The sequence below is a fragment of the Ochotona princeps genome, chromosome 5, assembly GCF_030435755.1.
Source record: "Ochotona princeps isolate mOchPri1 chromosome 5, mOchPri1.hap1, whole genome shotgun sequence".
Taxonomy (NCBI): Eukaryota; Metazoa; Chordata; class Mammalia; order Lagomorpha; family Ochotonidae; genus Ochotona; species Ochotona princeps.
The window spans coordinates 61,374,140-61,446,228 of record NC_080836.1 but is presented as its reverse complement, the minus strand read 5'-3'; the positions used below and the strand labels follow the sequence as shown (position 1 = coordinate 61,446,228).

Sequence of the window (72,089 nt, the reverse complement as noted above, 5' to 3'; positions counted from 1 at the left end):
TAACCCAAGTCCTTGGAATGCTGTAACTTGGGAGACCTGCAAGAAGCTCATGACTTAGGATTGACTCAACTCTGGGCATATTGGGAGTGAACCAACAGATGGTTGTGACTTACTGGGCCTCTTGAATGCTCTTAGTGATGTGACTAAGATTTGCAATGCCTGAATTACAGTTTCTCTGCACTTGGGTGGACAAGGACTCGAACACTGCTACCCTTCCCTTCCCTGGAATGGTGTGTACTTGTTTCTGCATTAAGCTCCAAATGGATGAGGACATTTGCATTGTATGGCAAATTTTGTTTTCATTGTTCACCTTGATGCCACATTAACATTCTAAAACTAGTTTTTTGTCCTGTGGGACTGAGACTATGATGAAAGGCTAAAGGGGATTCTTCTTTGCTGTATTTCCCAGCCTGCTTTCTCTCAGGGACTTCTTTGTCAGCCTTCTGTGCAGTGCCAGGCTGGCCTGGGTTATGTGGAGGCTCTCTGCCCAGTTCTTGTGATTTTGCTTCACTGTTACCGTGATTGGAACCCTTGTAGTCTGGGTGTCATGCACCTTTGTATCTTTAACAAAGAATTTGTAGATTTTTCAGCCTGAAAATATTTCCACTTTAGACTTAGCTTCTCCCACAGCCTGTTATCGTATCTGGAATTGCAGTTACAATAGATGCTTGTTTCTCTGTGGGCTGTTTTCGTGTGTATGAGGTACCTCTTTGGAAACTTTTCGGATTGCTAAATAAGCCGACGGTCATTAGCCTGAGATGCTCTCCCATATAAAGAATTGCATGCCAACGCTACAAAAATGAACCAAAAGGTAACTTAGCAGTGTTTTACTTTTTTTGTAGTAGCAGTATGGTCTAAGCCAATCGCAAGCCACAGATGAGATCATGTCCAAATGTGGCGGAAACCTCATGAATCGTCAGGTTGTTTCCATCCTTCACTGCCATGTTCTGTCTGTGTTCATACACTTCCTGAGGTGAGCTCTCGCAGCCTTTTCACATTGAGTTCTGTCTGGTTGATTACTCATTCATTGCTGAAGTAAACTCTATGCAACTAGATTTTCTTGCAACAGGATCTTTTTGATTGTGTAGTTGATTCTGGGTAAAAGTTAAGGTACCTACTATGATCCGCAAATTCCTGTAGGATTTGACTCCCATTCTTTCCCTTTCCTCTTCCTAAACTAATCTCCCACTCACTCCTTCCAGCCCATTAGCTCTCTGCTGTTTTGCTGCTTTCCAATATGCTCTCCCATCAGATAGCGTCTGCTACATTTTTCACCTGTTTCAGTGTCATCATCTCCAGGATATCTGCTCTGGTCTTAATATTTCAACTGCAACCATTCTGTTGTTATTCCCCCACCAACTCCTGTTCTCCCATTCTATATTTTCATTCCATAACTACAACTCCTTCTAACCTTTTGGAACACTGACTTACATGAATTGTTTGGCATGTACCTTCCACCCCCAGAACAAAATCTTCATAAAGTCAGAAATGTAATTTATTGCCTTCAAAGCCTTGGAGCAAGCTAAGGACATTATAAATGCTCAATTTTTGTAGAATGATACAGGATTCATGATGAGGTCCTAGAGCTAAGATCCTATGTTTAGCAGAGCCAAAGGAAAGGTGCCAGAGAAGGTTGCTGTAGTTTCCAGTGAAAGCGTTGTACCTAATGCTTACTGCTTTTTCCTGTAGATATGCTAGTTTGAGATTGCAGGCTTGCAATTGATCAAGAAAGACACTGACATGCATTTTAGGTGGACTTCTGAAGCCAATGTCTATAGTCTGTGGGGGAGCAGATGGGATAGGTTACATAATCTCCAGAAGGGGAATTTTTGGACATCAGTTTAAGGGTCCAAGCAGGAAGATGGAAATGAATGTTACCAGGGTTTGTAAAAATTGCATACTTGGTTTATACCATGTTTGGACTTGAAAATGTTATCTTGTTCCAAACCCTAAAAAACCTCTTGATTTAAAATAATGTAGTCTTGGGCTCAGCAGTGTGGCCTAGTGGCTAAGGTCCTCGCCTTGATCCCATATGGCCGCTGGTTCTAATCCCGGCAGCTCCACTTCCTCTCTATCTCTTCTCCTCTCAGTACATCTGACTTTGTAATAAAAATAAAATAAATCTTTAAAAAAAATAACATAGTCTTAATTAAAGTATATCCTGTGAAGGTATTTAATTTGGATGAAATTGGGGAAAATAATAGCATAAATATTGAGGAGCAGTTATTTAATGATGTAATATGTGCATTTGATGCAATAACTTGTAAATTGTGAAGCTAAGATTTTTTTCTTAAAAATAACGAGGTGCTGAGACTATGGGATATAAAGTAAACAACATTGTGTCCTGGCTTTGAAAATTGATGTAATTTAGTGCAGGGAAGCAAACAGGCTTGGCTTTTTTTTTTTTTTTTTTTTTTAATTTTTTTTCTTTTTATTGTATTGTTGTTGACAATCTTTACATAGTTAATTACAGTTAAAGGAAAAAGAAGGAAAAAAAAAAAAGGTTTAGGGGGATAGGAAAGTGGGTAATGCTATTATGTCCATATTGTTTCCATCACGTATCTGAGGTAAAGGGGGATATTGAGGGAGAAGCCCCACCCGGTTTCCCGCCCACCCTAAGTCCCGGATGTGGGGCATGCTCTGAGATATGTGCTCGAGTGGTGTTAATAGTTCTGCAGTTATGAATCGCTCCCAGTTTCGCTCGATGAGGTCGTCCACCAATTGATATGGTCCATCATAAAGTCTCCGTTTGCCCCATAATTTGCTGCCAACATATAGCTGAGATGAATGATTGTCCTGTTCAACACCAGAGGCACATGGCTTTGAAATAAAGCTGTTTTGTTTTTGGCTTTTTAAAGGTTACTTTTATTTTCTATGATTCATTTTGTAGGGCTAGGGATTCTCCCCTTGCCCTCTCCACACCCTCCCCCCATATTCCATTTTCTTCCATATTATTCCAATAGCATAGTCCTTTAGTAGCAGTTACAAGTTTAACATTTTGCTGTTTAACTATATCATGGAATTAAACAAGTAGAAAATCTAGTATCATATTGTCAAGTCAAGATATATTTACCTGTTCCACTGGGAGTTCTCCTTTTTTTAGGTAGTGGAGATGCCTACTGTGACATATTTTCACTTCCTAATATACTAGTCTCCATTATAGAGTTCATCTATGAAAAAAAAATATATATATATTACTTATTCTCCTGTGTTTGTTTTGCCTTTTGTATGAATGTTGCCTTTTCTCGGAGAGAACATAAGATACTTGTCCTTTTAGAACTGGCTTATTTCCTTTTAGAATATGGTCTCTAGTTGGAATCATTGTGTTGTAAACGGTAAGATTTCATCCTTTTTCATTGGTTGTGTAGTATTCCTTGAAATAGATGGACCACAGCTTCTTTCTCAGTTCCTGTTTTGGTGGGCATCTGGGTTGTTTCCATGTCTTTGTCATTGTGGATTGTCCTGCTATAAATATAGGGTTGCATGTTGCTTTCTCATATGCAGAATTCACTTCCTTTTGATATATTTCCAGGAGTGGAATAGCTGGCTCATTTGGTAGATCAATTTTTAGTTACCTGAGAACTCTTCATACTGACTTTCATAGTGGTTACACTAACCCACATTCCCACCAACAGTGGAGGAGTAAGGTACCTTTTTCCCCACATCCACAATAGCCTTCAATTTGCAAAGTGAGTTTTAGAATCTAATCATTTTATTACATAGAATTTTGCATTCTTTAGAGATGGAGTTAAAAACTTCAATAATTTTTAAAATTCAAAATATAATTTACAAAAATTTTAAACATCTATTGTTGAATTATGAAACATAATTTTTGAACATCTTATAGCAATGTTATAATTAAACATAACTAATTATAACTGGAAACCTTATTATGTGTAAGTAATGACTAAATTCCTACACTTGATCTTAGCCAAAAGGCCGAGAAGCGATAGTAATGACTAAATTCCTAGTTTAAAGTGATTTATCCACATTCCATTTGAGTGTCTTGGAATGTTGTTTGCAATTTTGATGCCAGAATGCTTAATTCATGAAACAAAAGAAGTGAAAAGGAGAATAAAATTTCCATTGTTGGAGCCAGGTTTTTCTGACTTGTCAAGAAAGACTTCATAAAATGTCCAAGTTTGAAGAGAATCCTGAAGACAAAACATGGAATTGAACTAGTGTTTTCTAGTAGTTTGCTAATAGATGTGTAATCATTATGGAGAAAGTCTAGTTTTCCTAAGAAAGTGTCTGAACACACTTTAGTTTCCAGATGGGCAGAGTTTTTACCAAGTTTAAGATGTGCATGTATTTTTTTTTCCTTAAAATTTCACTTTCTAGTAACTCATTTGATACTAAGTTGACCAAAATGATATTGAAAAATGAGTATAGATGGTCACCAGAATACATAGCCCCTTTAATTTCTAATTTTGGAGGTTGGGTGAGGAGTTTTTATGTTGATTTATTCACAACAAGGCATACTTGGTTTTGTTGCCAGTTATGATTCAAGAGGATTGAAAAGTAGAATCTAGAGTTTATTAGAGAATTACTGCTTGGATTCAGATTTTATAGTCTGATCCTGTTTTATAGAAGTTGCTCTACTTCTTAGAGAAAATATTTCATGTAAGGTAGAGCTATATGTGGTATTGCCCCACTGAATTTATGCAGCATTTATTTTATTCCAAATGTAAAAACTTTTACTTTTACTTAAAAGTAAGTTATAAATATTTATTTCCAGAAGAGTGCACATGGAAAACATGCAGACAGGGGTAGTTGAGCAGAAGGAGAGAGGAGAAGGCAATGACATAGGAGAAATAAGGCAGAGGAAGACCAAGAGTTGAGTCAGCGAACAAATCACTTGAGCAAACAGTCTGATGTAGTAAGTAAGATATTTGATTTGGGTGTTGGGTGGCACGATTAGGACTACTAAAATTTATTTTAAGGGAACAGAATGCCTTGATTATGGCTTTTGCTTCTGACATTTTATAGAGCAGATTTAAACCATATAGTTAATTAGTGTTCAGTTCTTTACATCTGGATTTGTTCAGTGTACAAACTTCTCCAGTTTCACATGCAGAAAGTCATGAACTAAATGAGTAAGTTCCCAAGTATTTAGTATCCTAAAGGACTTCACAATTGTTGATGTTTATAAGTACAAACATTTCTGCATTTGAATACCTAACAACACAGTTTGGCAGATGACAAGATACAGAATTCTTGGAAATCAATAGAGCGCTAAATGAAGGCTTACGCTTTTTCTCATGGAGGGACACTTAATTATTTGGTAGAGAATTAGGTCCTCTCAAATTCAGCAATCGGGGGACCAGCACAATTGCTCAGTGGTTGAATCCTTGCCTTGCAAGCACCAGGATCTCTTGTGTGTGCCAGTTTGTGTCCTGGCTGCTCCACTTCCCATCAGCTCCCTGTTTATAGCCTGGGAAAGCGGTAGAGGCTGACCCAAAGCTTTGAGATCCTGAACTTGTGTGGGAGACTGGGAGGAGGCTTCTGGCTTCAGACTGGCTTAGCTTCCTTGTCAGAGGTACTAGAGGAATCTGCCCGCCATCCAGCCTCCCTGCGCTCCAGAAACAGACATGGCAGGGTTCTAGCTAAGCAGTTCCGGTTTATTTGGAAAATTCAGTTAGTTAGAACAGCGAACAGCCTCAGGCCAGGAATTCCAGGAGGGGAGAGCTAGGATCCAGTTGCCATTAGCACGACTGTGGAAGCCACCTCCCATAGGCCAGGGGCAGGTGAGCAAAATGGCCTTGGACAATCAGTATTTCTTTGAAACAACTTGATCCCCCACCCCTGCCCTGGTTCATGCTCATGTCTCTGTGTGTGGCCTCCATGCTGCTCGCCACATATTAACACAGTGACCTTGACTGTTAGTCGCCATCTTGTTGACTTAGTGACCTCTTTGTCCCTGAGCCCCACATTTGGGGAATAGCAGTGGGAAGATCTTTGTCTCTCCTTCTCTCCGTAAATCTGCATTACAATAAAAATAAATACATCTTTAATAAAAAGGAAAGAAGTCAGCAAAGGCTTCACGAAACAAATTGGGTTTCTAGTGGGGTAAAAAGGCATTTGTTGGAAAAATAATATGAAGCAAAGACTAAAAATGTAAATTCTCACTAAATGTCTAGCTAAAGTAGTAATATGAAAATCTAGGGTTGCATGTGTTGTGGAGGATTTTTATATCCCCAGAAAATCAGAGTCTGAAGTCGGTGCTAAGGCATAAAGGTGGTTTATTCAGGTTAGCCTAGGTCTCCCAGCCACCTCCCCCAGCCCAGCAGGTCTGGGCCAGGGAGGGGCAGCTGCAGCCAAGGCTGCAGCAAGATCAGCAGGGCAGAAAAAGAGCAGGAAGGCAAAAGGGGCCGAGGTTGAACAGCACAAGGTTCTTATGCATTTCAGGGCAATTCCATACAATTATACACTCTTGATTGGTCAGTTTTAACTGTTAACTTTCAAAAAGAGTAAGTTGACAGGCTTCTATTGGCAGGCTTGAAGCAAGCAACTCCAAAAGGTACAAACTGATGGGCTATAGGGCGGTGGGTCTTATCTAACACCAGGGACCTCCTTCCTGAGCAGTGCCAGGTGTCCCGTAGGGTGTCATGTAGACTGTCAGGCCTGGAGTTCACATAACCCCAGCCAAGCAATTAAGGCAGAATCACAAAAGCAGAAAACATCTAGGTTCTTCACATGTTGCAAGCATTTGGGTCTGTGGATGCACTGAAGTGGACCTGGTCAGCCAATAGCCTTGGAAAGATTTCTTCAACCCTGATGCCACAAAGCAAACAATGTCTCAGAACTATCAAAGCCACTAGGGTAAGACACTTGGAACATTCTTCCCCACATCCAAGTCTGTATGGTGTCCTCAAATGCCCATTCCCCATCCTAGGTGCTGATCTAGAATGACAGGAAGGAGCAGCCCTATCTCCTTTCCCCTCTGTGAATGTGGGAGGAAAGAAAGAAACTGAAACATTTGTCTGACCTACCTTCTTCCGTGCCTCAACCTTCCCCACCCCAATCAGAGGCCAACATGGGCATGCATCCATCCCAGCCATGTAAACAATATTAAAAAAAAAAGAAATTAAGCAAATCAAACCCACAATAAGATGTTACTCAGATATCAATTAAAGTGACAAGTGTTAAGAATGTGGAAAATTGTAACTCTTGCGCATTGTTGGTGGGAATGTGAAATGTTGTAGCTGCTATGGAAAGAAATTTGGTCTTTCCAATATAATTTAGAAATAGAGCTACCATTTAGTATAGCAATTGCACTTCCATGTATCCAGAAGTGTTGAAATGGGATCTTGAATAGATAGTTGCATTTTCAAGTTCAAAGTACCATTATTCATAATGACTACAGGGTTAAAGCAACTGTATTGCCCAAATCAGATGAATGAATAACTATGATAGTCTTTAAAAATATCATTGGAAGGGGCTCGGCAGCGTGGCCTAGTGGCTGAGGTCCTCGCCTTGATCCCATATGGCCGCTGGTTCTAATCCCGGCAGCTCCACTTCCTCTCTATCTCTCCTCCTCTCAGTATATCTGACTTTGTAATAAAAATAAAATAAATCTTTAAAAAAAAATGTCATTGGAAGTACATACTGATAAAAAACTATGCATAGATTTCAAAAGTTTCCCCCAGAGTAATCTGAGCTTATAGTTTCATTTTTGAGATATCCTCTTACATTTATTTCTCCATGTTATTAGTATTTTTCCATGTTAAAAGGCCAAAGCCTAACTTACTAAGACATGTCTAAAGTTGGAGGACGTGGAAAAAAAGTATTGACCAAACAAATGATTATGCTTATGTGGTACAACTTCACTTAATTAGGTATCCAGTATAATCAACCTGATAAAAATGGTAAACATTTGATGGTTACCAGGGGTTGGGGTAACTAGAAGTGCATATTCAACGGATGCAGAATCTCCATAGTGCACACACACAGAAACGGGAGGTTGCACGAGCTGAGTACGTTTTGTGCAGGGCTGGTGGTGGTTCACGGTGGGTGAGGCCCTTCTGGCCCAGTTTCTTGATAATGTGCCTGGGAAGGCAGTGAATGATGGCCTATGCTGCTAAGGCAGGCTACCACATTGGCTGTTGAAAGCATTTAGGGAGAGAACCATCAGGAGGACAATCTCACATCTTTCTTTCACGTCAATAACTGATTCCTTAATGTGCTTCATTGAACTGTAAACTACTGGAAAGATAAGGAACATCGATTTGTTATGTGTGTATTACAACTTAAAGGCTGGAAAGAATCAAAGTGGAGGAAGGCACATGACCTTTGCTTCCTTGAAACCCTCCTCCCCTGTAAGACACCCTGTCTCCTCTCCCTGCTGTCATTCTCTGAATTATCACAGCAGTGTAGTGCCAGGAATGGTTACAAGGTTAACACTCTGCTATTTAAATGTATCGTGATGTGGTAGGTATAAGTAGAGTTGGAAAATCTAGTATCCTGCTACATAGCTATATTTACATGTTTCAGTATAGGAGTCCTACTTTCTGCAGGAATAGAAACAGGTATTGTAATGTAACTTTACTTTCTTGTATGTTACTCTTCATTATAGTGTTCATCTGTGAGAGTATGTGTATGTACTTGTTTGCTCACATCTATTTATTTTGTAATTTGCCTCAAAGCTGTATTATACCAGACAGCATATATGATATTTGTCCTTTGGGGACTGGATTATTTCACTAAGCAATATGGTCTCCAGTTGGGACCATTTTGTTGCAAATGGTGAGATTTCATTTTTTTAATAGCTGAGGAGTATTCCATAGAGTACATGTACCACATTTTTATCCATTTCTCTGTTGACAGATATCTGGGTTGTTTCCATGTCTTCACTACTGTGAATTGTGCTGCTATAAATACAGCATTGCAGGTTGCTCTCTCACATGCAAATTTCATTTCCTTTGGATATATTCCCAGGAATGGGATGTCTGGGTCATATGGCAGATCGGTTCCAGGGAGAATGTTCTATATACAGAGATCAGCTAACAGCAGCTGCTGGCGAGGATGTGGGGGAAAGGCCTGTTGGGGGGAGCATGGTCTCATGCAACCACTATGGAGGTCAGTATGGAGAGTGTCCTGATATTACATCTACTGGCACACCAAAGACCTGCCCTCTGCAGCTCATTTTGGAAGACATTTAAATATTATGCCCTTCTATCATCTTAGAAAGTGCCATTGTTATCCTGAGGTAAACAAGTTGTACTGTACAATAAGCTCCTGTCTGAACACAAATCGAATCCTCAATTACAGTGCTTATTACTACTGCCCGGTGCGGCCATTGTCCTTTGAGATAGATACCTCAACTCTCCATCCTTGCTTTCTGGACATTTTTCAAATTCTAGTACTAATATTTTTATTTTCTTATTCATACTCACATATTTGTTACTCCAAATTCTAAGATGATAGTGAAAAGAACATGTCTTAATTTCTAAAATTATTTCAATATAGAAGCCTCTCATAAAAATCACTGTGTCTATTATCAAGCATATGTAACTCTACCTTTAGTCTTAGACAACATTGACCAAATTAAATCTTTGTGTTTAGTTGCTTTAAAGTTGGAACTATTGATCATGAATGTGGGCCTTAAGGAGTGTTTTATTGTATTATTTTTTATTGGAAAGTCAGATACACAGAGAGGAGGAGAGACAGAGAAGATCTGTCCAATGATTCACTCCCAGAGTGGCTGCAACAGCTGGTGCTGAGCTGATCCCAGGCTAGGAGCCTGGAGCCTCTTCTGGGTCTCCCACACAGGTGCAGGGTCCCAAGGCTTTGGGATATCCTCGACTGCTTTCCCAGACCACAAGCAGGGAGCTGGATGGAAAGTGGGGCTGCCGGGACTAGAACTGGAGCCTACATGGGATACCACTGCGTGCAAGGCGAGGACGTAAGCCGCTAGGCTATTGTGCTAGGCCCAAGGAGTGGTTTTTAACATAAAAGACCTGAACCTAGAGTTTAATCTGTTTAGGCAGGTACATTTTTGTCCTAATTATTGAACTATGTGGGTAATACAGATTGTAGGTTTGCTTGAACTTCCAAAACAGCAGAATTGTTAAACTAGTCAATAAAGACCAAATATGATGCAGTTAGTACTTAAAACCCTTATAACTTTCAGCGCTTCAATAAGCTGAAGGCACACTGGTGGGCAATGTAGGTGATGATGGAGGTGTGATTCCATACAGCGAGATTGCCTAGTCACTATGGTATTACAAGTGGTGTGGCAATGTGGCCACATACACTGATACGGTGTATGACTTGTAGTTGTAGCTAATCCTAGGTGTTAGGCTAAAACTGCTTTTTAGGCAAATATGGTTCCTCCCTAATCTGAGGTTTTATGTTTTTTGTCCAAGGAGTAAAAGGTTTTTCAAGATAATTTTGTTTAAAATTGAACATTACCGTTTGTATCAACTGTTACCCCATTTTACTCTTTGTTGTTGGTTTTGGAAACAGAAGCTAAAGATCAGTACCAAGCTATCAAACAGACTTGTGCATAACTCGTCTGTCACAAAGAATCCATGCTGATGCTGGCCGCTTAACCCTCAGTTTCCAATGGTTTTTACCTCATCGTTTAATTTTCTTTTCACAGTTACGTTAGTCCATTCAGTCTGCTTTAAGTGTAAAATGCTGCCAGCTAGGTATCTGATCAATGACAGACAGTTGTGTCTCACTGTTTTGGAAGCTGGAAAGCCCACAACTAACTTCTGGTAGATTTAGTGTCGAGGGCCTGCTTCCTGTTCAAAAGCGGCACATCTCAGGCATCACAAGATGGAAGGGATACGCTGGCACTATCGACAGTCACTTCGCCATGATGGTGTACCATCCCTTTAGGCAAATTCAGCTGAGCTTCCTCACAGAATATTGCCAAGAACGCTATGTCAGTCTAGGTAAACTAGACAAGCCCTACAGTCCATTCTTTGCATTTGAGAAGTCAGTCTTATGACAAAAAATTGTCTTACGACAATTTTGCAGCACTTTGAGAGCTTTAGCCAGTAATAGTGTCTAGGTAATGAGATGGTTTTCAGATTCCAAGCTGAGAGGAAGGAATGAATGGAAAATGAATTCCACTGTCTTCCAAAGTGGTTCCACTTAGTGCCAACCCACCTCTATTTTTATCTGATATAATAGTAAAGAGATAACTTACAAATTATCGTTTGGGTTTTGCATACATTTCAATATTAGCTTTTTTTTTTAAAGATTTATTATTATTGGAAAGCCTGATATACAGAGAGGAGGAGAGACAGAGAGGAAGATCCTCCATCCGATGTTTCACTCCCCAAGTGAGCCGCAATGGGCCAGTGCTGTGCCGATCCGATGCCGGGAACCAGGAACCTCTTCCAGGTCTCCCACGCAGGTGCAGGGTCCCAAAGCCTTGGGCCGTCCTCCACTGCTTTCCCAGGCCACAAGCAGGGAGCTGGATGGGAAGTGGAGCTACCGGGATTAGAACCGGAGCCCATATGGGATCCCGGGGGCTTTCAAGGTGAAGACTTTACCTAATAGGCCACGCGGCCGGGCCCACAATATTAGCTTTTAAAAACATTTTGCTCTTTAAAAATTAAAAGTATCAAATTATAATGTTTGTTGCCGAACATTCCACACAGAAAAAATAGGCTTTGAATGTATTATCTATCCATTATCCAGTTTCATTTTCTGGAAAATATATCTTCATGCTCCTCCAGATTTATTCCTTATTTATGCATGTATTTTAATGACTTCCTATTTTTTATTGTTAAATTTATTACTGTTTAAATACTTGGTAGATAAAGCACCCCTCCCTCCCTCCCTCTGCTCCTCTTAAGTTCTATATCCTTGTCATTAGATTAAAACAAATCCCACTGTTGCTTTAACAGCATATCTGAAAAAAACCTCTGTCCCTACTCTCCCCAAACAAGGACATTTCAAAGTTCATTTAAAGATTTTTGAAAAAACGTTAATTTCATTAAAGATTTTTTTCATTAATTTCAAAATTTTCTGTATCCAAATAAACTTACCTTTAGAATATAACTTTCCCTGTAAATTTTATGAAGTATCTTCATTGGTTAATATAAAGTATGTTATTTGTCCCACTGTTTCCTGATTTTTTGTAGCTCATTCAAATCAAGATCTGAATGAAGTCTACATACTTTTGGTTGATATGATCAAAACCCTCCTTAATTCCTTGAATTTAGGGGTTACCTCCCTTTGCTGTATTTCTGGCAGTTTTTTCATTGCAGATTGTCTTAGGCAATTTTCCACATTTTTGTGTGTGTGTGCCTGTGTGTTTGAAATAAATGGAGAGGGCCTGGCCACACGGCCTAGCAGGTAAAGTCCTCGCCTTGAACGCTGGGATCCCCTAAAGGCGCCAGTTCTAATCCCGGCAGCTCCACTTCCCATCCAGCTCCCTGCTTGTGGCCTGGGAAAGCGGTAGAGGACGGCCCAAAGCCTTGGGACCCTGCATCTGTATGGGAGGCCTGAAAGTAGTTCCTAGTTCTTGGCTTAGGATCGGTGCAGCACTGGCCGTTGGAGTCACTTGGGGAGTGAATCATTGGACAAAAGATCTTCTTCTCTGTCTTTCCTCCTCTGTATATCTGACTTTGTGATAAAAATAAATAAAAATCTTTCAAAAAATTAAAAAAAAAAGAAGAGAAGGCCTGAAAGATTTCCCGTGTATTGATTCACTCCTGAGTGGCTGCAGTGGCTGGGGCTGAGGTAGGCCAAAGCCATTGGCCAGAAATTTCAAGATTCCCCTGGGGAACAGCTAAGACAGACCCAAGTTCTTGCAGTGTCATCTGCTTCCCTGGGGGTGTTAGCAGATGGGTGGAATCCAGATGGGCTAGGACTCAGAGCCAGGTACTTGTGATATGACGTGTGGGCACCTCAGCCGTTATCTGAACAGTGGGATTAAATACTTACCCCTGCTTTTTTAATACATGACTACATGATGTACTTTACTTATCAATAGGCTAATCATGGCACAAATATGGAGTCAGCGATTTTCCCAACTAAGTCATCGAGTTAAAACGTTAGAACTCAGGAAACCAGTTTCTTGGACCAAGAGGTCGAGTCTGGGCCTCGTAGCCGAGAAATCAAAGCAGCACTAAAAAACTAGAAAACAATGAAAAATCACCAGTGCACTTTTGCTAATTTATAATTTATTTGCATGTTTTAATTTCTTAAAAGTGTATACTTTTCAGTATTTCTTGTATATTTATACCAGATAATAAATTTGTGGATGCAGAACAGCTTGTTTTGTAATTTCCAAGCAGTTGTTCTTTTTCAATGAAATAACAAAGGCAAATGAGGTTGTGATTCTTGAGCAATATTTAAGGGAGAAATGATATTTTCTCTGAGTATTAAAATATCTGTTTATTCTTCACTGCCCTCTATTGGTGCCTGATGTTGTTTCTGTTGAAAATCATACAGAAGCCTGTCAGAAGGACTTCGACATGGGGAAAAAAGCTGGAAGCTATAGAAGTTCTAAGAACTTTTTGAAGGAGTAAGTGGTACTGTGATAGATAAAGCTGCATAACATTTAATAATGCCACACTGTATCTATGTTACCATAGCATTTATGATAGTCTCAATGATTACCATGATTAACACTATCAGCTATACTTTTTAAGACGTAACAGTGAAATCATAACTGCTAGTTACTAATTCTTTAATACTAGTATTTAACTAAATACATCTCTAGTTATTATATACACTGACAAGTAATTTGCTAGGTCACAAACAGATTAACTTTTCAAAATCTTTGATTTAGGTTATAGGCCTTCCGAAGTGGCATTCAATCGTTGAGTTCTCTGGTCACTGTGTTTTTGAGATGAATTGCCAAGGCATGAATAAAATCACTGTAGTTACCCTCCAAACAGTGTTGTCAGTCCTTTAACAAAAGACTGTTCCAAGTTTAAAAAACAAACACAAACGCCAGCCTCGCACATTATTAAATCTTCCCAAAAAGAAACTAAAGGTCATTTAAGAAATATAAATGGTTGGGTTTAGGGACTAGTAAAGATAAACCTAATTTTATTAAAAATAAAATGATTTTCCTGCTTTATACTTTCATAACTCAAAAGGATGACATTTTACAAATTTTCTTTTAGTAGTGGTTTGAACTGAAAGATACTTACAATGGATGCATGGGGCTTTTTGCTGGTGAATTGCCTTAGTTAGCCAGGGTCTTACCATTTGCTAATATAAATACACAGTAATACCTTGCATTTCCTTTCTAATTTCATAAATTCTGACACCCAACACCTATTCATTCTTCTAAAAAATATTTTATCTTCTCCAGCAAAATGCTTCACATCGCAGCTGTTTAATGCAGAGTAGTTCTCCCCTTAGTGGTCGACATGGGTGTTAATGCAGACTTCTAAAGCAGCTACTAGGTAAATGCACTCATGTGAGTCAGTGACTAGTCAATGAGTCCAGTACGACACGTGGGCTGTTAGTGAACTGGAACTTTGAAGGCTGATGGCCAGCTCTGAAAGCAGTATGAGAATCTAAGTGCAAATCCATTGTTAAACAAAAAATGACTCAAGCCAGAAATCACTGATGCCTTCATTCATGATCAATAGCACACTCAGCTTGGTAGGCAGAGTTTTATTTATCTTACTGCAAATAGCTTTATTCATGCAGAAAGCGTATTTTCACCTTAAGAATTTTCTCTTTAAGAATAAAGTACAGATATCATAATAATTTAAAAGGCATGCTTGTTTACTTTTGGTGCTATTTCTAGCATGGAGTGAATGTATGTAATTTGGCATGTTTTTGTGTGGCAGACTTAGAAATTGAGCCTAAATACTGCACCAAAGTTCTTAAAATATTTGCAAAAAATGCTATCTTCCCTTCATTAAAAACTGCTACACTAGCAAACATCTTTGTAAAGGTTTCACAGGACAAAATGTATTTTTCAAGAGGACTACTTGAAGGAAATTTTTTGAGCAATGTCAGAAAGCAATACATTTGCAAAAGAAAATTCTGTAAAACAAGTTACACAAAACAACCATTTTTTAAAAAAATCTTAACCATATGCTATTGAAGAAAAAAGTTTGGGCAATTAGGATAGGCAAACATCAATGCCCAAAACATGAATGCAAACTATTTTTATACAGCCATATACTCCAAGAGTGGGTCAAATTCTTCATTTAAAACATGTATTTCAAAGGCAGAGTTGCAGGGTGAGACAGGAATCCCTCATGTGCTGGTTCCCTCCTCAGATGGCCACAATGGTGGGGGCTGGGTCACGACTAGGCAGAAGTCAGGAGTTGGGAGCTGCTTCCCATGTGTGTGCAGTGGCCTAAACATGTGGGCTGCCCTCTGCTGCTTTCTCAGGGCATTAGCAGGGAGCTGGATTGGAAGTGGAGCAGTTGGGGCAACCAGTACCCATACTGAATGCTGGAATTGCAGCTGGTAGCTTAACCATTATGCTACAATGTCCTCTGGTCTGCCAAAATTGGTACTGTGTTACCCAAGTTTAGTTGCACAGAAAACTGGCATTGCTTGTCAAATGGCACATTTTACCTCCTGTTCCTTAGAGGGATGCCACAGCAACAATGCAGCCCCTTAACCTAAAGCTCTCAGCAGTTCTGAAAGACCCTTCCACATTCTAGGCGGCAGAAGACGGTCTTCTGATAAGTCAGTCCATAAAGCATTACTCACTGTGAGTCCTGGGTTGGGGGTTGGGGAGGTGGGGGTCCTGGCTTTAGAGTGCATACCATACAACTTAGCAAGCTAAGGATAGTTCTTTGTTTTTTTTTTTTTTTTTTAAAGATTTTATTATTATTGGAAAGCCGGATGTACAGAGAGGAGGAGAGACAGAGGGGAAGATCTTCCATCCGATGTTTGACTCCCCAAGTGGGCCGCAATGGGCCAGTGCTGTGCCGATCCGATGCCGGGAACCTGGAACCTCTTCCAGGTCTCCCATGTGGGTGTAGGGTCCCAAAGCTTTGGGCCGTCCTCGACTGCTTTCCCAGGCCACAAGCAGGGAGCTGGATGGGAAGTGGAGCTGCCGGGATTAGAACTGGCGCCCATATGGGATCCCGGGGCTTTCAAGGCGAGGACTTTAACCACTAGGCCATGTGGCCGGGCCCAACAGGATAGTTCTTACCCACTATGGGCCTTAACTACTAAGTGTGGGAAACATGATTGATGCTGCTACCTATAAATGTTATAACCTAGTGACTCAGTAACGTAACAATTACAGAATGGGAGAATAAGAAACCCTATCTTAACACTGCATGTGAATGCTCAAGTCGAGCATAATGGTACACCTGTGCACCTAGACAGACTTCCTTAGGCCTTCTATTTTGAGATTCTTACAGAAACAAGCTATTTTAAAGAGTTTTCAGGCTTTAAAAATGTGGTAACGAAAGGTTTTATCAATTTTAACTCAATTTTGGTGTGTGAGGTCAGAAGTGGTGTCTGTTCTGTGTGCCTGTATGACAAAGCAGAATCCTGGATGAGGAGGTAAGAATGTATACTAGACAAAAACATGGGAGAGAACAGAAAGAATTAAGAATAAATGTCTATTTTTTGCATAAAAGTAGCTGTTAAATAATCCTTATGGGGAAAAACAGTAATATAGAGTATAATGATACCTTAAAAAACAAAACAAACTGTTTCAAACACAATAAAGCATAATCCTACTCAGTTCTTGGAAAAATCAATTTTTTATTCACTGATCTTTGTTGAAGTGGGATTTTTATCATTCCAAACACCCTGAATCATAATGAAACAACTACATTTGACTCACAATTGTGTTAAGATTTTCTCTGGAGTCTGAATAATGCAGAAACGAAGTCCCCTTCCTAGATGGACATACTTGATTTGCTTATAAAAATAACTTGTTATGCAATATTAATCTGATAAAAGTAGCCTCTGACAGAAAAATAGTGGAATAATCCCTCTCATCATGAGCTACACTGAAATTTGTAAAATTTTTCAAAACTGAATACTAGAAATTATTTTTAATTCATAGTGCTGGTCCAATGTAAATAAGATACAGGTCAAAGCACGAAGTCTGGATAGAAAAAATGTAAATATGAGATGCTACACAAAAACCAACTGTTGTACGGGGAACATTTATGAAAGCATGTGCGGAAGATAATGAACAAATAGCTTTAAAATAGAGACTCTGATATTTGTGACACTTGATAATGCCCAGTTAATTGCCCAGTTAATCGCTATACATTTACCTCTAATGAAACAGCAATCATTTATACAGCTGATGCTGCAATGAAATTACCAATTTGAACCTTTATAAATGAATGCAAAACAATGTAGAATCGCTTCATTTAATACTGCATGAAATCAGGGTATCTGTTTATTTTGTACAATGTGAGCATTTTAAAAATAAAAAGTAGTCAGAATTTTCACAACAGGTGACTGAAAATCAAGTTACTTCTTTTTAGGCCAGGCACAATACTTCCAGTGAAAAAAGTTCACTTTGTATTTCTTAGATATGTGCGTAGACAATAGCAGAGAAGGCTTGTGGTAGAACCAGGAACCCAAAACATCATTTTCAGAGTCAGCAACCTATGACTAATGGATTAAATTTGGCCTTGGGCCCATTTTTATATGGCCCTAAGAAAAATTTTTACAATGTATGAAAGTCTGTTTTAAAAAATAAAACAACAAAAAGAATATGCAACAAAGAACAGTCTTCAAAGTCTAAAATATTTATAATCTGGCCCTTTCCAGAAAACATTCGCAAACCATTTCTACCAGTGTTGTACAGCTCTCAGTGTAGTTACACACCATTGGATCCACCGTGAATGTATTAACATTCTATCTTCTGAGCAGTGCTTATTTTTTCTTTATCTTCAAAGTTCATCCTATAGTACCAAAGTGATCAAAAGAAAGGTAGCATGAGTTTATAATGTTAGAAATGTAACATTAATATAAAAAGCTGACTTTTTTCCTCTTTAAAAATAACCATCAGTACTTTATGGATCACCACGAGATACGCGTTGCATAACCATAATCATGGAAAAGGAATTACTCCTACTTCCAAGCTCCCTGCAGGAGATGGTGTCAGCTGCAGTTTTACAGACTGTGAAATTTCTACTTGGTATTTCTTTCGGTTATGCAACTTTGGTTTAAGATAAGTTTTATTCCAAATATTGAATACTGAAGTCACAAATTTTAAGTACACTGAGAAAGCAGTCATTACATCAGTAAAACATGAAACCAAGACAACAGATTCATAATCTTCTTGCCTATCTTAGATTTGGATAAAAAAACATACTTGAAGCCTGCAGGCAGCACAGTTTACTGGACTCTAATACAGATATGGGTTATGGCTAAATCAGTATGCTAATCTAGGTCTATAAAACTAGACTGAGGTTATTGTGAAAGGAGACAAAGTAAAAATGACAAGTGTCTGACAGATTTTTAAAATACATACTCAGTATAAAAGGGCTTCTGAATTAGAGCTTTTAGTTTTAAGGAGCTTCCATATTACTTTACTAACTCTTATACTTTACATTCTGACTGAGTATATAAGTTTCCCCCCCACCCCTTTTCTCATTTTTACCAGCACTTCTTAACTCTCAGATTTCCTTGACTAGTGATACTGGCATTTTTCATGTACCTGTTAGTCACTGAGAAATGACTATTTGGAGCTACTGTTACCTACATCCATATTCTACAGCTCAGTAGTCGAGTCCCCTCTCTTTTGAATATTAGTTTCTTATCAGATGTATAGCTTGCAAATATTGTTTCTTCATTCTGTTTCCTTCATTGCACAAGATGAGATGCTCTATTTTTGCTCTTGTTTCCAGCACTTCTGAGGTCTCAGGCCCAAATCCTTGTCTGTTCCAATGCTCTAAGAGTGATTTCTAAAGTGGTTTCATGGTTTCAGGTCTCATTGTTAGGTTTGTAATTCATTTCAAGTTGACTTTTGTTTACAGTGAAAGACAGCAGGATAACTATATTCTTATGCACGTGGCTGTCTCTTTTTCCCAGGAACACTTAAATCCTCTCCAGTGTGGGCTCGCAGTACCTTTATAGAAATTCAGCTGGCTTGTGGATGTGTGCTTTTGATTCAATTCCATTAGTTTTTTCTTTTTTCAATGCCAGGACACGCTGATACTATTAGCGATGGGAGGGAGTCACGGCTTTGTAATATAGTTGGAAGTCAGGTAGTGTACTACTTTTCGCTTTTTTCTTTTTGTTCAAGATTGCTTTATTTGGGGATTCTGTGTATTCATACGAATTTTAAGATTTTTTTCTTAATTCACTGGAAAAAAGTCACAGCATTTTGATAAGGAACTCACTGACTCTCTAGGTTGCTTTGGATAGTATGGATATTTTAACTATCTTAAATACTTCACAGGCAGAGTGACAGTGCTTCCAACCACTGGGTCACTCTCCCAGTGGCCAGGGTGAAGCCAGCAGCACAGAACTCCATCCCAATCTCCTTTGTGGATGTAAGATGACCTGGGTCACTTTCTACTGCCTGCCTAGAATCATTAGCAATGAGCTGAATCAGCAGTAGAGCAGCCAGGACTTGAACTGGCCCTCACTGCAAGCAGGGGCGTATTTAACCTACAATGCCACGCGGTGCTGGCCCCCAATACTGATTCTTAAAATATATGAGCATGGGCTGTCCTATCATTTCTTTGTGTTTTCTTTGATCTTTTTCAATGTTTCACAGTTTAAGTTAAAACTGTTCCTAGTTATTTCTACTTTTGTAGTTACTGGAAGTAGGATTGCATTACTTTTCATTTTACCACTGGTGTACAGCAATGCGCTAACTCTTGTATACTGACTGCGCATGGTGCAATTGTGAATTTACTACAAAACCATGTCAGTTGTAAAGAGTAGCAGCCTTTTTGCTTTCCAATTTGGATCATCCCTTTCCTTTGACTAAATGTTCTGGCTAGGCCTTCAAGTACTATACTGAATAAAAATGAACATGCTTGTGGAGTTCCAGATATGGAGAGAAAGTCGGGAGCTTTCCCCCCACTCAGTATTTGAGCTGTTGCTTTGCTATGAATGGCTTATTAGGCTGACATACAATCCTTCCATAACTAAGCTGTTTAGAGCTTTAATAATAAGAGTGCTTTTATCAAATGCTTTTTTTTGCATCCAGTGATAATCTTAGTTTCTGCTCTATTCTGTTGTTGTACATATGAAAGTTAATTGACTTACGTGTCTGAACTATCCTTATACTCCCCTCTTTGCGGTGTGTCCCAACTGCTAATAATAAAGTCTGATAGGATGTTAGGTTCAATTTCCTAGGATGTTGTTGAGGATTCTGAGTCTAGACACTGACTTGCAGCTTTTTTGTTGTGTCTGTTGGTTTTAGAAATGGTCTCAGAATGTATATGGAAAAATTCTCTCTTATTCTGTTTTGTAGAAATTATACAGGGCAACTGGTACTGGCTCTTACGTAAACGTTTGGTGGAATGCAGCCGTGAAGTCACAGCTTATTTTTCATGGAAAACATTACTGAGTCAATCTCAGTATTATTTATATTTAAAAAAATTATGAAAAATAATTTCCATTTGCTAGTTCATTCCCCAAGTGAATGCAAAAGCTAGGGCTGGGCAGGGCCAAAGCCAAGAGCCTCATCTTGATCCCTCCTATGTGCAGGGGATTTTCTGGGCACATTAGCAAGAAGCTGGATAGGAGCTACAGTAACGAGAATCAACTGGTGCTCAAGTGCGGCGCCGGCACTGCATGCAGAGGCATTTTATGGACAAACCACATTTTGTTTCTTTAGTCAATGGACATGAGTTTATTAGTGATGCTATGAACATTTGTAACCAAGCTTTTGTATGGACCAAAAATACTTAGAAACTATTTTTAAGTGATTATAAGTTTTTCAGTATTTAGGGGTTGCATTTTGATTATTATGTTTCCCAAAGTAGGCGTTTCCAACTATGCTAATGTCTTTTGAACTTCATTTTACCTCTTCATTGATAGGTGTAATTTACATTAAGAATAAATTTTAGTAACTTTTGCAAGTCAGCTCCAGGCTTAGTCCTTACCTTATCTCGCTTCCCTTGATTTTGGAGCATTTCCAGTTTTCCATCTATTAAGTCAGCAATTGCTTTTGCATCTCTAGAAGGTATTTGTTCTTCCAAAATATTCCTCTGAAAGGAGAAAGACTCATTATTTTACCCCAAAGTGGTAGTCTCACCTAAACTTGACTGAAGATGCTTAAAATTTCTCTTGTTCTGAAACTGCTTGAAATTTCAAGGAAGTAATGCTGTAAAAAGTTAATGACCCTGAAATAATTACTATTAGTAGGGATAAGGTAGCATAAAAAATTCTTTCAGAAAAATGTATCAACTGATTCCAAAAGCCTAACATGAGGAAAAACGTCTGTGGAGGACTAAAATGATTGTAAGTTAAATACAACTCCAAACTACAATAATGCAATACAATCCATATTCCCTAGTTTTTATCTGCCCACAGTAAGAAGGTGGCTGAAAAGCAGAATAAGCAAGCCAACAGATTCAAGTGTGCTTATTTTATGCCTCAACTTACCTATTATCCTTGGTGCAATCCCCAATTCACAACTGGGGACTATGCTTTTATTTGTGTAACTTCCTACCTTGGTTTGTGTTTCAGTTGACTGTAGTCATTATTTTGGTTTGTCCATAAAAAAAAATTTTAGTTTTGAAAAGGAAAAGTACTAATCCACACAAGATGGATGAATTAAAGCCAGTCAGAAAAGGCACAGATAGTATGATTCTGTCTGTATGAAATGGCCAAAATAGACTAATGTAAGGAAACACAAAACAGATTAGTGGTGCGGGAAGTGTGAGGTGATAGCTGTTGCTAACAGCTGCTTTTTGGCTTACGGGAAACAGATGGAAATGATAGCACAACCTTGAATATACTAACATTTGAATATGGGAAATTTATGTGAAATATAAACTTCTGATCACCACACCTACTTTTTAGTTTGGAGAGGGACATTTAGTTCTTACATTTGTTCTCTGGACCCCTCCTGATACACAGCACCATTTTTTCCAATAGCCCTTTCAATGGCCTGGTTACCTTGGTGACTACTCACTATGTGAATCCTTCTCTAATATCACTCCACCTGAATATGATCTACAGCCTGACCTCTTGATTGTTTTGAGAACAGACAGCTACTGTTTCCACAGAAAGGTTCAAGTTCTCATATAACCGCTCATTCACACACTATGTTCTACGTGCCTCAGGCTCATCTTAACAGACAGCATCTTGTCAAAACAAAAGCCTCCACTAAAAAAAGATTTATGCCAATTCCAGATTTCTGAAATTTATAACCTAATTTATTAGCTGTATTTTATAACTACCATTTAATAGTGAATACTGCTTGTTACAGTTCATTTTTCTCTAAAGCAAGCTCATTACTTTGAAGTGTAAAGGATTTTTTCATAGAAACTCAAAGTAGTATTCTGGGCAGCAGCATGAATTGCAGGGTATTCCCAGTGACTTCAAGTAGTTACTGTAAACTTCTGAAATATCACTGGTCTTATTGTTTTTTGTTCAACAAACCATATCAACATTAAATTAATAACTGTCAGCTTATCCTAAGCACAGAACTATCTAGGATGACCACTCCATTCTGCGTTTATCATTTGCGTTTTGCTCATCATCTTTAACTATTACCTATTATGCATACATTGTTTTTCAACCATCTACAGTAAATTCTGAAGTAACCACAGATCATACTACAGTAGTAAAACACTCTAATCATTGGTTTAAATTGTAATTTCCAAGTCTACTTCTGCGTAGAAAATGATTGACATGGAAAGGTTTTCTCATTCTTAAGATGCAATACTGATCTAGTACCTTTTTATTTTTTTTTTTACAAACTGAGTTTAAGAAATTGAGACAATTCTCTGAAATACCAAAAATCTTGATGAAATCTATTTTTAGGTATTTTTTAAAATACCAGAATTCCACTATCTAGTCTCTTCTTTAACTTGGCATTACAGCAAAAGTCAGGGGCACTTGCAGTTTGCAATTACACTGGCTACAAGTGGCAGCTTGTATATCTTTGATCAGACGTAGGCTATGCTGGTAGAATTCACACAGTCAGTGGTACCCAAAAGTATGATAACCAAGGAACTCTAACTTTGGTCTGGTAATTAGATCACCAGTAACTATTGTTACAACTAAACCTTCAGGTACAGAGGTTATTCCAAAAGTATTTTAAAAAGTACTCCACTTTGTTCCTTTCAAGGAAAAATTTATGGGAAATACAGAAATTCATAGGAAAGAATAACCTGAATTCTACCCGAGATATTTACTGGTAACAGATTCTTTCTCTAGCAGTGTTACTATTGACAAGTATGAGAATTTCAAATCAAATGAGATCACATCAATTGTGAGGTAGAAAAAGCTGATCAGGTGGTATATACGTGGATAAAAAAACGCTTGTTTCAGATAATACGCAGTAAGACAAAGGGAAAGAAATGATGAACAATTTTCCTTTGAGAAGTGAAGGTGCGGAAAGCCTTGTACATACCTTTTTTCTGTCATAGAGATACAGTTTCACAGTTGGGTAAGCTTTGATGTTAGCTTTTTGGCATGTATGCCCATAAGCCTGGCAGTCTACCTTGCCAGCTTTCACTTTTCCTTTAATTAACTGAAAAAAGAAAATAATTTATTTTCTCATTGGCATAAACAATTTTGGCAATGACTAAGCAGTATGATTTTAAATATTTTCCATTGTTTATATTCACCATAAAGGTCTGTCATCTTAAATCTTAGGTTTTCCTCTCCTGATTCAAAAAGTCCTCTAGCCCTTTAGGCTATTAACACCAGCCCTTCTTGATAAATTCCTCATTTGTTGCAGAACACTGAGAAGTTGTATCCTGAACTTCCTCAGCTTCTTCCTTCCCACACCTTGCCTGGAACATAATGCATGGCCTGTTTTTGTTTCCATCGTCCATCCATCCCCAACCTCTCTGCATTGAGGGAGCAGTGTCTGGGGGAAGGCTCACTATGCCACTAACCTGTCTCAGGGTATACATACATAATCAGAAAAGGATTCCTGGAATGATTCCTTCTAGTAACCACGTTGCTTGTTTCATTGTATGCTTTCCTCACTTCATCACCATCTATTTTTTGTGCTCCTCTGTACTGAAGCGGCCCTATAATGATCAGTGATTTCTATCTGACCAAGCTGAATGAGTACTTCTCAATGTTGGAGCCATGTGGGGAAGTGAAATCAGATCCAAGACCTCTCTGCCTCTCCCTCAAGCTGTAACTCTTTCAAATGACTAAATCTTCATCATTTATGCTTTTCCACATTTGTGGTAATGCAGTGTTTTTTTGTATTTATTTTGATTTGAGAGGCATATTTATAGAGAGGAGAGATTTTTCCATCTGCTGGCTCTCTTTCTAAAGGGCCCCAACAGCTGGACCCGAAACAATCTGAAATCAGGAGCCATAAGCCAGAAGCCCCTTTCTAGTCTCGTGGGTTTAAGGGCCTAACGACTTGGGCCTCTTCCCCAGTCCATAAGCAGAAAGCTGGATCTGAAGTGGAGCAGCCAGGACTAGAACTGTTGGCCTAAATGGGAGGCTGATACTGCAGGTGTAGGGTTAGCTTGCTGAGTAACCATGGGATGGCCCCATAAATGAATCTTAAAAAAAAAAAAGCGAATAAAATTAATCCTTTTTCCTTTAAGACAGGACAAGAGTAGATTTACCAGTTTAGCTTAGAAAGTAGGGGCATCCTAAATTTCATTTATCACAATCTAACATTAAAACCTGTTTCTGGTATCTTTCCTCCCTTCAAATCTATTACTGTTGCCTAATACTGGATTCTCCTTACTATCTCTCATTTCAGTAAAATTGTGTTGCTACCTCTAATTTGTGTGAAGACCTCGAGGAAGCTGTAGGCATAAGCAAGTACATGGTCTCTCACTTGTACTCTTATACTGAAGTGCAGAAAAATCCACAGGTGTTACTTAATATTTTAATATTTTTCTTTATGTTCAATTACACATGAAAATGTACTGTATTATTTCCAATGCTCTAAATCTTTATTAGCCCTTGTCCAGAGTACTAGTGTGATTTAACTTGTAATATCCTGCTTACCCAGTAACTCTTACAATGCTCACACAGATGATACTCTGGAGGTAGCATACACAGTGTGGGGTAACGGAATAAACTTCTTTACTGATAATCTAGCTTTAGTTTTTAGTACTCCCCTTCTAGTTACACTCTGGCTATACTAGACTAACAGTGGAGATCCCTCAGCATGTCCTAGGCTTTCAAGCCTCTATTCTGCTCTTTCCTGTTAGAGGTGCTAATTGGCACTAGGGCCTGGGCATTCTTAAATGTGTCATCAGTACTAACTATTCTGACTCCTCCTGGTGTGAATCTGACATAAAGTCCATCTTTTACGCTCATTCTAAGTTCCCACAACCAATTATACTGTTACATATCTTCATTTTTCCACTAGATGAAAATTTCATCCATGTTCAGAGAATGCTATTATCTTGCTGTACCTAGAGTTGAAGGGACAAAGATAAGGCTGAAGAGCAGGAAAGAACCCTTCAGAGATGTCAATTCTGGTAGTACGCCAGAGAAAGCAGTATTTTAGAAAGGTCACCTAAGCAGCATTGAAGGAGGAAAAGGGAAATAACAACTGGCTGATAAGAGACAGTGAAAGCTGGAACAAAGAGGCTATCAGTGGAAAGGAACAGGGCATGAGATTGAAACATGGAAGACAGGTACTGATAAGGAAAGAGAAGCTTTTGATTTGTATGGGTAGGAGGGAAATGATATTAACTCCAGAGAGAAGGTACTAGTTAAACCCTTTAATAAACATGAAGCATACTGTATAGATAATAATTATACAAATGAGTAGTTCTTCTAAAACTGAGCACACTAAATAATATCTACAATGCTTTATCTAATTACTAAAACATGCAAGTGACTACAACTTATTTGTGTATATCGACAAGACTTACCCTAGCCAAGAGCTCAAATTCTGGAGCAAAATTCTGGCAAGGTCCACACCAAGGAGCATAGAAATCAACTACCCAGTGGCTTTTCCCTTGTAAAACTTTGTCCTGGAAAGTCTGCGGTGTTAAATCAATGGACACTTGAGGTAAAAATCTGCAGCAAGTAATCAAAATAATTTATTATATAAAAATCTAAACTGTAATTATTGTAAAACTTCCCAAACTAAAAATGACTTCACAAAATTGCCATGTATTTTGGTACATATAATTCCTTTACTATTAAGCAAAAATATTGGAACTTTATACAACCCACACTAAATGTAACTACAGACATAGCAGAATATAAATAGCTTTAAATTACTTTATATTGAAATAATACTTTACTCACCCTAGACCCCAGATTCTTAGGGAATAAGCATCCCTATTCCAACCTTTGTAGCTACTGAAAGAAAAAAAACGTAAATTGTAATCTTACTATAAGCAATTGAACAAATAAGGACAGCTGACTGATAGCTTCTAGTCTCCAATATATCTTGCCACTAATACTAATGCACAGCCTCCCAGAGTTCTTTGCTTTCTTGTGGCTATAGACAGAATGTCCAGCAACTGTGAAACAGGTTCAGACACTCAATTTGAGAAAATTAAAGACTTGAAATGTCCAAAATTTAAGACTCACATAAACAGTTACTTTAAAATTGTGGGTTTTTTTTTTTTTTTTTTAATGCTTTTCTCACTGCTGTGATTCTTCCTTTGAAACCCACAGCTCATTTCTACTTTAGTAAGTTTCATCATACTCTATTTTGGAACTTCCTACCTGAAATTCCACATGGGGAAGAGAAAACATAGGGACACCGAGACAGACCCTCGTGGCCATGCCTTGGGAAGGTAACAGCACGTCTGAGAGTTTACTCTTTTAAAATACAGAGCAATGTGAGAACCAGTGCAAACAATGAGCAAATGCACCTGAAAGTAAATCAAGGCCTCATGCATGATGGCTTTCCTTCTCCTTGTCTTCTTGACAGTGAGCCTGTTCAATTCTCTTTACTTTCCAAAAAACTCAGTAACCCAGTGGGCTTTTATTTGGTTAGGCTATTGTAAATGTTAACTGTATAACTTAAACAGTTAAAAATTTCAGAGAATACTTACTGATACTGAAAGCCTTTATTTGATTTTTGTGGAAAAAGCCTTATCTCAGGGTATCTCTGAACATTCTCTTGAGTACAGAAAGAATGGTACTGTTGGCAGTCCACACTGCCCACACTTAGCAGTCCATTTAGTGTCTGTGCAAGAGAAGGACAATAAAGGTGTCAAAATGAGAATCACAAACAGGTATTTTATTAACATTAAGGTCACTGTGAGATGGTTTTATTACTGATTTTTCACCACATGAAACCAGATATGGCCTTGACACAAACCATTTATACCAATAAATTTAAAGTTACAGTAATTACAGATTTAACAGCTGACTTAATCCACCATTAAATAGAAAATGTTTATAAAAATCAAAGTGTTTGCCTCCATTGAAAAAATTATTTCAAAATTACAAGTTACTTACCAAATTATGCCCAAATTTAAAAAGATTAAACATAGGTTTTATGAAATATTGTAGTTTTAATTCTGATATTTAACATTTTTAACCTTTCATGTGCCTATTTGCAGGAAATTTCCAAATATTTTTATTGCTAAAACCTTAGAAAACTTTTTAGAATAAATTAACCCTGGCAGCTCCTTTTCTTCAGAATGTTTTTCTGGGGCTCGTGTTGACACAGCAGGCTGAGTTCCAGCTAGCCCCCTGCTGCTGCAACCTAGAAAAGCAGTGGAGGATGGCTCAAGTGTTTGGGCCTCTGCACTCACTTGGGCCTTGGAGTTCTAGGCATCTGGCTCTGGCAGATCCAGCCGTGGCTGTTGCACCATCTGGGGAAGTGAACTAGGGGCAGAAGATCTCTCTAAATTTGCCTTTAAAACATGCCTGCTAAAGATTTTCATTTTTGGGCCCAGCGCGATAATGTAGTGGTTAAAGTCTTCGCCTTGCACATGCTGGGATCCCATGTGGGCGCCGGTTCTAATCCTGGCGGCTCCACTTCCCATCCAGCTCCCTGCCTGTGGCCTGGGAAGTTAGGAGAGGAAGGCCCAAAGCCTTGGGACTTTGCACCGGTGTGGGAGACCTAGAAGAGCTCCTGGCTCCCGGCTTCGGATTGGCTCAGCTCCAGACGTTGCGGCCGCTAGGAGAGTGAACCATCGGATGGAAGATCCTCTCTGTCTCTCTTCCTCTCTGTATATCTGCCTTTCCAATAAAAATGAATAAATCTTTCAAATAAAAATACATATTTTTTAAAGGCAGTTAGAGAGGAGACAGAGATTCCATCTGCTGGTTCATTCCCAAATGGCCTCAATGGCAGGCCGCAGCTGAGCCAGAAACTTCTTGTGAGTCTCCCACGTGGCTGCAGGAACCCAAGGACTTAAGTTATCCTCTGCTGCTTTCCCAGGCCATAAATTTGGAGCTGCATTGGAAGTGTGGCAGCCAGGACATGAATCAGTGCCCATTTTGGTTGCTAGTGCCACAGGTGGAGGCTTAGCTTACTATGCCACGGTGTGCAAGGCAAGGATTTTAGTTGCTAGCCTACCACGCCAGACCCTGGTCCCACAAATATCTTAAAGAAATGCTTATTTTCATCTACTTGAAAGAGTAACAGAGGTGGTGAAAGATTGATTTTTTTTTTCCATCCGCTGGTTTACTCCCAAAATACTTAATACACCCAAGGCTGGGCCTCACCAAACCCAAGAGCCAGGAACTCTATCAGGGGCTATTGCAGTTAGCAGGAACCAAAGCATTTGAAAAATCATCTGCCTCCTGAGATGCATTTGGAGGGAAACTGGACTGGAAGCAGAGTAGCTGGGACTTAAGGTGGTACTCTAATAAGGGATAGGAGCATCACTAGCAGAGGTTTAACTTGCTGTACTACAGTGCCTGCTACTCAAGCATCTCTCTCTAAAGTCCAAAATACTGAAAAGAAAGCAGTGGGGCAGTGTTTGGCCTGGTGGTAAAGATGCAGGTTGGTACGCTTGTGTCCCACATTGCAGTACCTGGGTCTGACTCCTGGCTTCAGTTCCTGATGCCAGCCTTCTGCCAATGAGTAAGTAGCTGGGTCATGGCTGCCCAAATGGGAGATAGTGGTCTGAGGTTCTGGTTCCTGGCTTCAGCCTAGCCCAGTTCCCAACCAGATATTGTAGGGATTTGGGAGTGAACCGGGGTTAGCGGATTCTCTCTTAAATTTAAACACAAAATCAAGATTTTTGGGATAGCTAATGGTCATACCCACACACGAACGCATTAAAAAAAAAAACAAACCAAAAACAACTCACATTAGGAAAGAGTTGGAATCTACATGGCATGTTATGAAATAATCCAGTTTTGGTTTTACTAATCTGTTTCAAAGTAACTATGCTAAAAAACATTTTTCATGAGTTATTAAGATTGAAAAGAAACAATTTTACTGCACCCGAGCCATTCTCTTCCATTCCGGCATCAGCACTTGACATGGATGACACCATGGAGAATAGAAGTCAACCATCCAAACTTCATCATATTTTCGGTTTTTAACTAGTTCATTGAAAGTAGTAGGTGTAAGGGAGACCACAGAAGGATTCCTAAGGTCCTAAAAGGAACACAGATTCTATTAGAACAGTTATGGCTATTTACATATTGTTGGCAAATTGTTTACAGTAATTTATCGATTTCTATGTTTTAGAAGTTGAAAGATGTTTAAGGAAATCTACAGAGTATTAGAATTAAAAACAAAAATGGTCTTTAATTTGGATTTTCCCCATCTATTTTCTTGAATCAGGGCATATATGTTTTTCCTGAAATCACAAGGAAAAGAGGCAACTAAAGCTGGGAGTAGACAATACCACTAGTAGATATATCCGCATCTACGTAACTAATCTGTTCTGGATCCAAGAATGATTGGTTTAAAAGAGATACTTTAATTACTGATGGGAAGTCGACCTTATCTGGCCGACATTCTGACTGGAGATGCACCATGACCTCTCCAGAAGAGACTACATGTTCCAAAGGCAGTTTTAAGCAACCTTTAGATTTATAAAGTCCAGGCAATACTAGCAAGAGATTAGCTTCACTAGGAAAATAATAATTTTAAAAAGCACCAACACATTACTGTGTTCAGCTTATCTGTGGCTTCTACACAGTAGGCTGGCTGGCTATTACTGAACAAGCAGCTAGAACACATCTTTGTTCCAGGAGGCCTCTGTAACTGCTTTAGTTCATCGTAACTTTCGAACAAAGCAGCAGCATAGACACAGAGCACTGTCGTGTTAATGCAGGAGACTGGCATAAACTGCCCAGGCTTGCTGCTGTAGTTGGAGAGTATGTTGATCTTAGAGAACAGAGCATGGCAGAGGGCTAACAAAGCCTTACATGCCACATGTTATTTCATCTATTTAATATTTTGCTGTGTCTATTATAACATACTAGATGTCAAACTTGCCTATGAGAATAAATTTTGTTAAAACACAATCAAAGCCATCTTGGCAGAAAAATTTTGGCAAGCAAATATGACTAAATATTCATACAAAGTCTAGATAGAAAGAGAAGGGTTTTAGTCACAGGCTAGAACTTCCAGTACCTCTATGAACTCCAAGATCTGTTCAGCAGAATGATGCCCTTCATACTCATGAATGTTGGATTGGTTGAATACCACTGTTGTTGGATAAGCCTGAATATTATACTGCAAAGATGGAGAATAAAAATTAAACAAATTCAGTACTCAATCCTGCTGATAGTTTCTCCATTTGCCATAAAAATAAGACATCAAAATACTGAGATGTAACCATGGAATTAGTGTTTCGTCTTTTTTTATTCTCCTCAGTCAAGGTAGCAAGAGGGTGTAAAGAACAAACTGTCAGTTCTCACTTTAATCTTTTTCTGAAAGAAATGAATATCATGTACCTATTTCAGGCAATTTCCAGGTATTTCTGGAACTGAAGTATTTGTTTACATAGGAAAATATTTTGATATAAACAAGTTTCAAAAAGCGCATTCATTGCCTCAAATCTCTCCTATGAAGGGTCTACGAGTTCATGAAAAATGAGTAGTATAAAAAAAAACTTTACTTTAAAAAAATGTGTTGAAGAATTTGGTAAAAGAATCTATTAACCACCCTTAAAGGCAAACATGAGCAATGCCAAAGGATAAAAATTAGACTGCCACAAGTTAATAAAGACTGTAAACAGAAAATCATAAATAGTTGCCCGAGTGAGACGATCTTTCTTACATTCTAATACACCAGTTACTAGCTATGATTTAACCTCATCACAATAAATTGTTTAGAAATATTTTTATTGCTTGTAAGTGAAAAGGCACATTTGAAAAAACATCCTGTCTTTTTAACACTATATGGTTTATAGGCCTCTATTTTACAAACTTAATGAGGATAGATGCTTATACTTACCATGTTACAGAGTCCCTCATGAATTGTACAATCCAGCGTACCAAACTTCAGCTGTCCATAAAGAAGTGTTGAGGCTTTTCTTAACTCTGGCAGTAAAGCTCGACATGGCGGACACCACTAAAGAAAAGTATTCACAGGCACTGAGCCAGATGAAACAAACTCACCAGTTTTGCAAACATATGAAGACAAATCATACTTGGTGGCAAATTATACTTAGCAGCAAGCCTTAATCCTTGGAGAAGGGTAATTACATTTACTCTAACTTTCAAGCAATATGCAAGAATGGTGAAAACCCAATGACACAGTTCTAATGCTAAAGACTTTTATGTAGAAAATTCCTTTTAAACCATACCAATAAAAATAGCCTACTGACAAATAACTTACAGGGGCAAAAAAATCAACAAGCCATGGTTCTTTGTCATTGGCAGGAAAATTTTGAGGTCCAAGTGTAGTCACATGAGAATTAATACTTTCTTTGGCAAAGGCAAGTATATCATATAGAATCTTCTTTCCTTTGAAATTGAATAAGAGAAAAATTAAATCCACAATCTGCTTTTATATTTTTAGAACATTTCAGATTTTATGCTCAAATATTGAAAGATGATCTTTTGAACTAATTGATCTTGGGGGGTGTGTGTGTGTTTGAGTTAAAATGTCACCACTTCTTCAAAGTACTCTTAGGGGTACAATATACACTGTATTATCTTGTTCTTCTGGTTCTTTATATTTATGGTGAACTTTGTTTCTTCAGCAGACCTACCAACTGCCCAGGAGAAAAACTTACCTGGACATCCTATTATTTCAAATGAAATGTATCCAACTTTCTCCCTTTTTCATTCTCTCTGTCTTGCTTGGCAATCAGATAATCTGTTCCATGCCTAATAAGTGTTCCCAGAGAGCCTACTTTTTCGGTCCTTTTATCAAAACCTCACCCATGCTGTCTATCTCTGACAAGGTCCAACCTGCCCGAGTTTAATCTGGCCTACTGCAATAATCAAGCTGGTGTCCAAAGCCTTCATTAATCCATTTCCTATCTGGTATTTACGATGTCCCCTTGCTTAACTGCCTCTGATTGTCTTCCACTGCCTATATTTCTCTTACCCAAAGCCTACTTATGTCTCCCAAGTGCCTCTGACTCACTATAATGGTCAGTTTTAAGTCAAGCACCTGTTATGTGCTAGACCTTGTTCCTAAACATTCTACTACTTCTAAGAACAACAGTAAGACTCTTCACCAGAGCCCAATGAATGTATCTGTGCTTGCAATGTTCACTACCTTTTCCTTTGGGCAATCACTATTTCTACTTCAAGTTTCAACAAAGTTGTTCTCTTCAAGGCTTTCTATAATCCTAGAAGATTATATGCTTATATCTGGTAATCCATTGCTAAACATCCCTTAATGACCTCCCCTTTGGGTTTTTCAGACCACTAGGTTGTACCAGGGTTGGAGAAATGGAATATGGATATAATATTTTGTCTTAAGACAATGTTATGAAAGATTGTTGCTTTTGTCTTGTTTTCTCTCAGAATACTTGTTCTGGATGGAGACAGCGACCACACTGTGGCCACCATGTGCTGAGGAACTGAGGCAGTGGCCAACAACCAGCAAAGAATCCCAACGGTTTGCCTGAGACTACATACTGAAGCCAGTCTGGTCTTCAACCTCATGAGACTCTGAATCCAGACCTATCTTGTTAATGTGTTGTCATTTATGATCAACAAAAATCAATGTGAAGTAATAAATGTTTAAGCTGCTGAGTTTTGGGAGTCATTACTACTTAGGAAGGCAATTAATATTCCCTACTTCATGTTTTTCAGATTTGAAAAAATACGTCAACTTGTCCATCTGCTTTCCCTACTAACACATAACGTTCTTGAAGGTAGAGACTGAGTCCATATATATTTTTTCCTATTCTCTAGAACTCTACCTTGTACACACAAAGGCTCAATACCTATTTATATCCAAAGAATCAACATTTGTAAAGTCAGTAATGGCACATTAAAAGAAATGCTTAGGGCGAAACTACATTAAGGTTTGAAGGGTGATTACAAGTTTGCTAAATCTTTGCAGGAGCAGGAAGTAATGGTTACACTGGAAGAGATTATGCACAGTGGAGTGGACGAAGAGCATTTCGAGATGCAAAAGTACCTGACATTAAGATCATCTATAAGGGCAGAGCGTAGGAGTCAAGGCAGGGAAATCTGGCAATGGCAGATCACAAGTGCTCCCCACTCAAAAACTATAATAAGGTCTGACTATGTTTCGGGCATCACAGCAGGTGCTAGAAAAAAGCTGTATTCTAAAACAAAGTGATTGCTCTTATGCTAAGGAATCTTCAGAGTTAAGGCATGTAAGCCACATGAGAATGGTGTTCCAAGTAATAACTTTGCAAAAAAAAAAAAAAAGGGAAAGGAATTAGTTTTAAAGTGTAAAACCTAAACAGGTAATCTTCCAAAAGGAAGATGTAAGAGCAGATGAAATGGACAGACCTAAAGTAAGGCACCAAGGAGGGAGGAAGCTGAGAAATATTTCAGAGGTAAGCAAGGCTCTAACTTCACCACTAAAATTTGGTTTAATGGCTATAATCCTACGATTTGCAGTCAAACTCATTTGGTTTCAAAATCTGTAGTTACTTGTCATGAGTAAGCTTTTCTGGGTCTCTTCTGAAGACCTACTGTATTAAATACTTCTGCACCAATTTCCATAAACTTTTTGAAGCAGCACTGTATAATCCAAAATATCTGCACATTTACTAATGAACTAATAAATGAGAATATAGCTACTCAAAATAAGCACATCCAAAAAATACAAGGAAAAAAATATAATTAGACATTCCCTTTTGGAAATGAAGACTAATTTCCATCGTTTTCCCCCATTCTTACCATGATGGAATTCATACTCTTTGGTTCCCTGTCCTTTAAATACTGCTAGGCATGGCTGGAAAACGTAAAGACTGCTACAGATGTCTGGGGCAGAAGAACAGTCAAACCTGCCAACCTAAAGTAGAAACAGGAGGGTGACTTTCTTGCAAACACACGATCTTACCCATTCAACATTAAAATACTCCTAACAATACCCAGATACTATCTAAACCGAAGTTAATGGGTCATAAAAGACAGACACAACTAGTTCATTTGCATTTGATAGTGAATTCAATTTAGTTAAATGCTTCCCAGAAAGTTAAATTCAGGAATTTAAGAAAATATGAAGTTATGTAAGATGTTTCTGCAAATATAGGAATATCCTTTAACCTTGGGGTGTAAGAACTTTCTAATTCAAACATCAGTAGAAATAATGAAAAGGTTAATGTTCTCATGCAGTGTGAAAGAGTAGCATGCATAAAAAGGGAAATTAAAATCTCAAAAAAATCTGTAGTATTTTGCCCCCGAGTCCAATAAGACACAACCTGGCAGATACACATTCCACCAGGAAGAAGAAAACGGGCTAGGAAAAAACTAAAGTATTATGATCTGCTAATAATTATTAAAAAACGTCTTCTCCCAATTACAATAGACAGCATGCAAATAAAAGTATACACTTAACACATCACTCTGACCAATCAGAATAGCAAAGATTATAAAAAAAAGTCAAGATACTAGGCTGTTGCAGTAAGTTTGGAATCTAAATAAAAACTTTCTGGAGGACTTAATATTGGACAAGTATATTCCATTCAATATAAAAAAGTGGGAAAATAAGATCTCAATACAACCTTGTCCTTTAAATAAAGAGCTTTAAATATTAGATATTTTTCTTACAAGTCCATGGAAAGTTTTGATGTTGTTGAATGAGAAGTTAAATAAGAGTGAATTTATGTAAATTAGAAGTACACGTACAAACTTACACATGGATATCTATTATAAGGACCACTGCAATACAGATGCATGGCACACACACATATAGACATTCATAAAATATTTAAAAGTGACAAGTTCTCATGCTGATCAATAGTACTGAAACTATCGGTGATATTTTTAGACAAATCGATTATATAGCCTACATTTTAAATAATGAACAGGAATTATATGAATCAATTTCAGAAAAAAAAAATGGGGGTTTATGTTGTGGTATACACGAAGTCACTATTTCACATAGCTATATTTCCTACTGAGGCACTGGTTCGAGTCCTGGTTCCTCTGCTTCAGACTCACCTGTTACTGTAGCTGGGACTCTGACATATGGGAAACCTGGATGAAATTCCTGTCTCTGGCTTTAGGAAGCCTAGCCACAACTCTTGCAGGCATTTGGGGAATAAAATCAGTGGATGTTTTGTTTCTCTCCTTCTCTGCCACGCTTCCAAGTAAATCAATAACTCTTAAAATGAACACACAGCCCACAAATATGGGCTTCCCAACCCAGAATTCTAAATGAACATTTTAAAAACACTTTTTGAAGTTTTATTAAATGCATTAAGTTACCAAGAAAGCACACCATCAGAAGATTAGCAAAATACATTTTTCTTACTTGAATATGATCATTTTTAAGTAGAGTTTTTAGTTTTTTCAACTCAGGATCATCTGAATTTCCATTTTTCCCAAACTGAAAAAATAAGAGCCATCGATGATGTGCCAAGCGATCCTTAAAAGTAAAAAAGAAGTATCAGACATAAGGAGCTTACAAAGAAATCTAGTTTTTTATGCCCTTGGGGTTTTTAGCTACCCTACCAACATAAAATATTACCTAATATTTTGAAAACTAATATTTTAAATATTCAATAGGTAATAACATTACCCATTATTATTACCTAATAATACCTACTAGTATTGTTTGTAGTTTATTTGGACCAATGCTTTGGAAATCAATCATAACTCTACAGCAATTTCAGTTAGTAGATTATAAAACTGAAAAGTAGATGACTGTGTCAAAAAACTTTGGATAATGCAGAGTTAAAAAGCTTGAAGAAAATTTAGTAGAAAGATTTATAAAGCCTTGGGAAAAATAAGCACGAAGAAGGGCTAGTTAGCACTGTGAACGGTGGGTAAAGCTGCTGTGAATAGCACTGGCATCCCGTATTCAACAGCCTTGTTCAACATCCCTGCTGCTCCATTTCTGAAGCAGCTTCCTATTAAAATACTGGGAAGAGGAGCAGATGGTCCAAAGTCCTACACTCATGTGGGAAACTCAGAAAGAGCTCCTGGCTTTGGGTTGGTTCAGGTCCAGCCATGGCAGCTTTTGTCTGGAGAGTGAACCAGTAGATAGAAGGTCTTTCTGACTGCCCTTCTCTCTAACTTCCTTTCAAACAAAATGAAATATATTTTTTTAAAATAATAAGAAAAACAGACTGCTACAGACAGAATATTTGTAAGTATTCTATCAACAAACTGAATGGTTAATTCTAAGTGATGCTAGGCATCAGAATAAACAATATAAAAATTTAAAGCTAAGAGTATAAAATTCCTAAGCAGATCTAAAGTTGCTTTGCATTCAGAATCCTACCATTTCTGTTATTCCTTTCCAAGTCTACTTTCAGAATTGGATACATTTTCTAAAACTATAGATTTACTTTCTTTGAATTAGAAGCACCAGGATTCTAACAATCAAATTCCTCCAGAACTAATACAATTCTTTTAATCTGTTACTTGAAATTCACTCTACTCATGAAATAAATGCTGACTTTAAAATGTTAAGACTTAAAATATTTCAAAAAAAATTATCAACATTCATTGCTATTTAATTAGTATTAAATATTACCTCTAATGTGCTCGCTGAAAGCAATTCAAAGTCTGGAAGATTTCGTATTATTTCCAAATAAATTTCTTTAGCATCCAATGAATTAAGAAACTAGAATGAAAAAATCATGTTACAGTCTTTCTGAATAAACTACTATCTGATTTTTCCCCATTTTCAAATTACAATTTTTAAGAAAACTATTACAGGAGTTAAAAAGTTTTCCAAATAACTTCTTTCCATAGTATATTTTGGAAATTACTCGAGATGTTATATAACTAGACTTTTAAACACGGTTATAAAAAAGAAAATTCCACTATTAGATGTTAAATTAATGAAGTTTTCTATAAAGTATGCTGTCTATGATAATTCTCAGAATAACCTGGCATGATCTCCATATCATTCTAAAAACATTATTCAAGTTTAATTTTAAGGTTAATTATATTATACAGAATATCAATGTTTTACAGAATTTTAAAGAGTTGCTATAATGCTAAATTACTTGATCAAATAAGAAACTTCATATCCTAACCAATACTCAATAATTAATAACTTGTAACACAAAAAATAACAACTTCTCTTTACTTCTAACCTTATTTATCCTCAGTATCTTTTTAAATGTAATTTTCCTTACTAGTCTAATTCTCAATGAAACAGCAGTTATCATGCAGTGTAGCAATAGTTGCATCAAGAGAATGTATATGAGGATTGACAAAACAGTTGTTCTGAGTCATGTTTAACACCTCAGGTACTAAGTGAAACACTAGCAGAAACTGTCACCAACTTCGCATCTTAATGGTGTTATGTGTGAGAATGAGTATTTGGAAGGGTAAAGTATAAGAAGAATATTTCTAGGTTTCATGTCTTAAAATTTAAATCTACAGTACAAATATTCTGAAAGATTTATATAAAACAACTTCTGCCAGCAGAGTTTACAATATCAACACAACAATCTTGTTTCAGTTCCACAGCTTCTGGTTCTATGGTGACGTTCATTATGAAGATGTTACTAGAAAACACTCCCATTAGCACCTTATCTAAAAGTGGTAGCAATGAATCCATTGGCACATCACTGTAAACTTGTCTTGGAATTTTCCAGTTATATCTGTAAAGGATCTTACCCATCCTCCTCTTAAAGACAGTTATCTGCAATGCTTTATAAAGACGGGCATGCCCTTAGGAGCGGCAAGGAATGTCTAATTTCCCACTCTCTGCTATCTCCCCCTTTTCTCATTTGTTTCCTAAGAGATCTATACTTGTAAGTTTGCCATATAACCTAAAGATCACATACAAATATGAGACTGAAAGAAACAAGCTATAAGTGTTGTTTCTGCCCTAGGCGATCCTCATAAACTGAAGGCAGTGCCAACTAACAACTATTCTAGAGACAATTTGGCAATATAAATTGAATTTAAATGTGTTGTAGGCATCACATTTTAAATCATGTAACTGGAGAAAGGAAGAATGAACATGCAAGACAGCTCATTCCAACAATGTTTACATCAAGAAAGAGTAAGGGGAAAACACCATCAGAAGAAGTCTGATTAAATTAAGTGTGTGCTGTAAAGCATGTTGGGATTTCAGGACTGCAGAGAGGATGATGTATGAACAAGAGAAATAAATACATAAACAAAATGAAAGTATTATATATATATGTAATAAATATATTCACACAGGCAAAATTTCCTGAGTGAAAAATTAGATTATGAAACAATATCCACTACAGAATCCTATTTATGAAAAGAATCACATATCTAGGGCTATCCCCTTACATCTATGCATATGTCGTGTACACATACATTTACATATATACAGCAGCTACCATATAGAAGGAACTTTAAAAAAATTGAAGATTCATTGCAAAAAATTTTGAAAGTGATTCATAATTGTTTATTATATGCATTTCCATGAACTTTTTGTGTGTGTGTGTGTGCATACACACACACACACACACACACACACACCAGATACTTAAACAAATCCAAACAATGAGAAAAACAGAAGACAAACTAAACAAAGTATAGTGTGTGTTACAAAATGACAAATGCTCTGGCAGAAATAAAGGCAGATTATGGAAACATTTTCAAAATCCAACCATATATTTTTTTCTTCCTGAGAAAGTGATTATAGGGATTAAGGAAAAGGAATCAAGAATGATTGCAAGGCACTGAGCCTTAATAATAAAGAATGGAGTTTTCCATTAACTGAAGCGTGGCAAATTGGGTTAAAAAGATGAATGGGATAATGTGAGTGGTATAAGCAGGGGCACTTAAGCTGGAGACATCAATAACCACAGTAGAGAGTGCATGTCTGCCATGTATCTTGAAGGGAGTGCACATCTCAGAACAGCAGATCTATGTAAGTGTACACATATGTAGAGATCTGGAAGATCTAACATCTGCTGGTGACAGGGATTTGGTTTTTGGAAATTCTGCATCTTTGTACATCTGCACTGCATATGACTTTCTTCATTAATATCTAAGAAAGAATGAAAATACAAGAAGACTGAGATGCATCATTATCAGAATTCTTTCCTTGCGTTTGGGATTCTTTAAAGACCTATGTAGCATTGCATGCCTCAGCTCCTTGACACTTGGTTGAGCCTCCATGTCCTATTCATAAATACAGGGAGGTGAACTGCATCCGATGTTCACCTGGGTTTACATCACAATGCCACAGAATGCCTTAAAATAGGGTTAGGGAACCTTTTTCTGCCCAAAAGTCATTTGGATATTACAACACAATTTCTGGATATTTGTGGGTCATATAAAATTATGAACTTAAAATCTTATATAGATTTGCTAAATTTCTAATCATACTCATGTTGCCTTGGCATGGCTAGACCAAATGATTTCATTGGTCTTGCTCAGCTGCAGGTTATTTATTCACTCTGCTTTCAAAGAATACTTACCTGAGTCACAGTAAAACCTAACAAGAATCTGTATTTTCTACGTTAAGAATTACACAATTAAGTAAAAACTTATAGTATAAATGTTCGTCTCCCCCTTTAAGATGATATGCTGTATCTTTGGTATTTACGAATGTAACACTTTAAATGTAATCTGACTTCAAGTGTAGATATACAGTAATTTAAAATGTTATATGAATGTCACTTTAAGAGTGATCTGTATAAAATGACTTTATAAACTGAAGCATGTATTAGAATCCTAGAAATTGAAATTCAATCCTGAGGCCTGGCACGGTAGCCTACTCGCCTTGTATGCACCACGATCCCATATGGTCAGTGGTTCGTGTTCCGGAGGCCCTGCTTCCCACCCAGCTCCCTGCTTGTGGCATGGGAAAGCAGCTGAAGAAGGACCAAGGTCTTGGGATACTGCACCCACATGGGAGACCTGGAGGATGCTCCAGACTCGGGCTTTGGATCAACACAGCTCTGACCGTTGCTGCCATTTGGGGAGTGAATCAGCGGATGGGAGATCTTTCTCTGTCTCTCCTTCTCTCTGTGTATCTGACTTTGCAATAAAAATAAATGAAACTTAAAAAAAGCTTATTAGAATAAAATGTTCTACAATATTGACATAAACTGATTCATTTCCTTACTTGTTTGCAAATAATGTACCATTTCAATGTGTGTCCATGTGTATTTATAAAGACATGTCTTTAAACTGATTCTTACCAAAACACTGTTTTTCTCTTTGTTGTTTAAAGTGGCTCCAGGAGGAAAGTAAGCCGTAGTGCTTGTTGTGATATCCAAACTTTTGCAAAGGTTTTCCTGGGTGGCACAGTCCATCCACCCTACATTAACTAGACCTTCCTAAAATGAAGAGGAACAAAAATAGGTCATGCTGTAAATGGAAGAAAATGTTAAAGAGCTTTAATTTAACAATTTTTCTTTTACAAGATTAAAACATTTCAATAGCATTCAGTAACTTCAGATTATGAATTATGGTTTTTCCCTGATAAAAAAATCTACTTCTTACAGTTTTATACAAAAAGACTCCAAGAAAAATTATTAATAGAAAGAAGGTTGTTCATTAATCTCTTTCAGGATAAAAAGCTTGAACTGTTGCGTGAGGAGTTTCATTATGAGTACCCTTTCAATGATTGCAATTTATTAGACATTCTGTTTTTATAATGTACAATTAAATTATTGCCTTCCTTTTTTTTAAAGATTTTTAAATTTATTTTCATTGGAAAGTCAGATATACAGAGAGGAGGAGAGACAAAGGAAGATCTTCCGTCCCATGATTCACTCCCCAAGTGAGCACAACGGCTGGAGCTGAGCCGATCCAAAGCCAGGAGCCAGGAGCTTCTTCCAACTCTCCCATGTGGGTGCAGGGTCCCAAGGCTTTGGGCCATCCTCGACTGCTTTCCCAGGCCACAAGCAGGGAGCTGGATGGGAAGTGGAGCTGCTGGGATTAGAACTGGTGCCCATATGGGATCCCAGGCGCATTCAAGGAGAGGACTTCAGCCACTAGGCCACGCGGCCGGGCCCTGCCTTCCTCATTTTAACCTGCAGTGGCAGAGCCTCTTTTAATGAATTTCAAAATCCTACATGAGAAGTACATTTCTTAGTCAAGTTATTGCAAAATCTGGTAATGGGGCAAGAAAACAGTGATGTAAACGAATGTAAACATGTATTCAATGGGAATCCCAGAGACAAGACAGAAAAAATAATTGAAGTAACAATTGGCAAGTATCTGCAGCTGAAGAAACATGTTACTATCTACTGAAAAACTCCAACAAACTTCAAACATAGTAAGGAAACAACTTAAAAGCCATAAAGATAGAGATTGATCCGTTAACCTGGGAGATATGTATGTAATATCTATACTTTACAAAGAGTTTTAGGAACTCAATAAACAAAAATGAGCAGGCATTTTTCAAAAGAACAAATCCAAATGGCTAATAGATATAAAAAAAGGAAAAAGAAAAAAGCTCTAGCCACCTACCTGTTAGGGAAATGAAAATAAAAATTGCCCTCAAGTTCCACTTTACTCCAATGAGAATAATCTACATTTGGAAATCTACTACTACCACCTACTGGTGTGTAACTCGAGAACAATGCCCTATTCCACTCTTGGTGGAACTTAGACTAGGTTCAACTCCTTGGAAGTCATAGAGAGTGCTAAGACAACTGAAAATTGATCTACCACATGACCTTCTCCTGGGAATTTATCCAAATGAAGTGAAATCTGCATATGAAAGAATGAGCTGAATCCATACAGTATAGCAACACAATCCACAATAGCAAAGACATGGAAACAACCCAGATCCCTGTGGAAAGAGGAATGGATAAAACATTGTGGTATATTGGTCATTCAGTAGTATGTTACTTAATTTCATGTTGTTGTAAATTTTCTGCTTTTCATCCTGTTGATTTTGTTTTATGGCTTTTCATTTAATGGGATGTACAGTATCCATGTAACAGATGTGAAGATACAATGCAGTATGCATCTCTACTTCCATATCAAACATAGACACCCAATGAAACTGTTAAATATATTTTGACAATAGCATACTGAACTCTCTGCCACTGTCCATACGTACAATGGCAGGATACATTTAAAGAGCAGAATGATGGACTTAGGACTACAGGAATACTGTAATACTATAGGGGAAATCAATGCAGGGGACGGGATTCAGTCAGGGGGCTGGGAAACACCAGAGCCTATGGAATTGTATCATTAAAAAAAACCAAAACACACCACTGTGGTACATCTACTTTATGGAATACTACTCAATCATTAAAAGAACAAAATTCTACCATTTGCAAGAAAATGCTCCCACCCAGAGACCATTATGCCCAGTAATAAGATAAGCCAAAGGGAAATATCACATTTACATGCAAAATGTAAAATAGATATATAAATAAGTATAAACAGATTTTCTTATACATTAACTGTGTTTACTAGGAAATGAAGACATATTGTAGTGGATATCTCTACTCCTAATTTGAGGAGAACTTGCAATGAAACTCTTAAATATGTCTTGACTATTTGATGCTGGATTTTCTACCAATGCCTATACCTGCAATGCTGTAACATTATACATGAGAATGTTAAACTCCTAAGTGCTCCTAAAGGACTATACTACTGTAATATGAGGGAAAATGGCAGGAGGGGAAAATGAGGAGGGATGGAGAGGAGTGGGAAGGGAGATTCCTTTTATTAAAATAGAACATGGAAAATAACAAAAAATTTTAAAAGATATTACTATTATGTAAAAAATAAATATATTATAAACTCAGTTGAGAGGATAAATTTTTTTTAAGTTTTTAAAAAAATTTTTTAATTCATTTTATTATTATTCTTATTATTTTATAGTACAGTTTCATATTCCCTTATCCCCCCCTAGTTTCCTCCCCCTCCAATCATTACTAACATATAGTTCTTCATACTCAGTCATATGTCCATCATTGCGGGCATGGACAATGGCAGAGAGTCCGGAATCCTACTGTCCAGAAATAGTAAACAGTTTCATTGTAAGTCCATCTTTGTCTGGAAGCAGAAATGCATACCACAACTACATCCTCACATCTGAATGTTAGTCTCCATTTCACAGCTACTGTACATCCCCTTAAATGAAAAGTCATGTTTCAAAATCAACAATAGAAAGAGGAAATTTACAATGCCATGAAGTTAAATGACATGTTACTAGATATGATAGTTTCCATCAACAAACAGAAATTTACAATGCCTGAAGTTAAATGACATGTTACTAGATATGACAGTCTCCATTACACAGCTACTATACATCCCCTTAAATGAAGAGCGACAAAACAAAATCAACAGGAAGAAAAAAGAAATTAACAACACCAAGAAGTTAAATAACATGCTATTAAATGACTAATGTGTAGCTGAAGAGATGAAAATCAAGAACCTTCTTGAAGAAAATGATGCTACCGTATGATATACGAGTCACTGAATGATTTAATCAGAAGTGTTTTGAAGAGATGAAACTAACAGAGAATAACAAAACCCATGTGATATAGTTTCTGCTAATCTTTGTTGAAGTGTGTCTCCTCCAGACAATAAGCAGATGGGTTCTGTTTTATAATCCAGTCTACTACTCTATGATGTTTGATTAAGCCTAAGCCATTTACATTCAGAGTTTAATATACATGGGTGTGACGTCGGTCCTGTCATTTTAGGAATCGGTTGTTCATCATTTGATTTAGTCTTCTGCTGTCATTTTACTGGGATGTTCTTCCCGTTTGCCTTTGGTTTTGGTAGGTGCTATTCCTCTTCTCTGCCATGAGAACATCTTGAAGTATCATTTGTAGTGCAGGTTTGGAAGAGGCAAATTCTTTTAGCTTTACTGTGGAAGAATTTTATTTCATTGTCAAAGACGAAAGAAAGCTTTGCTGGATATGTTATCCTGGGCCGACAATTTTTTGCTTTTAGAATCTGGAATATGTCACTCCATTCTCTTCTTGCCTGTAGAGTTTCCTGTGAGTGATCTCCTGTGAGCTTGATTGGCATTCCTTTATATGCCAATTGATTTTTTTCACGTGCACATTTAAGGATCTTTTCCTTATGTTCAATTGAAGAGAGCTTGATGATCATATGTCGTGGTGAAGATCACTTTTGGTCAAGTCTGTTGGGAGTTCTGTGCCCCTCCTGGATGTTGTTTCCCAATTCTTCCTCTAGATTAGGGAAATTTTCCTTTATTATTTCATTAAATACATTTGCAAACTCAGCTTCTCTTGCTGCACCTTCTGGAACTCCCATAACTCTTAGATTTGGTCTCTTAAGAGTGTCTTTCAATTCTTGAATACTTTTTTTGGCCTGATCCAGCTCTGCTTCCAGCTTTTTGTCTGCTTCCCCCTGGTGACAGGAAATACCTTCCAATTCTGAGATTCTTTCTTCTGCTTGCTTCATTCTATTTTGGAGACTTTCCACTGTACTCTTAATTTGCTCTACTCTGTTCTTAATTTCTGATATACCAGCCTTGATTTGCTTTATTGCTTCCTTAAATTCTTTGAACTCTTTTTTTTTTTTTTTTAAAGATTTATTCATTTTATTACAGCCAGATATATACAGAGGAGAGACAGAGAGGAAGATCTTCCGTCCGATGTTTCACTCCCCAAGTGAGCCGCAACGGGCCGATGCGCGCCGATCCGAAGCCAGGAACCTGGAACCTCTTCCGGGTCTCCCACGCGGGTGCAGTGTCCCAATGCATTGGGCCGTCCTCAACTGCTTTCCCAGGCCACAGGCAGGGAGCTGGATGGGAAGTGGAGCTGCCGGGATTAGAACCGGCGCCCATATGGGATCCCGGGGCTTTCAAGGCGAGGACTTTAGCCGCTAGACCACGCCGCCGGGCCCAAATTCTTTGAACTCTTGCATGAGCTTCTCATTGTTGATCAGAATCTTTAAAATGAGTCTTATGGATTCTGTGTGCCCCATTTTCTCCATGTCTTCCTCAGTTAAGTCTGAGACTGGCATAGGGTTTTGTTCCCTTGCAGGAGAGTTTTCGGCAATATTCATTGTGCCTTTGTCTCTTCTTTTGTTCTTGATCATTGTACTTCTGGTTAGCAGAGTCTTCTCCTTTTGGCAGGTTTCAAAGCTGTGTCACCCACAGGTCTACAATGCGATTTTACTTATCGCGGTTGGTACACAACTTTTCTTGCAGCCACTTGTGCCACAACCTCCAGCAAGTTCCAGGTCTGGGTTCTTATGTCAGATTTCCACTGTGGTCTCCACAGCCCAGCTCTTGGCTCACCACTCACCACCTCCTGTGATACCGTGGTGAGGCTGCACCGCTGTCTCTGCAACCTTTCTCCCACTTCCGGTTGGAGCAGGTCCCAGGTTTAGAGAGACACCAGGTGTCCTATATAATTAGGTTGTTGGTGGCGCTGATCTTGCCAGAACCTGTTGGACATTAGATCTGGGTGCCACACGGACCTATTTTGACCTGTACGATGCCACAGTCAGTATTATTTTCCTGCGGGACCAGTGCCATCTCGGACCTTAGCAAGTTCTCGCGAGATCAGCACATGTGCAGTTCACTGTTGTCCCCTGCAGTCCCAAAGCTATTGCCACAGTGCCCAAAATGGCGCCTGCCGTACAACCACTAAGGTTCTTGATTTGCTGGCCGTCAGATCCGAGGGCTATCCCAGACCTGCCCTGAGTGGAACCGTAAAATGCCACGTCGTTGCAGTTCACCCAGACAGAAATGAGCTCACTCCCAGCTCAGCGTATGCTCAGTCCTCTTCCTCGCCCTTTCCTTCTTATGCAAAATGGCGCCCAATTCGGCTCTGTGGGGCTGATTGGGTTGTGAAATGCACCCTGTTCTCGCCATCTTTACTCAACATAAAAGTGATACTGGGAGCCTACTGTTTAAAGTCTTCCACCTTGCTTGCACCAGGATCCCATATGGGCACCAGTTCTAATCCCAGTAGCCCCACTTCCCATCCAGCTCCCTGCTTGTGGCCTGGGAAAGCAGTCAAGGATGGCCCAAGGCCTTGCGACCCTGTACCCGCGTGGGAGACCTGGAAGAAGCTCCTGGCTCCTGGCTTCGGATTGGCTCAGCTTCTGCCATTGCAGCCACTTAGGCCGGGAATCAGCAGATGGAAGATCTTCCTCTCTGTCTCTCCTCTTCTCTGTATATCTTACGTTCCAATAAAAATAAATAAATCTTTAAAAAAAAGTGATACTGGAATAATCTTTTACATATAAAAGGATTTTTTCAATGTGTACATAAAGAAAACTGAAGGTTCAGATTGTTTCCCTGATGAATCCTATGAAAACATAAAAACTGAAGAAGTAAAATCAATCATTTGGAACAATTCCCGAAGATTTTGACTATTTACAAGGCCAGGATATCTCTGATGCGAAATATGCCCAATGATATTAGTAAAAAGGAACACAACAAATCAACATTACAGACAAAACAGACACTCACACATCACCGCCAAATTTGTTGATTTAATTAACTGGTGAGATATTTTTCTTTTGTTCATTATTTTGAGATTTTCAGGTGATTCTAACATAGTGGTGTTGTACAGGTACTACTAATGTACAGTGAAATACAGGGAGGCAATGAAACAAAAGTATACTCAGTGATTTTGATATCTCAAATACAAGTGATGTTAAAAGAAAAAAACCTCAGTGATGCATAAAAAGAGCTGAACAGTAGCCACTATAAAGAAGCAATGATTGTGAATATAGGGCCACCAACATTATGCCCAACTGTCATGTGTGCTCTCTAGTCAATGACAAACCACTTATATGACCATGGTTATATAAGATCATGCAGCTGAAAAATTCTTTTCATCTAATGAATGCATAGCTAAAAAGAAACAGGGGAAAAGGAAATTACACAACTAAAAGCATCTTTAGCCTGGCTTAGCCTCAGCCATTGTGGCTATTTTGGGATTAAACCACTGGATGGATCTGTCAGCCTTTCAATAAATAAAACAAATCTTAGAACTTACAAAAGAATATTCCTGCCGCAGTGTCTGTTTCCTAACAAACCACCCATGGCACATTTCTGAAGAGAAGAGCCAGCTTCTTCAGGAAGGACTCTACTTGAAGGACTGTGACCACAGGAGGTGACAGCTCCACGCATGCCCCTGCTCCTGAAGGCCTCCCAGGGGACGGGATGCCTGAGTGTACAGCATTCATAAAGACTACAACAGACTGATACAAAGCCCTAGGCTTTCACATTCACCCACCATGCAACAACTCATCCACAGCATTTTCTAATTCTGCAAGCTCCACTCATGATGTTCATACAGCAACAGACTGTCTAATGATGGATTTCCCAGGATGTAAACTGATAGAAATTTTATCAGGAGAAAAGAATGTTATCAACAATTGTGACTAAAAGTTTTAATATACCCCTCTCAGAAATCAAATTCTCATACAAAAATGAATGATACAGATTTGGGTAACATAATAAATTTGAACTAGTAGTTACAAAATTTCACACAATACACACAGAAAATATATAATTGTACAAAAACATTTTTCAATTTTTGCAGAGGACAAATTCTCAAAGCACCAAGGTACCTTTAATAATGTTAAAAAATGTCATACAAATAAATGAAAAAGCAAAATGGTCTGCAAATGACAATACTAACAGAACTCAGTTAAAGCCAAATTCATAAATGACAATGAAAGCACCACGTGCCAATACCTACTGAAGATAGCTAACTATTTATCCAGAAATCACACTGTGAAGGCATCAGAAAACAAGGATTACGAGTTAGGTGTTCAAGAAACTACAAAATGTGTGAATCAATCTATAAATGTGTTCCTTTACAAGACGATAATTTTACAAAATGATTGACACTTACCAACATGCCGCTAAGCCTCAGTCGTGTCTGTGAAGTCAAACAATCTGAAGAGAAAAAAAAACTGTTAGGAGGCAATTTCAGCTGAGTAAGCTTACACTTCATCCACTCACTCTCATTTCTACCCAGTAACTTCTCAGGATTTCTAGCTATAGACTCTCAGACATCTTTTGGGGTTATTACTCTCAAATCTCTCTGTAGTAACAATTCCTTTTATCTAAGAGATCTCATGGTTTGGGTAGATTAAATGCAATACACCTGTTTGATAAAGATATGTAAGAAATTTTCAAAACCTTAAAATAGCTTCTTCATTAGTTAGATGAAGTTCTGCAAACATGTATGCTAGTATACAATGAGTAACAATGAGGATAAAAGGGTCTACAGCATCAGAGAACCTACAAGGACAGGTAAACATACTTTATGGGAAAAGAGACTGTTTAAAAAGGCGGCCAGGCAGATGTCTGGGCATCAGGCCAAAACGAAGGACGAGCTGGTCATGACAGACTAAGTTTAGAACTGGTTTTTGCTCAAATGTTTTATCTTTCTTATAGAACAGGCGAATGGTTGATTTTTAGTTACAAGGCAATACATCCTGAGCAAAGCAGTGAGAAGGGCGAGAAGTGAAGTGTAAACAAGACTCAGTTGGGATTTAACATCTCAAAATGTACTAACGTATCAGGATGTTTTGGATTACTGAGGACAATTTTTACCCAATCTCACTGAATATAGTCTCCAGTGTATATATTTTTTGTTACAAAGTGTTAAACTTTTAACTTAATTTACAGAAAGGTTCTTAGAAATGGAAAGGTGCTATCCCCAAATACTCTGAAAGAAATCTATGTATTTTTCATATAATTAAATGAGACAAAGTTTGTATTTCCAAAAATAATAATACTCTGGGAAGGGATATAGCTGTCAACAGTTACTTTTGTAGACTTCTGATATCTGTGACTGTATGAAGGTAAAATTTATCAATACTATACATAAAAATGATATTTGAACAAATAATTAGATCATGTATAAAATAATGAAAAAGGTAAATACTCATCAAGCAAAAAAACCAACCATAATTATAAACTGTAGTTTCAAATACTGAGTAATCAATTACAGTAACATACAACTGTTACCTAAATTTTAAATGCCAGTCTTGGGCCCGGCGGCGTGGCCTAGCGGATAAATTCCTTGCCTTGAACGTCCCGGGATCCCATATGGGCACAGGTTCTAATCCCAGCGGCTCCACTTCCCATCTAGCTCCCTGCCTGTGGCCTGGGAAAGCAGTAAAGGATGGCCCAATGCATTGGGACCCTGCACCCATGTGGGAGACCCGGAGGAGGTTCCAGGTTCCTGGCTTAGGATCGGCGCAGCACTGGCCGTTGGGGCTCACTTGGGGAGTGAATCATCAGATGGAAGATCTTTCTGTCTCTCCTCCTCTCTGTATATCTGACTTTCTAATAAAATAAATAAATCTTAAAAAAAAGCCAGTCTTTTCATTTCTAGAAAATAATAAAATTACCTCCTCCTGTGGAACAGAAAGTGATGAGCCAGCCAATACCAGCAGCAAAAGCAGTCTGTATAGAGTTAACAAAATTTCCTTCAAAGAAAACAGATTTCATTTCTTAGAAAGTTTTTTTCAACATTTTATTTCAGAATAGGTTTAAATTTACAAAAGGCAAACTGAAACAGTAATCCCCACATATTCCATATCCTGATGAACCAATTACATCAAATTTGTGATCATCTGTTGGTATTAATGGAAAATAAGTCTCCTGAATTACAATTTTTAAATCTCGTTCCCTTCCAATCCACTTTTGTATGAGCAGTTATCTTTACATTCCCATTGAACGTCAGACTCCTTCAATGATTGTCTAAGTTGTTTATTGTATAAATCTAAATTCATTATTTCATTGAGAAATTCAAACTGCTATGTAAAGCTTTGTTTGAATTTAACATATTTCTACATACAACACATTTCTCCCCATACCACTCCACCCCATTACTCATCTTTTTGTCAGATTCACCACACACTGCAAATTCCCCACATAGAGAGTAATCTCAGAAGGTTTCTAACTCATTTTTCATGACGACTGGGTATATGACCTATTTCAAGAAATATTTTCTAATTATTTCTTTTCTTTAACTGGGTTATGTCTTGCATGTTTCTCGAGCTTTCCGTAACTGTCTACTAGTGTCCTCACTGCAAACAGGATGCAGGTTAACAGGACTGCACCCCATATTACAGCAGCCTGAGTTTCTGACCTGGAACTGATACTCACGGATGAAATGAACATTTCTGTAGTTGTGAGTACTATCATGTCATAGACAGGCCAGGCCAGAGCACGTATCTGCCTGAAATCACTTGAGCAATTAAAAACCCAAAACAGAAGAGTTTAACTTTAAGCTGGAGAGGCTGTTACAGGGCAGTAAAATAGCACAGCAATAGCACACATGGAATACTGAACACTTGGTGATAATCTGAAAATGCTTTTCCACTGAGCCTTATCTCATACCCATTTCCCAAATAGTCCTTGTTTTTGTTTCTATACAAAATACAGTTTAAGTAATACTATTCAGCAGAGATGAAAGAGAATGACAACCCTCTTCCATAGAGAAGATACTTAAAAAATTATACTATGTTGATCAAAATATTAGCACTGAAAAACTTAAAATGCCAATTTCAAAATATCCTTGAAGGGAAAACTAAGGGAAAAAATTACCTGTTGATAGTTCTGTCACTGTGGTTTTCACATGCTGCATGGCAAAATTCACCAAGCTTTCTTTTGATCTGTCTCCATGATACTTCACTGTAGCCTATTGATTTTTTTAAAAAAGGAAAAATCTTTTACTTTTTTTTTTAAAACAAATACCTGTATTTTATTTTACACTATTATAAACAATGCAGTAAATTCTTTTTCAATAGTTTAGTATATTTCTTTTTAAAATTTTATCTAGGAGCCAGCATGGAGGCAAGCAAGCTCACCCTCTGTGTAGCAATGGCATCCCATATGCGTGTTGGCATCCCACATGGGGTTCTAGCCTGGCTGCTCCATTTCCAATCCAGCTCCCTGTTAATGATCTGGGAAAGCCGTGAAGGATGGCCCGAGACCATAAGAAGCGCCTGGTTCCCAGCCTCAGATCAGTTCAACTCTGACCACTGAGGTCACTTAGGCAGCGAACCAGCAGATAGAAGCTCTCTGTGTCCCTACTTCTCTCTTTGTAACTATGACTTAAGTAAGAACAAGTAATACATTTTTAAAAAATTACACTTTATTCATTTTAATTTTGTTTGTAAGACAGACACAGAGCTCTTATCTGTTAGTTCACTCCCCAGATGTTCACAAACAGCCAGAGGCTGCCATGTTGAAGCCAGGAGACAGAACCTCTGGGCAGCTCTCGCCTGCTACTGGCAGGAACTCAGGACTTCAGCCACTGCCTATTACCTTGCAGGTGTGTTAGTGAGAGCCTGGATGGGAAGCAAAGGCAGAGGGGTAACTTCATCCCAGGTACTCTAATGTGGGATGCAAGTGTCCGAAGCGGTAGCTTACCTTGCTCTACCATAACACACAGTGTTTCTAATTAGTATGCTGAGAACACTGATTTTAGGGAAGAAATTTTAGTACTGTTTTTAAGTTGTAGTTTGTCTCATTATTGGAAACTGTAAATACTAGAGCTTTGCAGGCTATGAAACACCTGTAAAATACTGTAAACTATCCACACTGAATAAATTAGGTTATTTTAGACAGAAACTAAAATGGATAGGCATTTCATTTGAAATGCAGCAAAATCAAGTATGGCATCCAATGTTTTTACTCATAAAACCATTCAAAATATTTACTACTACAGCCTAATCAGATGACACCAAAATTGAGGCTTATAAATGACAATAAATTCACACGTTGCATTTTCTTTACAGTTCCCCAAATCAAAAGATGCTGAGTTTATTCCTTACCATTCCAGATCTAAAAATGAAGAGGCTGGGGTAACTGGTGACTCCTTTCATCCGGCAAAGCATTCTGTCATCGCCACAGTTAACAGCTCCAATCCGAAGTAATCCATCCACTTCTTTAGCAAAGTCTCTCCACTGTGAGAAAAAAGGAAAACAATTATCTCTCTGGTAAGTTTCTTTTTCTTCAAGTTTTACATTCATACAGCAGAAAATTTAGCAAATAAAGCCATGCAGATGTGAAAATACTGGTAATCATTTCTGATAGTTGAAATGACTGCTAACAGGGAAAAAAGAACCTCAAATGCACTGAAAAAAGAAAAAATAGATTAGAAATAAAACTTTAATAACTGAGATGCAAGAAATACATACGGTAGGAGCTAAATCATGACAGTGTGAACATCCTGGGGAGTAGAAGTTGACAAACCACAGTTCTCCGGAGTTCACAGCAGCATCTGAAAGCACACAGGACAGAAGAAAGGCAGAATTACCTGCTAATGTTCATGAGTGTCTGTTAAAACAAACCTGGTTGCAGAAGAATGAAATCTATAAATCTTTCATACTACTTTAATCATTTTCAGTTTAACTTTGTTGTTGTTGTTAAAATGTCATTTCAAATGTTTTAACTCTTGGAAGCACCTTACTGAATACACAGTAGTCTTGACCTGCAAGGTGAATATGGCCATAAAGCTTTGCAAAGGCTGCTGTAAGGAAATAACAGAATTCCATGAAACAGTTGTGGACGACAGCAATAAACAGAAGCAAAGACAGTGACTAAAATTCTTGGATGGTCTGCGGCACGAGTTAAGTGTACGGGGTTATGATTTTTTTTAATTTTAAAAAGTTTATTTTCATTTCATCTGAAAGGCAGAGTAGCAGAGAGAGATGAAGGGAGGGGGAACAGTTACAGAGAGGGAAAGAAAGGGAGAGGTAGGAAAGGACAGTGAAATGTAGGTAAGTAGGCATCAAGAGATCCACCTGCTGATTAACTTGCCAAATGCCCACAGCAACCAGGGCTGAGTCGGGTTCAACTCCAGGTTCTGGAACTCAGTCTGGATGTCTCCTGTGGGTAGCAGGGGCACCAGTACTGAACCATCATGTGCTACCCCAGCAGCAAGCTAGAGAGTGAGAGTAGCTGGAACTATAATAAGGCATTCCACTGCAGGGTGTGGAGTCCCAATCAGCAATTTCACTGCTGCCATCTCAAGTCTGCCCCAAAGGATTCTGACAGTGGCTTCTAATTCTGAATGAATCAAGTAACTTACACATATAGTAAGATTTTATCGAGGTCAAGTTTAATATTTACTCAAGATGTTTAACTTAGAAGACCATATTGCTTGAAAAGTGTAAGGATATACTATGTCATTCAAGATAAAAAGGTGAGGATCACTTGCTTTACGTTAAAGAATCCCAATCCCAAATCAGTTACTATTAATTTAAAGTTTTTTCATAAATTATACTAAGGCATCAAACAATACCTTAAGTGAATACTTTTTTTTAAAAAAATATTTATCTTATTTGAAAGACAGATTTACAGAGAGGAGGCGGCACAGACAGAAAGAACGGAAGTTCACTGGTCCACTTCCTAAGTGGCATTATGTAATGGCTGGAGCTGAGCCGATCCCAAGTCAGGAGCCAGGAGCTTCTTCCAGGTCTCCTATAGGACTGCAGGGTCCCAAGGCCTTGGGCCATCCACTACTGCTTTCCCAGGCCACAAGCAGGGAGGTGGATGGGAAGTGGAGTAGCCGGGACATGAATCCGCACCCATATGGGATTTCAGTGCATGCAAGGCAAGGATTTAGCTGCTGAGTCATCACACCGGGCTCTAGTGCATACTTTTCTAAATACATGCAGTTGATGTAGGTTAACAGAAACACTCAGCATTTGACATTCACCTAAATTTCACTTATAAGACAGTTTGATGGAAACAAACTGTATATTACAGGTATATAAATTAAGATTTTATTTGCTGTTCTAATGTTTAGAATCTGACAGACAAATCTAGGTGCTTGAAATAAGTGACAAGCTGGTTCGAGACCTGTCTTCCAGAAGATGTCTGTGTGAGTATTCAGAATTACTGGCACACATGTGACATGTTCTGTACTTTTGCAAAAACTATCTAGAACTTGTTTATTATGATTGAAAACCATGCACAGGATGTTTGTAAAACATGACTTTTCATAAACTTTTTAAAGGTTTCTTAAGATGCATGAATTTCAAAGAATTTTTTGCCCCCAAAAAACTGTTAATTCTATCTTCCATCATCATCTTGGCGCATGCTTGTATAACTGCACTGAGATGTAAAAAAAAAAAAAAAAAAAAAAAAAAAAAAAAAAAAAAAAAAGAATGTACTGGGTTAATGGAAAGCATGAGAAAATTTTAAAAGCCTTAAATATGCCATTTTCTGTTTTGTATTGAAACAATGTTCTGACAGAGAACTGCTTACATGATTCTACTCCTGAATAAAAGCAGAACTCTCAATAAAACTTGTAAATAAATATATCTCTATACTATAATACTACTTTTTCTACCTTCGCTAGTTCTTATCACGTCATGATACATTTAAATGTCAGAAAGTTAAACGGGACTACACTACAGTGATAAGATGGGGGAAATGGCAAAGAAGGTAGCCGAGGGAAGAGATGAAGCCTTCCATCTACAAAAATGTACTGTGCAATAAAAAAGGAAATACTTCTAACAATCTAAAGTGGCGACTTGGAAAAAAAAAGTGAATTGCTATGTAATTTGGGGTAAATATCTAAGTTGAATAGGTAGAAAATTACATAAATAAGAAGAGACCTCCACTGAAAGCAGGTGTTATCAATGCAGCGAAGCACTAGAGGTGCAAGCTACAGGACATGTTGAAAACCAGAGAACCAGTGTTTGCCTTTCTAGGAGAGGGAGCTGACAGGAAACAGCAGACTTTTCAATAGACCCCCGAGCCATAAGGACAAAAGGGGAGTTCAAGCCACATCTACAGAAGGGCCAAACTGGAAAGTACTAGTCCTCTCAAGGACCAACCATTAGCTTGTCAAACATTACTCTGCTTGATAATCTTTATTTCAAACAGTTGGAGGTCCAGCCAGAAAGCACAATTCTTTGCAAGCGGAAGAGAACATATGTAACTTCAATATAACTCTATAACAATTCAAATGAATTTTTTTTTCTTTCCATTTGTAGGAAGATATATTTTCTATTTATCTAGAATTTAAGTGTTGACATGTGGGATCTGTAATAAAGTAACACACTTAAAAGCTACGTTGTATGCCTGAGCTCACCAAAATGATGAAGAAAATAATAAAATGAAATCCATTAGAAAGAACTGCAAGAAATTCAGTGGTTGTTATCCATCTCTCAGGATAATAAATGCTAAGCATGTAAGTACTACTACATGTATATTTTGCAACTGGTATGCTGTTCGAGTTTTATCCTTCCAAACTAAAAGGCTCTGGAATTTTTTTCCCACAAGTCTGTAGCAAGCTTACTTAGCAGCTACTTGAGTCTGTTTTATGCCCTGCAAAATTCATGTTGAAACCTAACCTCCATTATGAGGTAGTAAAGGGTGGAAACTGACTCCAAGTGTGGTATTCTGAGAGTCTTTGGAGTAATGCTTAGGAATAGCTGAAGTCACAGAACATTGTCTCTGTCAAGGAATTCTGGTGGCTCTGTAACACAGGGAGACACAGGTGCTCCCTGGCCATGTGATTCACTGTGATACCTGGGAACTCCGCCAGCAAAATGGCTGTTACAAGATGCAGCCCCTCCATCATGTACCAGAAGCATTAGCTAGACTTTTGTTGTTGTTGTTTCCATTTACCCAGTCTATAGTAATGTGCTATGAGAAAGAGAAAATACACCAATAATGTACCCAAATCTATCATGAACTGATATATGACTAAATGATATTTTTTATAAACGGCATACACTTTGCTAAAGAAATAATAATGTTTTTATCATGGGACATTGTTCCATAACTTACCATATTACTTAATATCCTGTATTCATTGCAGTAACTTTTTAACATCTGAAGAGTTTCTATCCCAAACGCATTAAAACTCATGCGTTTTAGTTAAGAGACTGAACTTGTCCAAGTTTTAGAAAATAATACACCTGCAAACTTACCAAATTCTCTTCTTTCTAATGTTATGATTTCAGGATCATCATCATAAATACCTAATTTAAAAAGTACACAAAAATTATATAATTAAAATTTCACCATAAACTATATTACCACATAAAAACAGATTTAGCCCCTTGCTTTAATTGTGAAAAAAATCAGATATCTCTACACTAAATCTTGAACATACAGATTTAAAAAAACCTCAATCTACTTATTGTCGACACATCTGAAGAGTGATCTAAGGATACTAGTTTCCTCACTTGGACTGTTATAACTAGGTGTGTGAGAGGGTTTCTATTATTCACATAATGTCATCTCTACAGAAAATTTATTTTTAAGTTTTTATTTTATAGACTCACAGGAAGTTGCATGAATAGGATGTATCCTGTTTATGTTCACTTCACCTAGCTTCCCCTAACAGTGTCATGTATGTAGCTGTATTACAGTATCAATACCAGGGAATAGTTGCAAATCAGAGTATATTATTAACTATGCAATAGACCTTATTCAGTTTGCTGAGTGTGATTTTAATAGTGGTATCACCTTCAAGTATTTTCCACTAAGCTTTTATTGTTAACTTTTGCACAGATAAAGACAAAAATTTAGGAAATATAAACTTAGTTACAATTTGTCAATATGAGAAAATTTCCCATTACTATACATGTTAATAATGAATACAAACCAGAAGTCAGTAAAGTTCTGCAGAGGCCAGCAGTAAAGATTTTAGGCTTTGTACAACAGAGTTCCATCACAACTACTCAACACGGTGTGTGAACAGAGTCACTAACAGCATGCAAACAAATAAACACAACGATATTCCAATAAAGCATTATTTATCAAAACAGACTGCAAGCCAGATCTGGTCAGCACAATGCAAATTTGCCAACACCTGAAAAAACTACCAGGTGGATAACACATCAAAACATTCTTTTGACAATAAAACCAGACTTGGGAAGCAAACTCTCCAGATACAATACTGAAGATCTCTTAGTCTAAAATAAAGGGTATATTTCAATTGCTTCTGTGCAGCTGAGGCTAACACCAACTTGGAGAACAGTGCTTAACTGAACACACCCCTCTGCCTGCCTCCCATGTTTACTTTCCCTCCACCTTCCGCTAATTTCCTTCCTCTACTCTTGCCTTATTTTTCTTCTTATCAACACCTTCAGCCATTATCAATAAGGGTCCTACATTAGAAGGATGACTTTTCCATTTCAGTGACCAGTATTAAGGGAAAATTTAGTCTTTCTTGGTAAATGAGACACTCAACATTTTTCAAAGACTTGAACATTTAACTTCCAATGCATGCATTTTTAAATTAAACAATAATCCTTTAATTAGCAAGATTTCACCAATAAGCCTTCCCTTCTGTACACATAATTTCTTTACAATCAACAGACTTTCCTTCTAAATTTGACACCTACGGTAAATTAAAAAGAGCTAAACAAGGTGATAGATAACACACAGGTAGGAGTGAAATAAAACTTTCACCTCAATAAAAAATTTCCTAAGTAATAGATCACCTTACCAAAATCATAACGATAATAGTTCCAGCTTTCATACTGGCCACCTTGATTATCTTCAAGTCCTTTTTCTCCATACTTGTCATACTTTTTTCGCAGATCTTCATCTTTGAGTACTTCATATGCTCTATTTATTCTTAAAAAGTCACCATGTGCATTTGGGTTATTCTGTAAGAAAACAGAGATGGCAGAAATGACAGCTTAGGAACAACCCACGTGATCTCACAGCTCCCCATACAAATCCCATAAATGAAGAGATTTCTGTAACTGCATATCAACCTGATGAGGTAGAATGTGGTCTCAGCAGGAGTTGAAATACAGTAAGACTGTCTGAGAAACTACAATTTTCAAAAAAAGAGATGACGAAAGGAAGAGAAATAAGAATTGACACATGGGGTCAGAAGCAGTTGTTCAACAGGTTAACCCTCAACCTGTAGGGCTGACATCTCTTATTGGCACTGGGTCCAGTCACAGCTGCTACACTTGGATCCAGCTCCCTGCTTGTGGCCTGGGAAGGCAGCAGAGGATGGCCCTAAGCCTTGGGATCCTGCAACCACGTGGGAGACATGGAAGAAGCTCCTGGCTCTTGGCTTTGGATTGGCTCAGCTTTGGCCACTGTGGCCATTTGGGGAGTAAACCCGCAGATAAGGATCTCTGTTTTTCCTTATCTCTGTAAATCCACCTTTGAAGCAAAAAAGTAAAACAAAACAAAAAACCACAAAACAAACAAAAAATCCAAAAAGAAACTGACACTTTAAAAAGATTGTCTGATTTAGTCAAACAACTTTACTCATTCCTAAGAAATGCAGTTGAGGGGAAAAAAATCTGACAAGTCCCTTGGATTCTTCAATTTTGTAAATATTTGTTGCTCGTAAATAATTATACTTCAGTAAGATCTGCATCTTATTCTATTTGAGGCAGTCTAAGGGAAAAATTAAATATGAACCAAAGTAAAAATTCAAAATTGCAATGGAAATGCTTCTTCATTACTATTTCACAGAACAGGTTTTCAAAGGGTGCTTTTCATTTAGACATCTTGGGAGGGCGTGGAGTTGTGGTGCAGTGGGTTAAACCGCTACATGCAATGCCCCAGGTGTCAACTGGTATACTGGCTGATCTAATTCTCTGCTAATGCACCTGGGAAAGTGGAGAAAGAAGGCCGAAGTGTTTGGGCATCTGCACCTAAATGGGACACCGGGATGGAGTTCCAGGCTCTTAGACTCAGCCTGGCCCAGCCGGGGCTGTTGAAGCCATCTGGGGAGTGAGTCAGGGGACCGTCTCTTCCTTTCTCTGTGATTCTTCCTTTCAAGTAGGTCAGCGAAATCCCCCCCCCCCAAAAAAAAAAGGATGTACTTTGCTATTTAAAGTTAAAAACCATATTCAGACATGTGAGACAAATTTGAAAACAAAAATAAAATATGATGCCCAGGAAATAGGCTAGAATTTAGGAAAAGTATCATTTCTACTGTTTAGTTCACACAAGTGACATAATCCTATTCAAAAGTTCTCTCAAGAAAACACCATCTTTTTCCTTAGAGGAAGACTAAATCTTACTAGGAATTATCAGGTAAATCATAAGAAAGCCATGAAAATCAAGATGAATTTAATTTTAGATGATTTTTGGATATTTAATCACAATACTAGAATTATATTTGGAAGTTCTCAGAGTTCTTTAAAACTTTTGGTCTGTGGGTATGTGCACACAGAGAACTTTACGGTGTGTTACTAGCTATTATTGCCATTTTTAGTAAGAGATATCCTCAATTCTAAGGAAATATTTCTGCTATTGTGCTAAAACGCATTTTATTTTAAAGATTCTATTTATCTGAAAGGCAGAGAGAGGGAGCGAACACTCCCACCTGCAGGGTGGGGCGGACCAAGCGGTCAGGTGAGTGGTCCAGATCCGACTACGGGGCCATCCCCTGCTGCTGTTCATGTGCACACCTACAAGGCTGGCATCAGGAGTGGGGAACTCCAGCACCCCAATGAGGGAGGTAAGGGTGAGCACTGACTTCACTGCTATGTGAATGGGGGTCCCAGAACTAAAACACATGACCTCAGCTCACTTGGCTAAGAAAATGACTTCAAATAACTTACACTGTTGGTCTGAAACTAGTGTTTTTAATGTAACTGTTGGACACTAGTTTATAAATTGAGGATGGCATTTGTTTTACCGATTTCATCGTGCAGTTTTAAACCAGAACTACTTTGCTTTTCCCTATTTTGGCATAGCAAGCGACTTACAGTTAACGCAGAATTGTTCTTAGGCATTTTGAACATTCCCTTTAAATAATTAAGAAAATAACTACACATATTCAAATACAATAAACAGGTATTGAAAAACTTTCACCTACTGGATTTTTATCAGGATGTAATTTCAATGCCAACTTCTTGAAAGCTTGTCTGATTTCTCTGCTGCTTGCGGTTTTAGACACTCCCAGTAGACTGTAAAAATCCTGATCGGTGCCTACTAAAACGGCCATACACACAATCAGAAAACAGAGACAGATCCTCTTCATGTCCCGGATATCGGCATCTTTATCTAAGCAGACTCCCATTCTCCTCGTTAATACGAGTTCCGACTTAGGTGACCCTTAAGATCCACTGCTGCTTCCAGCTGATGTAATACGCAGCTCTGAGAATCTGTCCGCATTACTTCAAAAGTGAATCAGCCCTTGTAAAACTGGCTCCAAATTGTTACTCTAAAGGGAGGAAAGCAACCAGTTAAAATTCATTTCACATTAAACAGCAACGATACAAATTAATTTATCAGGAAACTTGGTCAGCAAAAGGAACATCTCAGTAAGTGGTAGAGCACTGGAAATGCCCCAGGCTCTATTTTTTTTTGGGGGGGGGGGCTTCCTTCACCACCCTGGTATTCAAGTATCCAGATTTGTGGAATCGCTCAAGACAGCACAAAGCACACTGAGTGTGGCAAGCTACAACAGTTACATACGCACCCAGCAATTTATACAAGGAGCTTCTTACCAGCATAACACAGGGTAGAAACTTGACTTCTCTCCCGTTTTTCTCTAAGGTAGTGCTGTTTTTTTAGTAAGCCCCTTTCTGCGTTAGTTCTTTAGCCCTTCAGGCTGTCCAGTTTTCACTTTAATCAGATTTCACTTGCAGGAGATGGCCTCTGAGGGGACTGGTAGCAGTGTCCTTCCCAAGGCCCTATCATTTTCATCAAAGCGCAACTACACTCTTACAACGGATGTAACGGATGTCTGTTCTACCCGAGTATTCTTAGGTAAGCTACCTAAAGTAAATTTGGGTAGAGCCTGATGTGTAAAAACACTACAATAAAAATCGAAAATTAACAGTGTAATTTTACTGCAAAGTTTGAATGCAGCAAAGGGGGGGGGCTGCAGTCTAAACCCCCTTTAACAGGAATGGAAAAACAAACAGTAAAGGAGAAGAAAAGCAGTTATCCAGACAGGTTCACCTCTCTAGGGCAAAAATAATCACTCCACATCCTATCCAAACATTTAGCTGCAAAGTTCTCACAAAACTCAAGAATCTAAGTTCCCCAGCACCCCGCCAGTCTCTCCTTACTTCACTTAATCCTTCCTACCTGTCCACTATAGAATGTCTCTCTACTTTTTGAACAGGCTTCCTCATTTCTAATCCCCCTTACCGTCTCTTAAACACAGATCTTTGTAAAATATATTGACAGCGTTGAACAAACATCCCGACTGGCAAACAAACCCCACTTGGGACTCCCCACGTCGGGGTGAGGCGGTCCTCGCCCAGGGGCGGGCGTGGGCGTGGGCGTGGCGGCGTGGCCCTGGGCCCCCGGCTGCAGGCAGCACAGGTGCGACAGGTGAAGGCTCCGCAAGCTCTGGGATGCTGCCCTCCCGCCCGAGCCCGAGGGGGAAAGACGGGGGGCCCGGGGCGAGGGGGGGGTGGGGTACACCGGCAAAGGCTGCTGGTGACTGGAGCCCCAGGTGCAGCTAAGGCAGCCTGAGCAAGTGCGAAGCAGGAGTCAGTGGCAGGGGGGAGGCTGGGTAGAGGGAGGGCGCAGTGAGGAAACCGGGAGGATGCAAGGAGAGCCCAGACGCCCGGGGTAGCCACGGAGAGGACGGGGTCCCAGGGCGCAGGCATCTCGCTCCTCCCCTCCCGGAGGGCCCAGGACCCCGGCCCGTGCCCACCTCCAAGTTGCCTCAAGCTACTCATCCTCAATTCCAGCGGCCCACTGCGCCCAACCGAGCCCAGACCGGGTGCGGGGGGCGTGGGGAGCAGGCACTCGGGGCCCGGCCGGCCGCCGCGCCCGGGTTCGGGGAGGCCGAGTCGCACCGGCAGCGGGGAGCGCACGGCCGGCTCCGCTCCAGGAGTGCCGGTCTCCACGGGGAGCCGGGGCGGGGCCTGGCGCGAGGCACTGTGGGAAAGGCAGAGGGACGCCGCGGCCGGGGGAAGGCCACAGGCCCGGGGCGGGCGACGCGGGCGGCGGCGTGGCTTAGGTTGACGTGGCCATCCGGGTGCGGGATCCGGATCCTGCTCCGGCTCCGGTTCCGACCGGGAGCTGAAGGGCACAGCGTGTCCGGCCCCTCCACGCCCCCGCAGGAACGCGGCAGGCCAGCGGAACCGAGGCCGACGAGGCCCGCCCCTTCCTGGCTCCGTTGCCCGGGTGACCGGGAAACCCGGAGGTGGAGGGGCGGTATCTGCGACAGCCTCTTCCTAAAGGGGAGCTGGGCTGCTAGAGAACCAGCTGAAGAGAAGTTACCTGGTTGATGGATGGTGGCGGCCGGCAGGGGCAAAAGTGGCCAGAGAAAATGGTGCTTGCTTGAAGTGATAGCGCCTACTGAAGAATAAAAGTGCGCGATATAATGCGAGTGTATCAAACACTGGAACATGATTCAGTACTTGCGGGTACTCAGCCACAGTCCTCTATCTGGTTCTGAAACTATGTAGTTTTTTTTTTTTTTCAGAACTATGCTTTTGACCCACAGCAGCATAAACATCAAAGAAACTACAACCACAGCATGAAAAAAAAAGGTAGCAAATCAAATGTCAGTTGTAAAAAATTCAACGGCTCTGTAGACTCTATTGATAAGCCAATACCTCCTATAATTTGGAAAGAATAAGAACAAGCCAAGGCAGAAATATTAGAAGCAGCCTAATAGAACAGTAATGAACATGTACCCGGAAATGATTTAAGCACATTTGTGTTGACTCAACCATCCAAATAATCTTGAAAGATAGCAGCTATTGTACTCATTTCAGAGTTGAGGAAGCTGAGGTTCCAAGTGATAGAGCTGGTATTCCAACCTAAGCAGGCTGGCTCCAAAGGCTAGGATATTAACCCTTGCCACACTAGGAACCTCAACTTTTTTTTTAAATTACTCCCATATTTATTAGATATGTTTGGACAGTAGCAAGAATTCTTGGAAGTGGAGAAACTGAGGAAATATTGTTCATTGTCTTTTCAATGTAATAAAATTTGTGTGTTTTCCTTCCATTTGAAATTTCTACAGGTCAGCCACTTGGGAGTAAAACATTAACCCGAGTCTGTGTTTCACAGCCTTATTTCCTGCATCTTGTTTGACATGAGAATCTCTGCTGCCAATGATTTTTTTTTTTATGAGTCATGAATTTATCATCTCTCTGAACACTTAAAAAAGAAAAAACTTCCCTGAGGTAAACATCTGATTGATCTCAGCGTTCCTGTCTTTCCAACATGATTGTTTGCAATGAATGAAGTTCCTTAAGTTCTTCACTAGTGTGCCTTTGACAGCTCTGGTCAGGGTTCAGGCATTTCCATGGGAATTCTGTGGTCATCAGCTGAATGTCCTCAGTCAGAACCATCCCGTTCCTTTCCCTCCACAGCGTCCTTTCCCAGTGATCTTCCTTAGGGAATCCACATCTTTAGAAGTCTGTTGTGCCTTGGTGTGAACTGCTGTCTGTGTGGTTGGCTTTAACCAACAACATCTTTAAGTTCAGTAGCAAAGCAGAAAAGTGGAGGATGAAGAAAGGGCCCCATTACACAGGGCTTTATGCCATGGTAAAGCTGTGGACATTATTTTTTAAGTGATGAGGGAGCATTCGAAAGCTTTTACCAAGGGCTGAGATTGTACAACCATTAGATCATTCTGGTGGCTGTTGCAAAAGGGATACAAAATGGGGCAAGAGCAGAGAAAGGGAGAGCAGATAAGAGAATGTTACCCAGAAATAAGACAAATATAAGCAGTCGCAGTGATTGTTTGGATAGGAGAGAGAAGGTAAAGGAAGGATTGAAAGTGAACTGCCATGCTTGATCCCAGCACAAAGGCCAAGAAGCAATAGGGTTAAATGCTGGATCAGGTGGTTGAACGCCGCTACATGAAGAGCTGAAAAGATAAAAGGATTTTTGCACATACCTAGTTCAGAGATTCCTAGATTATGTCTGTGTGAGAATATCCAGAATGAAAGTCCTGGGAAATCTAAAACTGGGGGAAAAAATGAGGAAATTGCAAATAAACCAGCAGTAGTTGGATCCCTGGAATGAATGAAATCACCAAAAGAAAATGTGCAGAAGAAGGAAACTTGTGGACCAAGGAGACAAGCTGGGAGAATTCTAAGAGCAGGAATATAAACTCCATGAAGACAGGGATATTTGTTTACTTGCTGTTGTTTCCCCAGCTATTCATGATATGTGCTAGATACTAAGTATTTTTTGAAGAAAAAATCAGTTGGAAGAATGGGATGAAATAAGAGCTCATATAGGGATTAAAAATATATATAGGGATAAAAAGATGATCAGCGATGTATAGCAAGAACTACACACTTGAGGAATTGATGTAATTGATGCAAAATACTAAAGCTTGTTACTTTTATGGGTTTTATGAAAGTTACAGGCATCTTAGCACAAATTTTGGGGATGATAAGGCTGAAGGTCTGAGGCCAGTGGGATGAAATTTCATGGGAACTGAAGAAATGGAATAGGTACATCAGCACTATTAAAAGTTTGGGTGAGAAGAGAAGCTGGACACCTAGTATGACAATAGAGGACGGAGGACAGAACAAATTGCTCATCTATCCCAGTCTTGTGTTGACAGTGAAAATCTGGGCAAACAGAGACTTTAAGGTGGATAATGTCAACCAGTGAATTCTGGAGAGATTTCATTGTGCTTGGAATGGCGAGATTGACAGCAATTCAAAACTGTTGAACTCTCAAAACCACTTCAGCAGTGGCTTTGGAGCATGCCCCAGGTTGGGGACCCTGGGATGGGTGGGAGGCTGGGTGGGGCTTCTCTCTTTATCTTCCCTCTTACTCCAGATACAGGAAACAAACAACAAAAAAAGAAGGAGTGTGGAAACAAAGGTCTTACCCATTTTCCTATAGCCCTTGACCCTTTGTGTCCTAATCAACTATGTAAAGATTATCAAAATGAAATAATAATTTAAAAACCACTTTGCTATTTAAGTGCATCATAGCATTGCAGGTATAGGCAAAGGTGCAGAAAATCTAGAATCATTATCAAGGTAGAGTTAACTGTGAGAGGAGGTGCTTTAGGTTTGGACAGATTGGAACATGTTCTCACAGTGGTTAGGATCACTTCCCTCCTTGCCCCAGCACAAGAAGCTGCAGGTCTAGCAGAGCGGGCAGTCAGGCACAGTTATATTGGTTCACTCTAAACAGCTTATTCTTAAAAACTGTTTACTCTTCCTTGGTCTACGTCCTTGGCAGGACTGTGGCACGTCAAGATGTTCTGTCCTCAAGAAGCAGGGTCACAGAAGACACATGAATCAATGGCTGTAACAAATTTGTAAGCACGAAGAGGAACTACATGGTGCTGTGAGAATTAATAATAGGAAACAGCCTACTCCTGGGGGCAAAGGAAAAGATCTTAAGATCAGAAGATACACTTGATGTACATGGTAATATATGTTAGACTATGTTCTAACCAGAGGGCACAGTACATCCATGGACTTATATTTCAAAAAAGCATTAGCAGTCAAGAAATGAAAGAAATGTTAGCAACAGCTGAAGGAAGACAGTCAACAAAGACTGAAAAAGCAGATGGGGATAAGAGCATAAAGAGCCTGAGAGTTTATTCTTAGGATTTTGATCTTTTTCCTAGTAGCATTATTAAGGCACAGAAAAGCTTTAAGCAATGAGATATTATTGTGTGGCTATTATTTTACTTAATCAGAACAACAACAAAAAAAACACCTCAAAGTTACAAGAAAGTTGAATGAACAGCACACATGCCTTTTTTCTGACCTCTTGAGAGTTATTTACTGCTTTGTTCCATTAGCCTGCAGAGCCGTGAGGTGTACTTTTGACACACAAGGACATTCTCCATTACCACAACACTACCATCAAAATCAGGAAGTTAAAATAGATATATTATCACCATCCAAGGCTCATACCTCTGTCCAGGCTTTTCTCGTTATCTCAGTGTCTGCAGTAACAAGATCCAGCCAGCAACTACATTTTGTGTGGTTGAAAACAGTTGTTGCTTAACTTTTAGCAGCTTGAGACTTGTGAAGAATACAGAACAGTGGTTTTTGTCTCCGTTTCAGTTTTTAACTTATTTTTTTTTTTTTAAAGATTTTATTGTAATCGGAAAGCCGGATATACAGAGAGGAGGAGAGACAGAGAGGAAGATCTTCCATCCGATGATTCACTCCCCAAGTGAGCCGCAATGGGCCGGTACGCGCCAATCCGAAGCCGGGACCAGGAACCTCTTCTGGGTCTCCCACGCGGGTGCAGGGTCCCAAAGCTTTGGTCCGTCCTCGACTGCTTTCCCAGGCCACAAGCAGGGAGCTGGATGGGAAGTGGAGCTGCCGGGATTAGAACTGGCGCCCATATGGGATCCCGGCGCGTTCAAGGAGAGGACGTTAGCCGCTAGGCCACGCGGCTGGGCCCTTTTAACTTATTTTTTAAGTTCCTTATTTTTCATGATACTGTTCCTTAGGCTTCGGGATTTCCCCTTGTATCCTCCCACACCTCTCGCTCCCACCGTTTTCCCCTATATTGTAACAATAGTTTAGTCCCACAACAACAGCCACCAAGTCCATCATGATTCTATTTAAATGTATCCTGACGTTGTAGATATTGAGAATGGCATAAAGTGCAGCATCTAGTATGAAGATGTATAACAGTTTTATTGGGAGTGCATCTTTATTCAGAAGCAGAGATGCATACTGCAGTATGTCACTACTTCGTGGTATACTTGCCTCCATTATACATGCCTTCTATATAAATACATGAATATCTATGCTTATCTATAAATCTATTGATCTTGTATTTTGCATGAAAGTTGCCTTTTATCAGAACATATGATATTTGTCCTTTTGGGATTGTCTTATTTCACTGAGCATACTGGTCTCTAATTGGGACCATTTTGTTGCAAGTGGTAGGATTTCATTCTCTTAATGGCTGAGTAGTGTTTCATGGAGTAGACGTGTTACATTTTCTTTATCTACTCCTCTTTCAATGGGTATCTGGGTAGAACTGTGGTTTTGTAGGAAGCTTTCTATTTTACTTTGTCTGATATGTCCATAAACTTAGATTCAGATTATACGTTTTTGGCAGGAATATAAGAAAATGTGATTTTCATTGCATGTCATCTGGTGACCCCCAATTTTGTTACATCCCATTATTAGTGTTAAAAAATTTATTATTGACTCTGAAGCTTTTCTACCATATGTTACACTTCCCTTGTAATTGGTAAGTGCTTTGTGGATAGGCACTTTGAGGCCTTATGGATATGCTATTCCTCATCAGACTTTCAGTTTATTAATTTATGAATTCACTGATGTGTATGTCATTTGTTGGGTTGAAGTATATTACTAACTTTTTTGTTTGTTTGTTTAGACCAGGGATAGGGAACTTTTTTTAGCTGCCAATGGCCATTTGGCTATTACAACAGCATTTGTGGCTCATACAAAATTACCAACTTAAAAAATTAGCCTGTTGTGAAGTTGAGGGGAGGGTGGGAAGCATCATTATGCTCATAATACTGTATTGTGAAATACATGAAATTTATTCACTTTAAATAAATAAAAAAAGTCATATAAATGTTAGCCTGCTATATTTGGTCAAACATTTAATTAACTCATCTCTAATATGATGGCTAGAACTACTTCCCTGTCTCTATTTTTTTTTAAATAGACCCCAAATTTTAAGCTTTTAGATGTGAAGCATTTGCTGTTTTGAAAGTAAAGAGGCTGCTCCATTCTCAGTAGTCACAAATGGCTGACTCACCAATCATAGCTACCTATGGTATTGCAAGTCTTACACAGAAACCCAGCCCACTCACATTTTTGTTGGGATGAGTCCCCCAGGTTTGGTGGTGGGCTAGGAGAGACTATATGAAGCAAAGTGAAATGCCACAGGAACTATTTTTTGGCTATTGGAGTGGAAGGTTGTCCTGGAGTTTGTATCACAGCTACTTTTTAAACAAATAAAAAATAACCACTAAATCCATGAGCAGCCCAACGGATACTAAACAGGTCTGTTTTTACAGGATAAAACTGTATTTACAAGGTCTTAATGATCTTTTATCATCTGTTTCTCTTGTCCTTTTTCACCTTTTCCCACTTTTTTGCTCCTCTTCATCCTTATCAACGTCTTAATTCTTCTCCACTGACTTCACCTTTATTTTCTTCTCCTTCTCCATCTCCCTCTTCCTTTTTACCTCTACTTAATCCACAACATCCACTTCAGCATCCCAGTTAGGCTTCCTGGTCCTCTTGATTGTAGCCATCTGGGTAGTTTAGCTGGGGCAGGAGTGGGAAGATGTTCTTTTTGTGGTCATTCAGTTTAATGCCCTCATAGTTAAATGTAGCCAGGGTTTTTAAATAACCCCCAAATTTCAAGTAAACAAGGTATTGATGCCTTTCTGCTTTTCTTTTTAGTGATTTGTTTATTTGAAAGACATAGTTAGAGGGAGAGTCACAGAAAGATCTTTTGTCTGCTGGTTCATTCCTCCAAATGCCCGCAATGGTCAGAGTTGAGATGGTATGAAGCTGGGCACCTGGTCTCCCATGTGGATGCAGGGGACCAAACACTTGGGTCATCTTTTGATGCTCTCCCTGATGCATTAGCAAGGAGCTGGATCAGAAGTGGGGAATCATGATTCAAACCAGCAATCATGGGATGCCAGTGCTGCAGGAAGTAGCTTTACTTGCTATATCACAGTACCAGCTCTTCCTTTCTTTTCTCCTCATCTTCCTCCTCCTTCTCCATCTCACCCTCCTTCTCCTCCTTCTGCTTCTTCTCTGTCTTCTCCTCTTCCTCCCCTTTTCCTCCATTTCCCTCCTTATCCACTTACTTTCCCTCCATCCACTGGTTCATTACTCAAGTGGCTGCAAATGGTTAGAGCTGAGCCGATCCGAAGCCAGGAGCCAGCAGCTTCTTCTGGGTCTCTCTTGTGGGTACAGGGTTCCAAGGCTTTGCGCCATTCTCTACGGCTTTCCCAGGCCACAAGCAGGGAGCTGGATGGGCCATGGAGCAGTGATTGTTAATTTGCATTTCTACCAGCAATGATTGAGAATTGCTATAGTAGAACTTTGTTCTTACCACAAAGGCAGAATATGGGACTGAACCACCTGTTCAAGAATAGGATTTGTATTCTGCTTAGGACTTACAGTCATAAGTCAGCTTCCTTACTTTTGGCAGCCATGCCTGCAGAATTAACAGAAAATTGGGAAGAGGGAATATGCTACATTTGGGGCAGGGTTCAGAATTGTGCCATTCATATAGGACAAGAGCCCAGTCAGGAGGCTAACCCATCATTCCAGGAAAGTTCTGAGATACATGCAAAATGAAATAGTACTATAAAAGGGGGAAAGTATGGGAGAACATGTCTAGATCAGATGAGCTCTCAAAAATTGTAGCCTTTGGTTTGAGAATGCCAAAGAGAAATGCAAGAGAGAAGCTCATATTTTCTCTATCAAAATCTGCCCCCAGCATAAGAGTCAGTTTTACAGAATTTAATATCTGGTTTTCTAGATGCTTGGCTTCTAGCCCAGGATGTGTTAGAAAGTGGGAAACCTTTGAACCCACTACTTTCTCAGAGTCTTACCACAGGCTGGTTGTGTTTGATGTTTGGCATTTGACATTGTGTGCTCAACAATTGGCACAAATAGTAGGGCATCCAGCCCAGCATAGCAATGTGCTGTGGATAAAAGATCTAAGTTGGAATAGGAAAATAGGGCAGCATGACCAGCTGAATTAAGGTGGATAATTACCAACTGGTTGTAGGAAGCAGTCTTTGAAGTCCCATGTTTCTTAAGCAATAAATTTGCTAAGAATGTCAAGCCCTGGAAGACACAGATCACAATATTCTACAACTGTTATTAGAGCCTTTGAAAGAGTTTCACAGAAGGTGAAGCAAATGGAAAGAGTTAACTAGAGCTACAGGTAGTTGAAAACTCTGAAGAGGGAAGTGTGGAAATTAAATGGAGTTAAGCCAAATACAAACTATTCCCTATTCTACTTCTATACCCAGAGCAATTTAAGTTGCCATGTCACCAAAGTATATAATATTATGCCAACACTGCACAGTACGAGGCAATGAATGTTATTGGTGTACCATGTGGAATCAGAAGAGGGATAAAAGTAAAGTATGTGGCTCATATGATGTCCTCCCATCTCTGCTCCCAAGAAGGCGACGACCTTAAGTCAGAGCAAGTATATTGGCAGTAATTCTGGATGGGCCTTTGCAATGAGGCTGCCTCTTGGAAGATTACATGGTATTTAAATCAGGACACAAAATGGAAAAACCTTGAGGGTGTCCCCAGTTAAGTTTTATGAGAATAAAAGGAGGATGAGGTTTCTCTCTATGATAACCAGACTGAATGCTTAGACACATGAGATGGAGTAATAGAATACTAGAGATTTCAGACCTTTTGGAAAAAGAGACCAAGAAGGAGCCTGAAATTATATTCTCTCCTTATGGCAAAAGGCTTTGTTTAATGAAGTAGGTGTCCTCCGAGTGTTACTGAACAATCACACTCCACCAAGATTGCGGGGACACCTTATGACTTGTGAGCTAGTCACAAGGGTGAGGCTGTCCAGGTGCAATGCTCATGTACCGTTAACGTGATGAGTGGCAGAAGAATTTTATTTTTGTGCTTTCCAGACATCCTTCAATCACAAATCAGAGGGCTTTGAGACCCAGAAAATAAGCAAGACAAGCTTTATAATTAGCCAAAGATAGTTGTCTAAGGGGACCATGATTTTATCTTATTCTCTGTGCTGCCTTTTCCTGGAATAAAGATCTTTTCTATGATCCTCTGTCTAAAGCGATGGGTCCTTAAGAAGGAAAAGTGAAAAGAATGAATTTATTAAGGATAAAAAGAGAGGAGATTCAAGATGGCAGAATAGGGTGAGGACACATTTACACAGACAGAAATATTAGCCAGTGTAAAGCAGAGAGGACACATTCCAAAAAATAGAACAGGACAGAACAACAACAGAGGGGTACCCGGAGACTGACAGACACAGGAAAGCATTGAAAACAATTGTGAGGTGTTGCAGTGACTGATACCCCAGTGGCATTCAGCAAGTGGTGATTTGAACTGCACCAGCAACCAAATGGGAATGGACTTTCACTGGAAGCTCAGGAGGTGAACCCAGACAAAGAAAAGCCTGTCCTGCTGGTCTGTTTGATTTGCCCAGGAGCAGAGACAGAGCAGCAGATCTCAGATGGGGAGTGCAGGAACAGGGTGGATTTCACAGAGCAGTCTGCCTCCTAGAGCTGTATCAGGTGTCATTTTGTTTAAGGAGGCAAGGGCTGTGGGCAGTACTGCACATGCACTGAGCTGGGAGTGAATTCATTTCTGGCTCAGCAAAATGCAAGAATGTGGTATCATACAGGTTTCACCCAAGACAGGTCCAGATAGCCCTCAGACCTGATGGCCAGCAAATCAAGAACTCAAGCAGTGGCTCAGGCACCATTTCTTACAGTGTGACAAATAATTAAAGACTGCAGGGACAACAATGAGCTGAGCATGCACTGAGCTTGGTGCATGGTTCTGGAAAGATCAGTACCACCAACAACCTAGCTATATAGGGCACCTGGTGTCTCCCTAATCCTGGGAACTACTCCAACCAGAAGTGGGAGAAAGGTTGTGTGGACAATGGTGCAGCCTCAGCATGATATCACAGAAGGTGTAGAGTGGTGAGCCAGGAGCTGGGGCTATGGAGACCATGGTGGAAATCTAACATAAGAACCCAGACCTGGAACTCTCTGGAAGGAGTG

At 39.0% G+C, this 72,089-nt stretch overlaps 1 protein-coding gene across 1 annotated transcript; it reads right to left on the bottom strand.

Annotated features, from left to right (window-relative positions):
- Positions 1–17,758: 17,758 nt before the first annotated feature.
- Positions 17,759–60,583, bottom strand: DNAJC10 (DnaJ heat shock protein family (Hsp40) member C10). Its single transcript, XM_058664697.1, has 22 exons — positions 60,249–60,583; positions 57,900–58,062; positions 56,374–56,424; positions 52,624–52,706; positions 52,258–52,389; positions 51,026–51,119; positions 49,825–49,902; positions 48,315–48,358; positions 40,689–40,826; positions 37,076–37,165; positions 35,849–35,962; positions 34,270–34,384; positions 31,772–31,899; positions 31,388–31,504; positions 30,563–30,664; positions 29,420–29,575; positions 27,066–27,199; positions 26,308–26,361; positions 25,926–26,073; positions 23,471–23,590; positions 20,991–21,095; positions 17,759–17,828 (listed from the first exon to the last, which is right to left on the bottom strand). The coding sequence occupies exons 1-22, from the start codon at positions 60,450–60,452 to the stop codon at positions 17,817–17,819; spliced, it is 2,382 nt and encodes a 793-aa protein (XP_058520680.1). The 5' UTR covers positions 60,453–60,583; the 3' UTR covers positions 17,759–17,816.
- Between the last annotated feature and the right edge of the window lie 11,506 nt (positions 60,584–72,089).

Coding starts and splice junctions, on each gene's coding strand:
- DNAJC10 (XM_058664697.1), bottom strand. CDS start 60,452: ATGGGAGTCTGCTTAGATAAAGATGCCGATATCCGGGACATGAAGAGG. Junction 31,505..31,771: donor TTGTTGATTTTTTTGCCCCT/GTAAGTTATTTG, acceptor ACTTTTCTTTAG/TGGTGTCCGCCATGTCGAGC. Junction 21,096..23,470: donor ATCTCTATGACAGAAAAAAG/GTATGTACAAGG, acceptor TTCTCCTTTCAG/AGGAATATTTTGGAAGAACA.